Here is a 72,089-nt window from a genome sequence, read left to right as displayed (position 1 = left end):
GGGTATCCGATAAAGTGGTCAAGTCTTTCACCAGGAGCGGTACATTTCCTCATACCGAATGGCCCATGTGTGTGTGCAGGAAAAGGACGTTTAGTAATCGGTCCACAAACTGCAGCTAATATCGTGTGGGCTCGTAACATTTTTATTATCAAGAGTCCCTGGAATATTGCTCTCGATCTCTTATATGCTTAGAAGAACATTCGTACAGCGTATTTTATTGTGATACAGGTATCAGCTGTTACTTTTTCATCATTCAAATGTTTCCAAATGACCAGAACGATCGAAAGAAATATTATCCTATCTCCCGCTTCAATAAAGTGAACTCCATTTCACCTGCCAAGCTAATGTCCAGTCCTCAATGTCAGATGCGAATGTGCTTCGTCGATGTTATAAAATAAATCAGTTGAATTTGATTGTCCATGTTGATTGCTCAGGATGATTGTTTATGTTCGAATCGCCATTGATTAGAAAATGTCCCATTTCAGCAGCTGAAGCCAAGTGTCTTGGAAAATTAAATTAGCAATGTTCATATTATCATTTGTTTAAAAGTTAATAGCTTGTAACATCCCTACGGGAGACAATTTTACGGAACAGTGACAAAGTGAGAAAAACACTTTAATGTCAGTATTTGTTTAGCTGGTTGTCTCTTCTGCGGCTGACGTGGTAATCACCCTAATTTCCTCAGTGGAATTATTCTCCCTTGCATATAACTCTGTAAAACCGATTACCAGCCCATAGCAGCAGTTGGAACTTTCTGTAAAACTGAACGCTGCTTCTGACGGAATATGGAATATCCAACGATTTACTACATCGTGGGCATTTTCTATCCTGCAATTGGAGTGATCGGTATCCCAGGTAAGTTACTGAAGCTCATCACTCTATGTAAGATGCCGTCCTCTTGCTTTTGTTTCGCTGCACTGTTCGACCTTTTCCTTAGCACAGCTTCTACCCTTGTCTGAAACCTGTTTCCAGGATTCAGGATTCAAGCATCTGATTTATTTTTTCAGTGTCCATACTTTTTCGATGTGATATTTTTTCCTGTTTTGTCAAATACCTTGGTGCTAATATTGCCAAAGTTTCATAGTTTAATTTTTTCGTCATTCTGAAGTGACAGTGGTCAGTTTTGCAGATCGACAGCTTTTTCAAATGATCGTCCAGTGGAATATCTACACTCTGATCTGTTCTTCCGAAAATCACTAAGTTGTAACTTATACATGGAACTTCATGAATTTCACTACATATAATCCCTTCAGCTCTTTCTCCTCTAGTAATAGAAATGGTGTCGTTTACTGGAGCGATCGAGGGCTCACCAGTACGTGAGTAAGAGATATCAGATGCCCGGCTCTAAACTGTCGGAAAGCCGCCAACCTACCGCCACTCCAGTCCATTATCCGAAGTGCGCCGACGGAGTCCGCATACATTGAATTTCTGCTTTTTAGTTCGAAAAAAAATCATATACTGCTTATCATCGGAAGAATGGTAGGCATTCAGAGAGTTGCAGCCAACAATAATTCCGTATTTATTTTTTCAAATTTCTTGTAGTTAATTTAACGGCGATTGTGATCCTATCTCGGGGAAAATGCGGACTCTCCAAATGCATCACCCGGTACCTGGTTGGAATGGCAACAGCGGATCTGATGATGGTTACAATTTTCGGTTTAGTGGAATGGACCAACAAATTCTACATTTATTTTAGATCCCTGCTCATCACTCCTGTATGCGCCCTGACACTTGTATTTAGAGTTATAATGAGGGACTGTTCTGTTTGGTTTACGGTCAGTTTTACCTTCGATCGTTTCATCGCAATATGTTGTCGAAAGCTGCGGGAGCGATACTGCACGGAGAGAACAGCAACGGTGGTTATCGTGATTGTGGTTACAGTGAGCTGCCTCAAATGTGTCCCGTATTACTTTGCCGTTGAACCGTACGTTATCATTGACAACATACCGTGGCATTGCGCCTTCACAGCTAAATACGCTACTTCACCCATGTGGAAAGGATACGAATTTCTGGATAGCTTTTTAACACCGTTGCTACCGATCTGTTTAATTCTGGTATTCAATGGGTTAACAGTAAGATATATCATTGCGGCAAATAGAGTCCGCAGAGGGCTTCGGAACAGCAGTGATAATCAGAAGGATGCCGAGGTAGCAAACCGCAGAAAATCGATGATTTTGTTGTTTGCCATATCCGCTAATTTCATATTATTTTGGTTGCCCTATGTAGTTCATTCCTTGACTTGGCAATCGCAAAACTATTCTTTTCAAAACAGATATTTGAGTACCCCGGTATATATACTGCAGCAATTTGGATACATTTTGCAAACTCTGAGTATGTGCACTAACACTGTTATCTATACACTGACACAGAGGAAATTCAGAGAAGAGCTCAAGGATGGAATGAAGTATGTGTTTACATTAAAAGGGCATCTGTGTAGATAACGTCCAGGTCCAATTGCAATTCAGCGGAGTTTTCAAACAAAACAGTTTAAAAATTATTAGTTATGGTAAAGTAGTCATAAATTCAAACAATCTTGTGGCTGCCATTCCGAAATCCCAAAAACCGGCGGAAGATCGCATACTTCATACAGTTCAAGTAGGAAACCGGGCAAATGTTCAATGAGTTGGAGTAACTGTTACAGTGGGTGAATAAATTCCAAATTATCACAGAGACTTGACAATCACAAGGAGAAGAATGGCTTCTAGACTGACGGTGATTTCAATGTTTCAGAATGGACATTGTCGGGTGAATGAGAGTGAAGGGAGAGCATTTGAACAACAGGGAAAGTACAATAATATCGCAGTTGACTTCGGTTGCTTAACAGTAAACTGGTGATTGTATCTCAAGATACATCTGCAAAGCAGGCGTTTCGAAGGCAAGGGTAACGGGACGGGTTGGGTAATAGAAATGTCTCAGTGGGGTATCAAGCTATAGAAGATCGATTACATTCCCCAGGGCCAAAGTCTTCTGTCACCTCAACCTTGCTAACATCAGCTTTTCACTCTGTGTCTGTGCATTTCAACAGATGTTACCGCTCCAACGTTCGTAATCTGATAAAGTCTTGTGATGAACACTAATTCATATAGGCAGCAGTTAAGAACAGCCCACTATTTATTGGAAATTTCAGAGGCGTGAGGGTTTTGCAGAATATCCACTGTAAAATCTGCATGGAACTATACTACAGTGCATAGAGACACTGACATTTGTCAGTGCTGGATACGCCCAAATGGAGTGGAAAACGAGTCTGTAAATGAAACGGGAGCAAGGGATGTTGCGAATGGCAGCGGAGGAACGCCGCATGAGCGGTGTGCAAAAGGAGGCGGATCAGGAGTGCCAGAAATAGTGGGAGGTGGGGGGGGGGGGGGTGCTTCCAACCAAATTAAAATCCCATCCCCACCGACTTTCCTGAAACGGATATTCTTGACTTATGGAACAGAGTTTCAGAATACAGATTACGTTACCAAAATGTCATACGATATCAGAGCAGAATTAGGCCATTTGGCCTATCGAGTCTGCACCACCATTTCATCACGGCTTATCCATTTCTCTTCTCAGTCACATTCTTCAGCATTGTCCCCGCTGCCCTCCAGTATCCGTTCATACATTGACCAATCAAGGGGGTATCCATATAATCATATAACATAAAACAATTATAGCACGGAAACAGGCCATCTCGGCCCTTCTAGTCCGTGCCGAACGCTTACTCTCACCTGGTCCCGCTGACCCGCACTCAGCTCATAACCCTCCATACCTTTCCTGTCTATATACCTATCCAATTTTACTTTAAATGACAATACCGAACTTGCCTTTACCACTTCTACTGGAAGCTCGTTCCACACAACTACAACTCTCTGAGTAAAGATATTACCCCTCGTGTTACCCTTAAACTTTTAACCCCTAACTCTCAACTCATGTCCTCTTCTTTGAATCTCCCTTACTCTCAATGGAAAAAGCCTATCCACGTCAACTCGATCTATCCCCCTCATTATTTTAAATATTTCTATCAAGTACCCCATCAACCTTCTACGCTCCAAAGAATAAAGGCCTACATTGCTCACCCTTTCCCTGATAACTTAAGTGCTGAAACCCAGGTAACATTCTAGTAACTCCTTTCTGTACTCTCTCTATTTTGTTCACATCTTTCCTATAATTCGGAGAACAGAACTATACACAATACTCCAAATTCGGCCTCACCAAAGCCTTGTACAATTTTAACATTATATCCCAACTCTTATACTCAATGCTCTGATTTATAAAGGACAGCATACCAAACGTTTTCTTCACCAACCTATCCACATGATATTCCACCTTCAGGGAATTGCACCATTATTTCTAGATCAATCTGTTCTTCTGCATTTCTCGATGCCCTACCATTGACCATGTATGTCCTATTTTCATTAGTTCTACCAAAATGTAGCACCTGACAGTTATCAGCATTAAACTCCAATAAATGAAATTATATTCTATATCATCGCCGTGGTCACTTTGGGGAGATATATTTTTTGAAGGGGGCACCTGGATTTGAACCAGGGACCTCTTGATCTGCAGTCAAATGCTCTACCACTGAGCTATACCCCCGCATTTTAATGCTGCAGATTGTGGAGGCATTGCCAATAATCTTTCAAGTATTGATAGATTTTGGCGTACCGGATGACTGGAAAATTGGAAACGTTATTCCACCATTTAAGAGGGCCTGTTAGCCAGATATCAGTAGTTGGGAAGTTACTGGAAACGATTGTTAGGGACGAGATTACAGTGTTCTTGCAGGCACATGACAAGATAGGCCAAAGCCTGTATAGTTTTCTGAAAGGAAATTCCTGTCCAACTGGCCTGGGTGCTGGTTACAAGTTGTGTTTCACCGGTGCAGCATTAGTGAGGAGCGGGTAGTGTCGAGGAAACAGAGAGCGTGCAGAGCGACATAGACAGTTTAGGGGAATGGGCAAAGAAGTGGAAAAAGAAAAACAATGTTGGAAATTGAATAGCCATGCATTTTGGTGGAAGAAACATAAACGTGCAGACTATTATTTGGATGGGGATAGAATTCAAAATACAGAGATCAAATGCACTTGGGAGTCCATGTGCAAGATACCCTAAATATTAACCTCCAAGTTGAGACGTTTTTGAAGAAGTCGAATGCACTGTTGGCATTAATTTCTCGAGGAATATTTCTCGAGATATATAAGAGCAAGGATGTGACGTTGAGGCTCTATAAGGCCCTCGTGAGACCACATTGGAGTATCGTGTGCAATTTGACGCTGCTTATTTTAGAGAATATATACTGCTATTGGAGATGGTTCAGTGAAGATTCACCTTAAAGATTCGAACAATGAAAGGGTTACCGTATGAGGAAATGTTGGCAGCTCTTGGGTTGTATTCCATGGAGTTCAGGAGAATGAGTGAGATATCATAGAATCATCCCGAATGTTAAATGCCCTAAACCGATTAGATATGGCGAAGTTATTTCCCATTGTAGGGGATTCCAGGCCAAGAGGGCACGATTTTCAGATTGAAAGACGTCCATTTCGAACTGAAAAGTGGAGAAATTTGTTTAGTCAGAGGGTGGTAAATCTGTGGAATCTGTTGCCACGAGCGGCTGTGGAGGCCAGGCCACTCGGTGTATTTAAGGCAGGGATAGATGGGTTCCTGATTAGCCTGGGCTTCAATGGTTATGGGATGAAGAGACAGGGGAGTGAGGATGACTGGAAGATTGGGATCAGCCCATGATTGATTGGCGACACAGACTGAATAGGCCGAATGTCCTACTACTCTCCTTTATCTTAATGTCGTAATACGAGATTTCAAAACAAACATGAAAAGCAAAAGAGGGCAATATTACAATTGAGCAATATTAGTGGGAAGTCGAAACACTGGAAAGTCATAATGAAGGTAAAGATCGAGTACGAAAGTAAGCTAGCTAATAATATTAACAATGTTACCAGAATTGCCTTCTGATACATAAAGTAAGAAAACTAGCGAGATTGAACATCGGATCGCTGACAGCGATGCTGGAGATGTAGCACTGTGGGAGCTTGAAACACCGGACGAACTAAATAGTATTTTGTATCAGTCTTCAGTCTGGAAAACCCCAACCGCGTGATGGAAGTTCCAGGTGTCAGGGGTATGAAGTGTGTGAAGTTACCATGACCGGAGAGAAGGCAAGTGAGTAACTCAAGTGTCTGAAGGTAGACTGAAGTTACCAGATGCTGTACACCCCAGAGTTTAAAAAGCGTTGGCTGAAGACATGGTGGGGTTATTAGTGATGATCTTGCAACAACCGCTCGGTTCTATGCCGGTGAGTCTGACCACAGCGATTGTGAAGATGTTGGAGTCAGTCATTAAGCATGAACTCTCAGGCTACTTGGAGACACATGATAAAGTAGACCAGAGACAGCATGTTTCCGTCAAGGGAAAATTTGGCCTCAAATATCTGTTGGAATTATCTGAAGACGTAACAAGCCGGACGAATTAGAATGACTTGCTGTCCTCTACTTGGATTTTCAGAAGGCACTTGACAGATGAAGCTGCTTGGCAAGCTACGCGCCCATGGTAATACAGGAAAGGTTCCAGCACGGATAAAGCGGTGGTTGATTGCCAGACGGTGAACAGTAGGAATAAAGGGAGCCTTTTCTGACTGACTGCCGGTGTCCAGTAGTGATTCACTGGGGTAGTTACTCGTATTTTCTTTATTTTCCTTCCTGGGTGATGGAGCAACTCAGCTATTCGCCTGTCCCGCCGTATCCGTGGAAAACCGGAGCATGAATACATGGGTTCAGGCCCAAGAATCTCATCACGACCTCACTAGCCATCAGATGTGACAGTCGATGATTCATAGTACATACCCACTTTCATTTTACCTCCCTCTTAACTTAATTTTGCATCGTTTATTTGAATTAAATTGACTTTATTACTTGGAAACTTCATACACATGAAGAGTAAAAATTTTTATGTTACTTCTTCCTTCACATGTGAAATGTGCAATTATAGTAATTTATAATATTATGTGCGAAAGGATCGTCAATATAACACAGAGGTACAGTTGCTTCAGCATGAATTAAGCCGTCTGATGGCCTGGTGGATGAAGCTGTCCGGAAACCTGTTGGCCCTGGCATTTATGCTGCAATACAATTTCCCCAGATGGTAGCAGTTTGTTGGTTGGGGTGACTCGGGTCCCCAATGATACTTTAGGCCCTTTGTGTTTTATCTTTCTTTGCATATGTCCTTAATATGGGATGTTCACGTCTACAGATGCGCTTCGATGTCAGAGTCCTGCGATTGAGCGAGGTACAGTTTCCATACCGGAGGGTGATGCAGCCAGTCAGGATGATATCAGTTATGCCCTCATAGTAAATTGTTACAATTTGGGAGCCCATACCAAACTTCTTCAAACGTCTCTGGTGAAAGAAGCGCTGTTGTGTCTTTTCGCCACAGACGGTATTTACAGAACACGTGAAATCCTCGGTGATATTTATGCCGAGGAACATAAAGCTGTTCACCCTCGCAACACCAGATCCATTGATGCTAACAGGGAGTCAAACAGTTAACCAATACCTGCGGTCACATCAGTCACTGTGCCAAAAATCTTCCATTTGGGAGTGCTGGAAGTTTCGCACTGCCCTCTGCTTCTGGTGATCCCGACTGTGAGTCTTCACTCTGATCTGCAGCCCATCAGCGAGCGTGTTGGCTATGGAAGTGATTATTAGTCGACACTGAGACTCGTGTGTCGGAAGGCAGTACGGAATAATTGTTAACCTAATGAACTAACACAGTCCCAAAGTAATAGTAACTGCTCCAGCATGGTTTTCATTTGCAACATTCGTGGTTCTTTTCAATATGTTTCAGCATTTATAATTTTTATAGAAATCATTTTTTCCGATTCTGGTGTGTGAACAGAGATCCATAATATACATCATTGGGCTGTTTATCAAATAGAACTACTGTATGTTCTATGCATTCATTTTAAGTATTAGTGTTTGTAAAAGAATGTCGATTTTAACCAGTGCATGCTGAAGGAGAAATGTTCATTCACTCACTACATGTAAAGATATCACTGAAATCAGCAACAATTTGACAATTCCATGAGCGAAGCAGCCTCCGCCTCGGTAGTCCAAAGAAAAGGACCGCGGAACTGTTGTTTAGAGCCGTCAGCGGAGCCGCCACTGAACTGACGTTTCTGAAACACTTTAGATAAAGGTTGGCAAATGTCAGGAATTAGCACTGCTAATTGTTATGTGAATCTCCGTCTGCGCGCACCTACTCGGGTCCCTCTTGCGATTATCATTAGAGATGATGAAGCCCAAAAAGGATATTGAGGTAACGTGAAATTCAGAATGTTTCAGCTTGAAGTAATGACCCTGATCAACAGTATGTCGCTTCTAAATGTCTGGAAAACGGCTGGCGCGTTCTTAAGACCGAAGTGCATGCTGAGGAACTCAAGGTTCTCTGTCGATTGACTTTTCCCCCTCGTCACCCTACTATTTGCGAAAGAGGTTACATGAACTCCGGGAGCCCAGACTCAAGAATCTTCTTTCACCTTGGGGAACATCAAGAGCAGTGTTTTTGGGTGGAAGAGGGTATGAGCTTTGACCGTTAGGCAGTTCCGTCCTCCATCATCAATGTAAGTCCGCCGACTCCCGACCATTTTCTGTATGAAGAAGAACCCAGTGTCGGCAGGAGAGTTAGAGGACCGAATGAATCCCAGGGCAAAAACCTGCCTAATATACTCCTCCTTTGCGCGTCTGCACGGGCCTTTGAACGCGTATAATCGACCCCGCGGAGGACAGGGACCTGGAAGTGATCTGCTGCCTAGGTGTAGGTTCAGTGCCGTGGAAGTTTTGAGAACGTTCCCTCACTGAAACGCCTTCCAAATCCTTGTAAACGGATTTGATTTCTACCAAATGGGGTGCTGCAATTCTTCCTGAATCTTGCTCTAAGTATGACCTCTGAGACTCCAACCGTAGCGGGAGTGTGTCGAGTTCCTTTGTTTCAGAGCAGAAGATACCCCAGACTCTCCCCCAGAGGTCTACGTGTCTTTAGTGAAAACAGAAGCCAAATCACAGTGAGGGAACTCGTCCGCATCGGTCAGCATTGGGAGCAAGGAGCCAAAAATCCATATTGTTTTGAAAACCAGGGTTATTTACTCTTGTTATCTTTACCTTTATATCTGACAGGCCTATACGAGCTTTGTATGCTCCGAATTTCATTTCGGAACGCGCCCCACTTGCCAGGAAATATCCTGCCAAATCAATAATTGCTAAATGGTTTTTAATACCGTCGGAATTCTCTTTTCTCCAATGAGAAATGATCGACGGACGGACTAGAAGATTTTTTTTTTCCATATTTACAATGAAACCAATGGCATTGTAATCACGAGTTACAAAGTGTTCGTTAAATCAAGCTTTTATTTCTTGTCCTGTCTCATTTATTTCACCATAGCAGATCAAGTATCGCGCACGCTCTCGGTGAGACGTCAACGCACAAAAAAACCCCGAAAATATCCTGAACACAATGAACGATCTCTTCCCCATGTAGTCCTTTAAAAGTGTGGAATTAACAGTCAACGTGAGGAATGTTAAAAACACCTATTCTAACAACTGTAATGCCTTTGCAATAGACTGCAATATCTTCTCAAAGTTGGCCACCTACAAACTGTTGACCATTGAGTTGTCAGTAATCTATCCCCATTAACGTGATCATACCATTCCTTCCTTGTTTGAATCTGATAGATGCTTTTTAGATTTTGTGAGGCATAGATGAAGGTAGAGCACGCAAAGATTATCACCATCCCAGAGTTGACATAGCCTATTCCATCGGGCATACATTTTAACTAAGAGGGGATAATTTTAAAGAAGATGTGACAACACTCCTTCACCCAACGTCGGCAAGACCAACGAAGTGATTGTGATCTTCAGGAGAGGGAAAAATGGAGGTCCATGAGCCAGTTCTTATTGAAGGATCGGAGGTGGAGAGCGTAAGTAACTTTAAATTGGTGGGTATTACAATTTCCTCTACTTTCATAAGAGACTGCGGAGATTCGGCATGACATTAAAAATCTAGGCGAACATCTATAAATGTGCAGTGGAGATTATATTGTCTGTCTGCATCACGACCTGGTACGGCAACAGCAAGGCCTTAGAAGAAAACTCTTAATAACAAGTTAGTGTATTCATCGGCCCTGTCCATCATGGGTAAAGCTCTGCCAAGCATTAAGCTAATCTACATAAACCACTATCATCGGAAAGCAGCATTCATCATCAGAGGCCCTCACCACCCCGTCCCTGCTCTATTGCCGCTGCTGCCATCAGGTTGAAGGCAGAAGTAAGAAGAGACTCAGGACTCACTCGCGCCACCACGTTCAAGGACAGTCACTACTCATCAACAATCAGGCTTTTGATCAAAAGCTGAGAACTTACAATCACGTGCCTATCCATTGAGTAATCCGACAGCCAGTGTTCGCTTTGAACACTTTTATATATTGATTAGCTGAGTTGTCTGCAGGAACTCAAAACGCCAGGCAACATCTGTGCAGAAGAGTAAACAGTCGACGTTTCGGTCCGAGATGCTCCACCAGGATTGCTTCTGAAAACATCAGGCACCCAGAACCCGATGTACGATGATCTGTTGTGCTGCGATGTGCCGTGACGAATGCACAATCTTGTCTTTCTACCGATTTTCTAATCCAGTAAAACAACCCTCGTTTGCTTCGCAGTAACAACATTACCTCTGTTGAATGTTTAAAGACACATTTTGTCAGGAGTGGGATTCGAACCCACGCCCCCAGATGGAGACCAGAACACTCGCGTTTGTAGGAACGACTTTCATTCCCTGAGTCTGGCGCCTTAGACCGCTCGGCCACCCTGACAACTTTGTGTCACCCATTTCATATCCAAAACAAATGGTTGTGTTTGAGAACAGATTGAATGCCTGATTTGAGAACAGAGTTACATACAGACAAACACACAGAGACATCCTGGGAATCGGAAATGAAAACGAGCTTTTAAACAGTTTTCTCAAGTTAGGCAGTACCTGTGGAAAGAGAAGCAGTATTAAGATTACAGATCTAAACTCGTTAGACGCGTCACAGCAGTAATTTGGTAAGGAGGTTGTAATGCTGATGAGGACACTTGATCGACTCGCTGTCTTCACAGGTAGGAGAGTGAGAAAACAGACGATCATACATTGGACAGAATCTTGCACCATTGGGTGGGAGACGGTCATGACAAATTCGACCAATCTTGAACGCAGGAGGTTCAATTGTAACGGGGAGCGCAGCTTTACAAATGGATGTTGGTAAGTAGAATATAATGTTCAATTCATGATTATGGAAGTAAGAGAAGCTGTGACAGGATTCAAAGGAATAGAAGTGATCTTGCAGAAGGCCATTCAGTCAACTCAGTCTGTTTCTTTATACCATCATGGCTGATTAGATACCTCTCTAAACTACGTTCTCCTACCTTTTCAGGCACGGGGAACTTTGGTTTTCAAGGGATATTCGCGATCTGGTTAACAAAAAGAGAGAAGTGTATAGCAGGTACAAGCAACAAGGAACAAATGAGGTACTTGAAGAGTATAGATTTCGTAAGAAAATACTAAAGAAGGAAATCAGAAAGGCAAAAGTAAGATATGAGGTTGCTTTGGCGAGTAAGGCGAAGGTAAATCCGAAGGATTTCTACAAGTATATTAAAAGGACAGTAAGGGATAAAATTGATCCCCTAGAAGATCAATGTGGTCGTCTATGTGTGCAGCCTCACGAGATGAGGGAGATCCTAAACAGTTGTTTGCATCGGTATTTACTCAGGAAACTGGCTGAGTGTATGTGGAAGGAAGGGAAACAAGCAGTAGTGTCATGGAACATATAGAGATTAAAGAGGTGGAGGTGCTTGCTGCCTTACAGCGAACAAAGGTGGCTAAGTCCCTCGGGCCTGCCATGATATTTCCTAGGACCTTGAGAGAGACTAGTGTACAAATTGCAGGTACCCTGACAGAAATATTTAAAATGTCCTCAGCCACGGGTATGGTGCCGGGAGCTCATGTTGTCTCGTTGCTTTACAAAGCTCCAGAAGTAAACCAGGGAATTACAGGTTGGTGATCCTGACGTCGTAGTAGGTAAATTATTAGAAGGTGTTCTGAGAGATCGGATATGCAAGTATTTTGACAGCCATGGACTGATTACGGATAGTCAGCATGGCTTCGTGCGTGGCAGATCGTGTTTAACGAATCTTGCAGAGTTTTTCGAGAACGTCACCAAGAAAGTAGACAAAGGAAAGGCTGTGGATGTTGTCAACATGGATTTCAGTAAAGCCTTTGACAAGGACCCACATGGGAGGTTAGTTCAGCAGTTTCAGACACTAGGCATTCATACAGAGCTTGCAAACTGGATTCGAAATTGGCTGTGTGGGATAAGACAGAGAGCGGTAATGGATGATTGCTTCTCAGACGGGAAGCCTGTGAGTAGTGGTGTGTCTCGGGAATCTGTGCTGGGACCATTGTTGTTTGTTGTCTATATCAATGATCTAGATAATGTGACAATTTGGATCAGCAAGTTTGTCGATGACACTAAGATTGTGGACATCGAGGAAGGCTTTCAAAGTCTGCAGAGGGATCTGGACCAACTGGAAAAAAATGGGCCAGAAATGGCAGATGAAACTTAATGCAGACAAATATGAAGCGTTGCATTTTGGAAGGACAAATCAAGGTAAGATATACACAGTAAATGGTAGGGTTCTGAGGAGTGCGGTGGACCAAAGGGATCTGAGGGTTCAGATACATAATTCCCTGAAGGTGGCATCACAGGAAGACAGGGTTGTAAAAAGGCTATTGGAATCCTGGCATTCATAAATCAAAGTATTGAGTTGGGATCTTACGGTAAGATTGTGTAGGATATTGGTGAGGCCAAATTTGGAATATGGTTTGCAGTTCTGGTCTCTTATCTATAGGAAGGATATCAGTAATATTGAAAGGGTGCAGAGAAGATTTACTAGGATGTTGCCGAGTCTTCGGGACTGGAGTTTCAGGGAAAGATTGAACTGGTTAGGACTTTATTCTTTGAAGTGTACAGGAATGAGTGGAGATTTGATAGAGGTTTACAAAATGATGAGAGGTATAGACAGGGTAAATGAGAATAGGTTCTTTCCAGTTAAATTAGGAGAGATAAATAGAAGAGGACATGGCTTTAGGGTGAAAGGGGAAAGGTTTAGGGGTAACATTAGGGGGGACTTCTTCACTTAGAGTGGTGAGAGTGTGGAACGACATCTGACGTCGTAAATGTGGGCTCACTCTTATGTTTTAAGAATAAATTGTATAGATATATGGACGGGAGAGGTCTGGAGGGTTATGGACTGGCTGCAGGTCAATGGGACTAGCGGAAGGAAGTTTCGGCACAGACTAGAAGGGCCGAATGGCCTCTTTTCTGTGTTGTAGTGCTCTATAGTTTGCCTCGTGACTGTGTTTGTGTAATCAGATGATTAGCTCCCGCGTGGGAGGTTGATCACGAGGGTTCAGTCGCTCGGCATTCATGATGAGGTAGTAAATGTGATCAGAAATTGGCTTTGTAGAAGAAGCCAAAGAGTGGAGGGAGATTGTTCTATCTCTGACCGGAAGCCTGTGACTTCTACGGTGCCGTAGGGATCAGTGTTGGGTACGATTTGTTCTTCGTCTATATCTACAATCCGAATGATAATGTGGTTTACTGGAAGTTTGCAGATGACAACATAATTGGAGGTGTAGTGGAGAGCGAGGAGGCTATAATGACTTACGGTGGGATCCGCAACAGCTGGAAAAATGAGCTGAAAATGGCTGAAGGAATTTAATACAGACAAGTGCGAGTTGTTGCTATTCGGTAGAACAGTAGCTTGAACAGTAGGGCACTGCGGTAGAGCAAAGGGAGCTGTGAATACAGGTCCATAATTTGTTGGAAGTGACGTCACAGGTAGATAGGGTCAAAAAGAAAGCTTTGAGCACATTGGCCTTCATGTATCAAAGAGTTAAGTACAGGAGATGGGATGTCACGCTGAAGTAGTGTGATACATTTCTGAGGGAATTTGCAAGGTTGTTGCCGGGTCTGGAGTTCAGACCATATGGTTAACAGTTTCTTCTGTCGTAATACTTCCTTCATTTTCCGTCCTTGTGCATGCATTTAATTTAAGTTTCCTGTACTTATTATCAGAATAGTATATGCTCATTGGAGTGGTTAATCATGTTTCCGTTAATGAAAATATATCCTTATAAGTTTTATCTGATTGTTGTGTAAAGTATTTATAACTTATTCTGTTCATCCTTCTTTCCCAGGTGGAGTTAATGCAAATGGGTTCGAGTGTACATGGTGTTTTCTAAAATTCCTCATTTCAGTCCTTATTTTCCTTTGTCTGTTTTCCAGATTGGTTTCAGACCAGGATATTATGCGATATGTGTGTTATACACGTCAATATGTATCATTTTGCTTTTCTCGGCTAAAGCTGATAACACCAGAGATATGGGCACACTCATTTCACAATTGCTCAGAACTTTCCGACTATTCTAATGATGTTTAGTATTGTGCTTTTCTGGAGATTTACTGCTGTGTGAGAATGGTGAAGGGTGAGGAAGACGGGGGGATGCAGGAGGTGAGCGTGTGGACAGAAGATAGAAGAGGGTGAGGGAGCCACTCGCACTCAAACAGGGGATTGGGAAATTCCTTTCTCTCTGGCCCACACTCAGTAACCAAGGTAGCACAAGGGGAGATGTCTGAGGTTTTCCGTTCTCGTTGCGTTCGCCAGTTCTTCCAGTTCCCGAGGTTTGGTGCGAGTTTCCGCTACTCTGAATGCAACCTTTCACGCGTCGCTGTTCCGTCCACATCTCGTATCCGATTGACACTGATCCTGACAATCTCTGTCTTTCTCTATCTCTCTCCTTCCAGTCTCTGTCTCTCCCTCTCTCTCTTTAACTACACACTCTCTCTCTCGCTTTCCCTCTCTCTCATTCACTTGACTTCACTTGACTTTGTATCTCTCCCTCTCTCGGTCTTACTCCCACTCTCTCCCTCTCGAGTTTGCCTGCTGTTTTTCTGTCCATCTCCCGTATTTGTCTACCTGTCTGACTGCCCCTCTCTCTTTTTTCTCACTGCAAAAATCTCTATCACAATCGTTCTCTCTCTCCTCGCACTTCCTCACATGGGAGAAAGAGAGTCTGGGGTTGGGGATTGAGAGAAAGGGACTACGGGAACGGGGAGAATGCGGAGGGTGAGAGATTGAGAGAGAGAGAGAGAGAGAGAGAGAGAGAGAGAGAGAGAGAGAGAGAGAGAGAGAGAGAGAGAGAGAGAGAGAGAGAGAGAGAGAGAGGGAGAGATTTACCCCTTCACACCTCACACTCAACTTCACCAGGTCCGGATGATAGGGCCCCCAGATTAGCCCAGCTTGCCTCGGGTGAACCCCTGTCGCCCCACCAACAATGCGATACGTTGGTGCAAATACGGCGTAATGACCCCAGTACACGTTTGCAACACAATTACCAAACAATACACTAAAAGCGAGTAAATAATTGCAATTTATATTTATTTCTTAGTGAGGTGTTTGTAGAAACAGATAACCTAAAGGCGCCAGATCAATAATAAGTATATCAATTTGTGGACATAATATTTTAAATCGTTGGAACTCACACCTCCTGTTCCATCCACAACGACTTTCTGAGCCTTCGGCCACCGTCGCTCTGGACCCGCTGTCCGCTCCTGACACATCCGTCCTCCTCGCTCTCCTCCCAAAAAAGACCGTCAACTCCCGCTCAGCTTACACATATATGATAGCATAACAATTGTACATTGGTTACTTTCCCCCTTATCGGTAATCATAACCTAATCATACCAGACATAGAAACCCATTATAGCATTAAATAACATTACAGAAAAAGCTATTTTGTTCGCCTGAGCAGTTAACACCACTGTTACTGGTACTGAGAGTCTTTCAAGGGGAAAGAGAGGGAGACTGCAGAGAAAGAAAGAGCTCTGGGGTAGAGAGTCTGGAGAGGGGCTGAGAGTCTGTGGCAGAAAGTCGGGAATGAGGAGAGAGTGGAGAAGGGAATGATGTCCGGAGGCCGGAGACTGGAGGAAGAAAACGCTGCCCAATTACCATCAACATTTATACTTCATTAATTATTTTATGTTGGTTTTCTGGGTATGCCTGCAAGAAAATGAACCTCAGAACTGTATGTGGTGACACAGATGTAGTTTCACAATAAATCTGCTTTTCAATTTGAAAAAGAGTGTTGGAGGGAGGGAATCTGGGAGAGAGAGAATCTGGGAGGATGGAAAGTGAACGACTGGGGAGAAAGGAGACTGAGGCGAGGAGAAAGGCCAATGATGGAGAAGGAGAGACCAATCTGGGAGACAGACCAGGAGGAGAGAACGAGAAATCGTAGATGAGAGAGCTTCGGGATGAGGGAGAGATTTGTGATGGGTCCGGGAGTATAGAGACGGAGCGATGTGGCGTGGTGGGAGAGTAGAGAGACGGGGGTCCTATAGAGTAAAAGAGGGTAGGAAGAGACGGGTAGGAGCAAGAGCCCGGAGGGGTAAAGACAGAGATGGGGACAGGGGGACAAACGAAATAATGGGTGGTGAGGGGTGGAGAGAGGTGGGGGAAGAGTTGGAGAGAGAAAAGAGAACAGGGGGAGAGGGAAGTAAGGGGAAGACAGAGAGGTGAGGGAGTGGGGAATGGAAGACGGTAGGGCGATGAAGGTTTTACTCATCTCGTCTCCTCTCCGCGTGTTTTCTTTCTGCCCTCTCCTCCTCAATATGATCTCTCCCTCTCCACCCCCCCCCCCCGCCCTCAGAGAATGGTGGTGATACACGCTAACTAGACTGCACCGTCAGTCCTCGACTTGATCTTCTCCAGCAAGCCCGCGCCCACTCCTACCTTTCATAGGCCCCAGTGACGACACTTTCCCCATTCTACGAGACAGTTTGACGGTTTCGGGCCGAGCGACCTACGGAGCGGTGGAAAAAATTGTCCAGGCTGGACTTTGGAGACGGTGGCCGTTGTGCGTGTGTGTGGGGGGGTGGTTTACGGCTACCAATCTCTTCCCCTTGCCACATTCCTCCCCCTGGTGCCCCCCATTTACAGCTCAATTGTTACGAGTCACCCTACCCCATCCTCGCCATCCCGCCACTCCTGAAACAATCTGTTTTCTGTTCCCTCGCTCTCCCCTCTATCACCGCCCATCTCACCCTGGCTGAAGGCCTTTTTGTGATGGTTACCATTGACAGCCGCTCTCCCAGCATCATAGAATGAATCATACCCTTTTCCTCAGCTTCCAATCACTTTCCTCCCTGTTTGTTCAATCTCAAGTCCTCACCCCTCCTCTCCTTTCCCTCGGTGCCAGCTGTCACATCTCTCCATTCAACCTTCTGCTGACAGCCATTTTCTGACAGTGTGTGACTCTCCCACCCACTTCCTCCACCGCTGTGTATCACTCCTTCACACTCACCATCTTTTCAACGCCTTTCCCATCCCATCACTCGTAAACCCCTTATCTCCCTCCCTTCGCTTTCCTCTCCCCACCACATTGATGTTGTGCATCCTCTGCTGGTTGGCTGCCATTTTGAGATGCCAAATTTCGCCTCTTCTCATCGCCCTCTCTCTGTTCCCCAGTGAGTCACACTCCCTACTGACCCCATAACTCCTAACATCCTCCCATCTCTGTCCCTTTGTCCTTTCTCCCGGCATACACCACATCCTGGGTGGTGAAGATTTTCTGATGGGAAATTTCGCTCCCCCACCCGATCCCTTCCCTCCGTCGTTGAGTGAGTCGCTACACTCTCCCTCCATTGAGAGACTGAACTCTCCGTCCCATCAGCCCTGACCGCATCCCCGACTCCTCGCTCCCACTTTCCCCCTCGTGCACACCTGTCTGCTATCGTGCCGTCCATCTTATTTGCGAAGGAAATGTCACAATCTACCCTTCCTCCGCAATTAAGTAAATCCCATCCCGTTCCTACCCACCCAGTCCTATCAGTCCCCCTCCCTTCCCGTCTCATCACGTACCACCTTTCCACTCCCATCAATTCCTCTCACTCTGCCCCATCACACCCGCTCCCCTCCTGTCGTTTCCCTCTTCCTCGCCCCGTATTTATCATATCCATGTCGGTCACCAGTTTGTAACGGGAAACTTCGCCCCTCCCCTTTTCATCCCCTATTGAGTCAGTGACCTCGCCACACTCCACTCTCATCAGTCCACTCCTCGTCCCATCACTCCTCTTCTTACCAAACCCCTCACCCTTCCTCCCCAAAAACCTATATATACACATATGTGTATGTGCGAGTATCTGAGATATATACATTAGTTTATTCAATGGCAAAACTATTGGAATTAAAACATATATGCAATACCCAAGACTAGAGAAAACACAAATTAACATTCCGTTAATTCAATCAATATTTTATTATTAGAATCGATATTACATCTATTTTAATGCTACGAGATTTGTAAGAAAGGTGAATGAGCATAGAGCATGGATTGATACCTGGAAATATGATGTTGCAGCTATTAGTGAAACATGGTTGCAGGACGGGTGTGATTGGCAACTAAATATTCCTGGAAATATTCCTGGATTTCGTTGCTTCAGGTGTGATAGAATCGGAGGGAGAAGAGGGGGAGGTGTTGCGTTGCTTTCAGAGAATATGTTACAGCGGTGCTCTGGCAGGATAGATTAGAGGGCTCATCTAGGGAGGATATTTGTGTGGAATTGAGGAAAGGGGAAGGTGTAGTAACACTTATAGGGGTGTATTATAGACCACCTAATGAGGCTGGACAATTGGAGGAGCAATCTGCAAGGAGATAGCAGATATTTGTAGTAAGCACAGGGTTGTGATTGTGGGAGATTTTAATTTTCCACATATAGACTGGGAAGACCATACTGTAAAAGGGATGGATGGTTTGGAGTTTGTAAAATGTGGGCAGGATATTATTTGCAGCAATACATAGAGGTACCAATTAGAGAAGGGGCAGTGCTGGATCTTTAGTTAGGGAATGAAATAGGTCAGGTGACGGAAGTATGTGTTGTGGACCACTTCGGGCCCAGCGAACACAATGCCATTAGCTTCAATATAATCATGGAGAAGGATAGGACTGGACCAGGGTTGAGATTTTTGTTTGGAGAAAGGCTAACTATGAGGCGATGCGAAAAGATTTAGAAGGAGTGGATTGGGACAATTTGTTTTATGGGAGAGATGTAATAGAGAAATGGAGGTTATTGAAAGGTGAAATTTTAGATAGATAGATAGATAGATAGATAGATAGATAGATAGATAGATAGATAGATAGATAGATAGATAGATAGATAGATAGATAGATAGATAGATAGATAAATACTTTATTCATCCCCATGGGGAAATTCAACTTTTTTCCAACTGAGGATACAGATTCTTTATGTTCCCGTTAGGTTGAAAGGAAAGGTCAAAAGTTTGAGAGAGCCGTGGTTCTCAGGGATGTTGGAAACTTGTATAGGAAAGACGAGAGCTATCTACAATAAATGTAGGCAGCATGGAGTAAATGAGGTGCTCGAGGAATATAAAGAATGTAAGAAGAATCTTAAGAAATAAATTAGTTAATCTAAGAGATGATACGAGTTTGCTTTGGCAAGTAAGGTGAAAATAAATTTTAAAAGTTTCTACAGTTACATTAATAGCAAAACGTAAGTGAGGGATAAAATTGGTCCCTTAAGGAATCAGAGTGGACAAGTATGTGTGGAATACATATTCCACTCCCCGAAGAAATGGGGGAGATTTTGAACAATTTCTTTTCTTTGGTATTTACTGAGGAGAAGGATATTGAATTGTGTAAGTTAAGGGAAACAAGTAGGGAAGTTAAGCAAAATATGACGAATAAAGAGGAGGAAGTACTGGCGCTTTTAAGGAATATAAAAGTGGATAAATCTCCGGATCCTGACAGGATATTCCCTAGGACTTTGAGGGAAGTTAGTGTGCAAATAGCAGGGGCTCTGAAAGAAATATTTCAAATGTCATTAGAAAAGGGGATGGCGCCGGAGGATTACTCATGTGGCCCCATTGTTTAAAAAGGGTTCTAAGAGTAAACCTAGCAATTATAGAATTGTCGGTTTGACGTCACTGGCGGGTAAATTAATGGAAAGTGTTCTTAGAGATGGTGTATATAATTATCTAGATAGACAGCGTCTGATTAGAAACAGTCAACATGGATATGTGCGTGGAAGGTCATGTTTGACAAATCTTATTAAATTTTTGAAGAGGTTACACGGAAAGTTGACGAGGGTAAAGCATTGGATGTTGTCTATATGGACTTCAGTAAGGCCTTTGACAAGGTTCAGCACGGAAGGTTAATTAGGAAGGTTCAATCGTTAGGTATTAATATTGAAGTAGTAAAATCGATTCAACAGTGGCTGGATGGGAGATGCCAGAGAGTAGTGTTAGACAACTGCTCCTCAGATTGGAGGCCAGTGACTCGTGGTGCGCCTCAGGGATCTATACTGGGTCCAATGTTGTTTGTCATAGACATTAATGATCTGGATGATGGGGTGGTAAATTGGATTAGTAAGTATGCAGATGATACTAAGTTAGGTGGCGTTGTGGACAATGAAGTAGGTTTTCAAAATTTGCAAAGAGATTTCGGCCAGTTAGAAGAGCGGGCTGTGCGATGGCAAATAGAGTTTAATGCTGATAAGTGTGAGCTGCTACATTTTGGTAAAAATAATCCAATTAGGGAATACATGGTAAATGGCAGGGCATTGAAGAATGTAGAGGAAAAGATTGATTTAGAAATAATGGTGCATAGTTCCCTAAAGGTGGTAACTCATGTGGATAGGGTGGTGAGGAAAGCATTTGGTATGTTGGGCTTTATAAATCAGAGCATTGAGTATAGGAGTTGGGATGTAATGTTAAAATTGTACAAGGCATTGGTAAGGCTGAATTTCATGTATTGTGTACAGTTCTGGTCACCGAATTATAGGAAAGATGTCAACAAAATAGAGAGAGTACAGAGAAGAATTACTAGAATGTTACCTGGGTTTCAGCACCTAAGTTACAAGGAAAGATTGAACAAACTAGGTCTTCATTCTTTGGAGCGTAAAGGTTGAGGGGGGACTTGATAGAGGTATTTCAAATTATGAGGGGGATAGATAGATTTGACTTGGATAGGCTTTTTCCATTGAGATTCAGGGAGATTTCAACAAGACGACATGAGTTGAGACTTAGGGGGCAAACGTTTAAGGGTAACATGAGGTGGAATTTCTTTACTCAGAGAATGGTAGCGATGTGGAATGAGCTTCCAGTAGACGTGGTAGAGGCAGGTTAAATTGTCATTTAAAGCAAAATTGAATAGGTATATGGTCAGGAAAGGAATGGAGGGTTATGTGCTGATTGCGCGTCAGTGGGGCTAGGTGAGAGTAAGCGTTTGGGACGGACTAGAAGGGCCGAGATGGCCTGTTTCAGTGCTGTAATTGTTATATGGTTATAACACACTCCATCCCGGGATTGTATCCATGAACACCGCAAGTTCCTTCGCCATAGATTCTGTGTGTGACAGTGGCCGTTGTAAGTCACTGTCTCACTCCATCCCTGGCGGCCACATTAACCAAGGCATATCCCATTTTAAATCAGCGTGTCCCTCCCTCTTCTGTGCTCACTTCTACCAAAGCCGTCACTCCCTCCCCAGCTGCCATTTCAAGTGAAGTGTCGACTATTTGAAGTCAACGTGTCCTTCACTCCTTCTCTGCGACCATTTTATATCAGAACTTCACTCCCTCCCATTAGATCTTTTTATATCGACCCGTTACTCCCCCCCACCTTTTCAATGTGCCACTGTCTCCATTGTGGTTATTTTACCCGGTGCGTCTCTCCCGCCCTGTTGGCCATTTGCTTTGTCCATCACTCCCTCCCTGTCGGCCAGGGAACAAATGAATCACGGACTATTTCAAATCGGCCCGCCACTCCCTCATACTTGTCATTGTGTTACTGCCTTCCTGGCGTCCATTTTCCCAAGGAGCAAACCTCCCTCCCTGGTGACCATTTTCAATGCGCAGGTCACTCTCTCCCTGGTGACAATATTATATCGGTGCGTCACTGATGATAATTTTATATTCTAGCTTTAATCCAGAATCTCATCTTTAATCAGGACATAACACCCTCCCCGGTGATTATTATCAATCAGTGCGTCATCCCCACCCAGTCGGCCATTTTAATTCTGCTTGTCACTCCCACTCTCTTGTCAGCGTATCACTCCCTCCCTCTTGTCCATGAAAAAAAAAGGTGACCATGGCCATCCTAATTTCGCCCATCGCTCCCTTCCTCGAGCTCATCGTCACACAGCCCATCACTTTCTCCCTGGAGACCATTTTCTGTCAACCTTTCACTCCTTCCCTGGTGACCATTCCAAATCCTTCTGTCGTTCCCTCCCTATCCCTTATGTTCAATCAGGAGCCCCTCGCAGGACAGTCCCGTTTTTGCAAAGTTATCATCATCTTCGGTTTCATCCTGGGCTATATTTCAAACCCAGATGTCAAAAGTATTGTTAACCGTTAGGGTTCTAATATCCGCCAGTACTCCTCTATCCATTATCCGCCTCTTTCATTCTCTTCATCTCCGTGCAGCCTGTATCTTTGCCCGCCTCTCCTGTATTTCACTCCCCGTCTCTGACCTCCGCAACATAGATTCATCTCATGTGTGTAGCGAGGGGGAGGGGTGGTGGGGTGTCCTTGTGCCAAACTGAACGCAATCTATAATCTGTAATCTGTAATCTCCTCTGTAGTCTGTTTCAACTCGAGGACTTAGCACTCTACAAAAACCTCTTCTCCATAACTCTGCAGGAGATGGCGATATTGTGCAACGCAGAGAGTCCTTCAGTCTGTTCCTGACTCCCGACGTTTGTGATGGGACAGGGTGGAAGGAGCATCACTCTGTGTCTGATATTATAATTAATTTTAACTGTCTGCGAGTGCCAGGAGTACACGCGAGGACGGGACCAGTTAGCTGGAGATGGCTGGAGATGAGATCCCCGGTACCTAGACTCTGCAGGTCCGACCTCCCTCAGCCGGGAGCTAAGACGTTACTGCGTCATTGTGAGGAACTCCGACCCACTGTTCCAGTATACGGAGTGCGGGGGGGGGGGGGGTGGTAGAAGAAACCTCAAAAAAAAACTCAAGCCAGACACCAAGACAGGAAGTTACAGCGCTTTATTGATTCCGAATAATCAATGACGAATGTAAACTAAACGATGTGTGAGCTGCTAAATTGTGGAAATAGATAACCTGATACTGACTGACTCACAGTCAAACACAATTACCTGACCAGCGACAACGAGTGACCGATTGACTAATCAGTCCCGTTTCTCATCGGGACTCTACATCGGGGAACCGGTGATTACAAATTCACACTTCAGGACCGCGTCCGAGATCGCTGCATATCCAGGATCACTGCCGGACTAGTTGTCAATTTAACATTTTTATATCGGACAGTCTGTCGAGGCTACCGTTCCGAGCCCAAAGACAACAGAAGGATTCTCTCCCCGGACAATCCTGCCCCGGAACTCTGGAGTCGACACCTGGGCTCCAGCCGTCTGTGTAATTCTTCGGAGTCTCATTTGGGGGAGCTCTCCAACCCGGATCAGCGTCGGAAGTAGCGCCTCCAGACTCAAGGCGGAATTACAACACCGCAGAAAAGTTCTGATGTTAGAAAGCGCTCGGCTGGAACCAGAAATTAAACCCGGAGCGCGGCAGTTAAAGGGGATGGTCAGGGATCGGCCAAAATATCCCTATCCCGCAGGCAAAGATGTTCACACATTCAGTTGGTCAGGAGTACTGTCAGTCCGGGACTGCGTTCCTGCAGAGATCTCAGTTTCCTCTTCCCGTTCACACTGAAATTATTCCCCGGCAGCCTGAAACAAATTGAAGAATAAAGATGTAATAAACAGGTTACACAACAGTGTCAGTAAGAGGGGACTGGGGGTAATGTTGCAAGAACACACACACAGACAAATAGCACCAGAAAACCCGCGGATCCTCTGACATTTCATCACATTGAATAATAACACAAACACTCACGCCATGAGCTCCAGATTCGGGAGGGTGCGTATGAGGCGGCGGAGAGCCGGGACAGATCGGTCTGTGAGAGAGTTTACTCCCAAATTTATCTGCGTTAGTGGTAGGTTTGAACTGAGAGCGGAGACGAGATTCTTGGCTCCAGAATCTGTGAGACCGATCTCGATCAGCCTGGTGATGAGAGAGAGTGAGGGTGAAGGACTCAGAGAGACAGGAGACGGTTAAAATTCCCATTGTATATCAGTAACACAATTAGTAATCACATTAGTGTTCAGTCTCACACAATTTCCCGCAGTCTGCTACTTACACTAGTTTCTGTATTTTACACTCCGGGTTCCTCAGAGCCGCAGACACCAGTTTCACTTCTGATTCTCTCAGGATAATACCCGAAATACTAAACACAAACAGACAAATAGATGAACAAAGTGATTGAAACCTTCGTTCTGAGGGAATTTCTCTCACTCGGATATTGCAGGAAACATTTCACCCTTCAGTAAATCACTGATTGGCATTCCCATCACTGTCAATGTCCATCACTGCTCAGCTCCAGGGAACGTCGGGGTGACCCTGTAAACTCCACATGTTCTGTCTCATGCCCTGATGGTTTGAAAAGTGTTCCTGACGTGAGGGTCGGAATGGGCAGGGTTGAAGGGTGGGAGAAAGTCCTACAGTGAGAAAGATATGTGAATGTCAACATGGGAGATGGCGGAAGAGATCCCACCTGAGGAAAGAGGATGGGAAGACAGAACCAATCGGAGGAAGGAGGATGGGGAACAAACATCCCCAAGGGAGGAAGATGAATGAGGATGAAGAGATTCCACAGGAGGATACGGATGGGAAAAGAGAATCCACAAGGCGAGAGGGTGCAGAAATAGATTGCACAGGAGAGGTTGGCCAGAATGAGGCCTACAATCAGTCGAGGAGAGGTCCCCATGGGTCTGGGTATCTGGTAGTGAGCAAATTCGCTCATATGGAGTGATGGTGATAGTCACACACGGAGAAAGAAAGGTGCGGATAATCTCACAATGGTACTTCTTTCCTTCTTACAGAGACAGTCTACTGTCGGTCTTTTGTCCGTCACTGGGAAGGGGGTGTGAAGCTGACCCACCTGTTTCAGTCGGTGTCGGTCTGGGTGTCAGTAACAGTGAGAAGGAACATTGTCAATGGACGTGTCACAGGCAGCGAGAAACGCAGTCATTCCTCTGATATACTACCATTAAGCCAATCGCCTTGCTCATTGATCTGATTAAGTTTCCAACATCCCTTCACAAGGAACAACAGAACCCTCACGTCTTTGGAGATTTACTGACATTTCAACTGGTCACTTTGTCATAATTCTTCATAATATGATTTACTACAGTTTTACCCAAATTCCTTTACATTGAAACAACAGATTTTAACAGATTCACAGTTCAGAGTGAGAGATAAACCAATTTACCTCAAGTGCTGGCATTTGTGCAGCCCGTGTCCCAGCCGCTGGATTACTTCATTTTGCATGTCGCAGTACCAAAGATCGAGCCGTTTTATTGTATCACAGAGTCCGATGACATGAGACAGGACCGCGCAGTCAAACGGATTCAATGGTATTTCACAGAATGAAAGTTGCCCCACAGATGCCAGTGCGGCCTCAGCCAGCCCACGATTCCGAGCTTCAAACAGGTAATGCAATGTGTTCAGAAGGCTCCTTTTAGCATTTTCACTCTGTGCATTACCGCCCTGGCGTTCAACCTCCTCCTTCACCCAGTCAATCACCCGGCAGGTCGTTTCATGAGGAAATGGACCCAGAATCTCCTCCAGGCCCCGAGCTGTCATTGGAGAGGAGAGACCCGCAACAAAACGAAGAAATACTTCAAACCGCCCATCATTCCTCCTGTGGGTTTCAGTGAGGAATTTCAGGATATCCCCGGGATATGGATTCAGGAACTGTGCGACTGCAGCTACAAACTCTTGGATGGTGAGGTGTGGGAATGTGTACACCACACATCGTGCAGAATCTTCTCTCTCCAAAAGCTCCATCAGGAACCCGGAAAGGAACTGGGAAGGCTGCAGACCGTAGTTGATCAAATCTCCATCGGTAAACACAATCTTCCTCTCGGACACTCCTCTGAAGGCCATCTGACCAACCCTGAGTAACACATCACGGGGGTTCTCAATCTCACGGCCGTGGTTTTTCAGGATGTTGTAAATGTAGTAGGAGTACAGTTGGGTGATGGTCTTGGGAACTCGCTGCGGATCCCTGTCTCTTTGAGTAAAGAACGTACCCAGTGTCAGAGCGAGGATCCAGCAGTAGGAAGGGTTGTAGCTCATGGTATACAGGATCTCGTTCTCCTTCACGTGTTTGAAAACAGCTGCCGCCACCGTCTGATCTTCAAAGTGCCTGATGAAATATTTTTTCCGTTCCTCAGGAACAAATCCCATTATCTCAGCCCGGACACTGATTTTCGCCTTTTCTAGTAAATGTAAAGAAGATGGGCGGGTGGTCACCAGCACTGAACACCCTGGGAGCAGCTTGCGTTGGATTAAACTGTACACAATGTCAGACACCTTGCACTTGAAATCCGGATCTGTGCATGTGGACCGAGGTTCTGTCTCTCTTCGACTGTCAGTAAAATCGATTTGATCGTTGAATTCATCCAAACCATCGAATATAAACAGTAATCCCTTTGGGTTTTCCCAGACCTCTCTCAAGATATTCCCAAAGTAAGGATATTGATCCAGAATCAGTTCCTTTAAATTTATTTGACAATTAATGAAGTTTAAGTTCCGGAATTTGAAGCTGAAGACAAACTGGAATTGTTGGTATATTTCCCCCATAGCCCAGTCATAAACAATCTTTTGCACCATTGTTGTTTTTCCAATCCCAGGGACGCCAGCTACTTCTGCTGAGCACCCAGATTTGTATTTACTCCGGGAAAAACTGCTATGGAATAATTGATCAGTCCGGATTTTTTCCAAATCTCCGCGGAGCTGTATTTCTCTCCACTCCTCGTGGTCTCTGCCTCTTGCCAGCAGCTCATGTTCCACCAGTGTCCGATCTCGAATCGTAGAAGTGACCGTGAGCTCAGCGTATCGATCAACCAGCTGGAAAACCTTCGCCTTCTCCGTCATAAGGATCGTGTTCACTCTCAATGTTTCAGTTTGTGCCCGCAGAGTCTCCTTATGTTTCTGTTGAACATCTTACATGGTAACAGACACATAGTCAACATGTTAAATGGCTCAACTGACAAAGAACTTTATAACTGCATTTCAACATTGAGTGTTTGAGATTACATGAATTAATTTAATGCTTCCATGAATATTATGACATGAAGTAAAGTTCTGCTCACAGACACCAGACCCGACAGAGGTGGATAACCCAACAATTGAATTGAATTGAAATGAATTGAATTGAATTGAATTGAATTGAATTTCTGTTTACCGTTTTTTAGAAACTACAACTGCAATGCAGTTTTAAAAAAAATGAAACAACGTTCCGCCAGAATGATATCACAAAACAGACTACATCAGAAAATCCACATAACGTTTGGCAATCCCTAAATCCAGAGTCTGGAGAGGATGCTGCGTATTAATATCGCGCTACCATCTTAGTGCGTTCTGATGTGGATCAGGAGATTATTGTATGCCAATGCTTCATCAGATGTAGAAATTTCACTTGTTGGGTGGACCTTGTATATAATAAGAACTTCTAATAACTAAGAGTGAGGGACAGTATTAAATGATCTTTCTTAGTTAATCTTATAATATAACAGGTTTCTGCTTTTCATCTGCGTTTGAATACAATTGCATAATTAAATCAGTTTTTCTTAAATTCTTTTCATACCCTAAAAGGATTCTTTCTTTTCTTCTGTAAGTATAGTGTTATCAGCTAAGTGAGTGCCCATTAGTTACGAGCTGCACGAAGTTACAATTTTATATATCAAATTGTTTTATGGCAATGAAGAACCAATAATAACATAGCAGGTGACCATTCCTTGTATTTATCATTGCAGAATTAAAGCTGTCCTAGGGGCTAGTGGTACATTATTTCCAGTCTTCTGTATCTTCTTCCCTAGGGGAGTATGAGAAGGGAGAATGCCTGAGGTGGTTTAGGGTACAGCAGCACGGCTTTGTGCGGGGGGATTAGCGTCCTGCTACCTTGATGGAATTCTTACAAGAGGTGGCAAAGGTGATAGATGAAGTCACACAGTGGGTATTGTCTATTTGGATATTAGTAGAGTGTTTGACAATGTTCCACATGGGAGGCTCATACAGCAAATCAAAATGCTTGCGAACGGTGGTGAATTGCCTTTGTTAATTCATAATTGTCTTCCCCGTAGCAAACAGATGGTAATGAGACTTAACCTGGCTGGAGTTCATTGTCCAATGATTTTCCGCCGGGAACAACATCTATACACATATTTGTATTTATAAATTACCTGAAATAAGATGTTGCTGGAAGGATCAATAACTTTGCAGATGATACTAAGATTGGAGGTATTGGGGATAGAGCAGGTGTTAGCAAAGGAAACAGTAGGAAATAGCTTACTTGTAGACATGGGAATAGAAAGGAAATCTGGTGCTTTAACCGGTCAAAAGTAATGTGTTGCAAGTTCAAAAGTAAACAGTCAGTGCACTGTTAATGTTAAGTCCATTAATGGTGTTAACGAGCAGAGAGATCTTGGGTTCCAACCTCATAGATCATAAACCTCATAAACCTCATAACCTCATAACCTCAAACTCATAAACGGATTCAAGGGCTGGTATGGAGGGTATATTTAAAGCACAGAAAGATTCAAGTTGTATAGAGGCCATGTCACTTGCTTGTCTTTATTAGTTCAGAATCTGTGTTCAAGAGTTATGTTACCGGTTTACAAAACTCAACGTAGGCTGAGAGTTCACCCTCCAAAGTGATGTCTTCCAGGCCAATTTTGCCGATTAGTCTTTACAAGTACTTAGACAGGTTTGGAGAATGGGGAAAGCAGTGCTTCATGGAATACAGAGTAGGAAAGTGTATGGTCGTGTACTTTGCTATTAGGCTAATGGAGTAGACCATTTACTAAACGGGGACCACACACAGAAATCAGAGGTCAAAATTGACTTATGAGCTTTCGGGAGGGATTTCTAAATAATAATTTGCAGATCGAGTTGTCGGTAAGGAAGGCATATGCAATTTTAGCATTTTGTTTCGTGAGGGCAATAATCTAACTACAAGGGTGTAACTCTTACTCATAAGGCATTGTTTTGGACCCTATTGCCAAATACGGATATACTGGCATTGGACAGGAGGCGCACTAGAATGATATCGGGAATAAAAGTGTAAACACATGAGAAGCGTTTTATTGTTAGAGTTTAGAAGAATAACGGGGTATCTCATTGAAGCGTATCGAAAATTGAAAGGCCTAGATAGGGTGGATGTGGAGAAGATGGTTCCTATCGTAGAGGAGTCTAGGATCAGCAGACACAGCCTCAGATTAGAAGTACGTCCCTTTTGAACTGATGTTGGTAGAAATTTCTTTCCCCGGCGGGTGATGGATCTGTGAAAATATTGCCATAGACGGCTGAAGTAGAGAAGTAATTGGGTATATTTAAATCACAGGTTGATAGGACCCTGATTAATAGGGGTGTCAAAGTTTACTGGGAGAAGGCAGGACAATGGGGCTGAAAGGAATTGTGGAGCAAATTCGATGAACTGAATGACCTATTTCTGCTCCTTGGTATTCTGGTCTTAGACAGCATTTGGAGTATTGTAGTCAATGCACATCTACCAACTCTTGGAAGAATTGGGAGGGTGCAGAATGGGTTCACCAAAATGCCGCCTGGATTCGAGAGCATGTACTTCAAGGACAGGTTTGATAAAATGGTTTGTTTTCTCTTGGAGGTAGAGGAGAGGTCAAACAATAGTGTGCAAGTTTCAGAGAGGCAAAGGTAGCGTAGACATTCTGTATTTTGTATTGTTTTTCCGCTGGACCAAATTGTCTAATAGCAGAGGGCATTTGGTTGTGAGATGGGGTACTTTTACATAACATGTGGGTAGATTTTCAGAGGGATGGATGCCTACAATGTACTGCCTTGGTCGTGTCGAAGGCGACTGTTATTGATGTCCCCAAGATATATATGAATGTGGAATGTGCAGGATATGGTCAATAATAAGAGAGGATACCAATTTGTTTTTTTTTCTCTCTATCCCACACATAAGAATAAGGAAAGAACGGAGAGGATGGGCATCGGACAACTTGAAAAATGATAACGCATTTGTATTAATGGGTGAAAAGGAAATGGCGGACATACTCTGAGGAAGTATGTCACAAGGCCCTACCCCCTCCTCTATCTCTATTACTGGGCTTCGGCCCTCTCTTCCCCCCACCCCCCATTCCTGATGAAGGGTCCCGCCCCGAAACGTTGGCTACTCTTTTCTCTCGGATGCTGCCTGACCTGTTGAGTTCCTCCAGCGTTGTGTACGTATTCTTCGATCCACAGCATCTGCAGTTGTATTTTTGTGTTTTATACTCTGTGGAAGACACCAGCTGTATGGCCAACATGTCAAGTGTATCAGAGGGCAGAAATGAGTGTAGTGCTCTTAGGAAGAATAAGGTGCTTTTGAAGCTGAAAGGTCTGAAGATAGAAAAGGCACCTGGGCAGGAAGCTGCAGTGTAGCAGGAACCTGCTTGGGGCGCGTGGAAATTCCCAGAGTGTTCGGACCAGGAGTGAAGGGTTCATCACAACCAACAACTGTATTAATAGAAAAAATGCATTGTAGAATATTCAAGCTGCAACAAGAAATTCTCTGAATTGTTACTTTAATCCATAAATTGGCGAATAATTTACAGTGAAATTTGATTCCCAAATTTTGCAAAGTCACAGTCAAACATTTGAGATGTGATTTCAATGTGCATTTCATCACTCACCTATCAATTGAGTCGGTAACTCAGTTAACCCTTGGCCGATGTTCATGTATTCCTGTGGATCGGGACCTAAAAATAAGGTAATGGAAACAGAGCTAATATAGTTAAAACTGTTCATGTCAATGTGCCTTTGTGCTCAGAGCGTGGGTTTAACATACCGAGTTCCTGTATTTCTCTCAGTATCTTGTCCAACTTCGGTAACTCAGTCCTCCATGTCAGAAAGGATTCCCACATCGCCCTCCGGGCCCCGGAGCCTTTGCCCATCACCAAACTGAGGAAGAGTGTGGAACTCTCAGTCCGTTTTCCCCTCTCTGTCAGTTCTGTGACTTTCTATAAAAGGGAAACAATGAATTTATTGTGGAGCAGACAGACAGACATGGAGAATGTGCAGGAAAATATCCGTTCATGTTCCCAGTAGCTTCAGAACAGATGCAGTCACTGGGCTGCTGCCTCATCCTCCCTGGGTTCAGTCATTAACAGAGAAACAGTAACTGAAGGAAATTCTCAATCAATAGTGTGTAAGAATAAGGATTTACTGACACTCTGCAGTAAATTCAAAGTGATTATTTTCTTCGATCCGTCAATGGGCAACAGTATATCAAAATGATGTGACAACAAGAACGGAAGAGAGGGTGAGAGAAAGAGCAAAAAAATGGATGGCGGGCATTGCTGAATCGTGGCTGAAAGAAGGTCTTAATTGGGTGCTTACGTCCAAGGAAAAATATTGAATCGAAAGAATAGGCAGGTAGGTGAAAGTGTTGGGTTGACACTGCTGTCATGAAAAGTCCTTAGAAAGAGGTGATATCAGATTGGGCGATGGTAATGTTAAGAAACTACATAGGTAAAATGACCCTGATGGAATTATATACAGGCCTCTTAACCGTAGCTAGGATATGGGCTACACATTATAATGTGAGAGAGAAGAGGCATGTAGAAAAGATCAATGTTAAACTAGACATGTGGAATTTCAATATGCAGCTGGCTTTGGAAAATCAGGTTGGTGCTGAATCCCAAGTGAGACAATTTGAAAAATGCCTTTGAGATGGCTTTTGAGAGAAGCTTATGGTTGAGCCCACGATAGGAAAGGTGGATCCGGATTCTGTGTTATGTATTGCACCAGATTTAGTAAAGGAGCTTAAGATAAATATACCCTTCAGAAATATTGATCATAAAATAACAAAACTCATCCATCCGTTTGAGAGGGAGAAGTAAAGTTAACTGTATCATAGTGGAATAAAGGAATTACAGGGGCATAAGGGACGATCTGGGCAAAAATAAATCCTGAAATGACACTGGCAGAGCAAGAAGGGCTGGAGTTTCTGGAAACCTTTCAGAAGACGGAGGATAGATAATCCCAAAGATGAAAATTTATTCCAAAGGAAGGTAATCAAACGTGTCTGACGAGGAAGTCAATGCAGCACAAAAGCAAAGGAGAGGGCATAGAATATAGCAAAACATAGAGGAAAGCTGGAGGATTGGAAAGCTTTTACGAACCAACAGAAGGAAACTAAAAAGCCGTAATTAGAGAAAATACGAAGGTAGGCTGGCGAATGATATAAACCAGTTTAGCAAAATGTTCGTCTGATATATATGCTGTTTTGGAGAAAAATATTGATTTTTGAGTTCATGAAATATCAGCTTTGTGCGTGACAGTTTATTTCCAGCTAATCTTAAAGTCCTCCCCCCCCCCCTCCAGGAAGTTAACAGGAAAGTTGATGAATCAAAGAAATCCGGTGTTGTCTCTATGGACTTTAGCACGGCATTTGACAAACTACCGCATAGAAGGGTGGTCAAGAAGGTTCATTTGCTCAGGATCCAAGGTAAAGTGGTAAACTGGATTAGACATTGGCTTTTTGGAAGAAGACAGAGAGTGGTTATAGACTGGTGCGTCTCTGACTGTCAGCTTGTAACTCGTTCAGTGCTACAGGGATCAGTGTTGGGTTTGCTGTTGTTTGTCATCAATATCAACGATCTGGATGAAAATGTAGTTAAATGGATCAGAAACCTTGCGGATGACACCAAGAGTGAGGACGTGTAGCGGAGAGTGAGGAAGACTACCACCGCATGCAGTGATAACTAAACGAGCTGAGAAATAGGCTGAAAATGGCCGATGAAATTTAATGCAGACAAGTGCGACGTGTTTGGAAGGACCAAGCAGGGCCGATCTTCTACAGTGACCGCTAGGGCACTGAGGAGTGTGGTAGAATAAAGTGATCTGGAAATACAGGTCGATAATTCATTAAAAGTGGTAGCAAAAGTAGATTTTTTGGAAAGAAAATATTTGGCACATTAGCCTTCATAAATGAAAATATTGAGTACAGGAGATGAACGTGTATAAGAAGTTAGTGAGGCCTAATCTCAGGTACTGTGCGCAGGTCCGATCACCTTCTTTGAGACAGATCTAAAGACGGTTGAATGAGTACAGAATAAAATTACAAGGATGTTGCTGGGACTGGAGGGCAAGATTTATAAGAAAAGAATGAACTGGTTAGAGCTCTATGCCTTAGAACGCAGAAGATTGTGGAGAGATTTGATAGTGCTACAAAGAATTATGAGGGGTATAGACCTGGTAAATGCAAGCAGACATTTTGTACCAAAGTAAAGAAGTACCACAAAAAGTGGTCTTCAGTAAAACATGAAAGGTGCAAAGTTCGAGGGGTACATGAGTAGAAACCTCTTCACACAGAGGGTGCCGAGAGCATGGGACGAGCTAGCAGCGCAAGTTGTACAAGCGGGTAAGAGAAGTCTGGATAGATAGATGAATGGTATAGCACGGTGCAGGCCAATGGCTTATAGGCAACTTAAGTAGTTCGAAATGGAATAGATGGGCCAAAGGGCCTGTTTCTGTGCTACAGTTTACATGACAAGTCAGCTATGCATTGTCCGGGAACTTGGATGGAGACCAGGGCAACTGTGGTTAGTAGGTTTCCCTCTCTGAAGTACTGCAGTGAAGCCAGTTGGACCAATTTACAATCTGATAGTTTAATACTCATCCTGGATTAATGACCTCAGGTAAATTGGACCGACTGTCCTGATAAAATGCAAAATTAATTTTAGACTGAATGTCTGCTCAACAGGCCTCTGCTCTTATATCACACTGATAAATACAGAAGGTGTGAGAGGACAAGGTGACTCTGAACCTGAAGTTTCCTGTGCTCCCCGTCTTAACAGCTGAGACAAGACCTGCTGAAGACCAGTCAGATACCAAAGGCTCCATTGCCATGAAGAAGTCCTAAAGTGTGTAGGCGATTGATATTAACACGTAGAAAAGCTGGATGAACTCAGCAGGTCAGGCAGCATCCGTTGAAATGAGCAGTCAACGTTTCGGGCCCAGACCCTTCGTCAGGACTGAAGGAGGAGGGGGCAGGGGCCCTATAAGGAAGGTGTGGGGAGGGTGGAAGGTGCCCGGTGAAAAACCAATCAGAAGAAAGATCAAGAGTTTGGGCGGAGCAGGGAGGGAATAGGCAGGAGAGGTGAAGAAGGAATGTAAGGGGTAAGCACTATGGGTAGCAGAAGAAGGCAGAATCATGAGAGAGGTGATAGGCAACCAGAAGAGGAGGCAGAGTGAAAGTGGGATGGTGGAACGGAGAGTGAGGGAATTACTGGAAGTTGGAGAATTCGATGTTCATTCCAAGGGGCTAGAGACTACCCAGACGGAAGATGAGGTGTTGCTTCTCCAACAAGAGGTTGGTCTCATCATGGCAGTAGAGGAGTCCATGCATGCACATATCCGAATGGGAATGTGAAGCAGAATTGAAGAAGGTGGCAACCGGAAGATCCTGTCTGTTGTGGAGGACGGAGCGGAGGTGCTCGACGAAGTGGTCCCCCAATCTGCGTCGGGTCTCACTGATGTAGAGGATGCCGCACCGGGAGCACCGGATACAATAGATGACACCAACAGACTCACAAGTGAAGTATTGCCTCACCTGGAAGGACTGTTTGTGGCCCTGAATGGTGGTAAGGGGGGAGGTGCGGGGACAGGTGTAGTATTTGCGCTTTCAGTGATAAGTGCCCGGTGGGACGTGTGGACCAGGCAGTCGCGGAAGGAACGATCCCTGCAGAGAGGAGCAGAGAGGGAAAGGTGTGCTTAGTGGTGGGGTCCTGTTGAAGGTGGCGGAAGTTGCGGAGGATAATGAGCTGGGTCCGGAGGCTGGTGGGGTGACAGGTAAAGACAAGGGGAACTCGGTCCCTGTTGTGGTGACGGGAGGATGAGGTGAGAGCCGAAGTGCGGGAAATGGAGGAATTTAATATTGATCACTATTCCCTCCGATACCAGCAGTTCAGTAACAATACACTAAATACACTCACTTCATTTTCTTCTCTACTGAAATGTCCCTCCTTTGTCAACATCCAACCGAGTCTTTCAACCTTTTCTTCAATCGCTTGTTTAAGTCTGTCTCTGTAGAACTTTGTCAGTTGGTACAGTCGATACTCCTCCCCCTGTGCCAGGAGGTCAGAAATGGTAAAATCTGGCTCTGTGAATATAGAAAGGGAATATAGACAGAACTCAAATATCCCTCGTCTCCACCCCTCTCAGCCAGCTCAAAAAATCATGTCTTGAACCTTAGTGTTCACCTGCCTTCAGCCACTAAAATGGAATTAATCCCAATCTCCAACACTGTCTTTAACACCGACCCAATAATGTGCTGGACATTACGTAGCCAGAAGAACCAGACTTTCTAGAAAGCTGTCTCTCCCACCATCCCACCCACTTACCTATTGAAGTTCAAGATGAGCAATAAATGTTGGGAATGTCAATGATAGTTGCTTCCCAGAGATACTCTCCCTATTCTGGCTAATACATTCCCGTTAATGCGCATCCTGGAAATACTCTGTTATCTGGACAGCTGCATTTCCTCCAATACATATCCTGGAATTTCTGCGTGCAATGCAGGCGAGACTGAGATTTGGCGTGGGAACGTGCTGGTGAGTGTGAACTGTCCTTCCTGTCAGGTGACCATCCCAGTCCCCCTGTGACTGGACACATTCACTCTCAGAAGAAGAGCAGGATAGACACAGTAATACAGATGACCGGATTCACAGTAGTTGAAAACACGGATGACCAGGGTGTCCGGTGATACTGGACAATATCACAGCAATTATCTTCCACTAACAAAAATCTCCCTGGGTCACTTACTGTCCAGTTGTCTATGTCACACACAGACCAGCCACGGGATTACACATGGACAGATCCGCTGGATCACACATTCTCCAATCGCTTTGTCACACAATGTCCAGTCCCCTTGAATACACACTGACCACTCCCTTGACACGGACATCATCCGATCATCTGGGTCGCAGACTGACCATTACCTTGAGATTTATGATGTCCGGTTCCCTGGTTCCCATCCTATCCCGCGCTGATGATAGCTATGCAACAACTATCCAAGTCAATGGCAAAGTCTCGCTTAGAGAGCTTTGCAGTAGTTGCAGTTGCTAATCTATAGGATGTACGTGATTAAGCTTTGACCAGTATCGGACTGGACGGGGTGTTGGGTTTTGTGTTATACGGATCGGCTGGGACAGTTTGCCATGGAGCATGGGAGCTTGAATGGTGAGCTTATACAGGCACATAACATAAGCAGGGGTGCAGATAGAGTAGATGGTCATAGTCTTTTTCCCAGGATAGGGGAGCCTAAGACTTGAGTGCAGAGATTTAAAAGGGACCGAAGGGACATTCCTTCACGTGTCGGCTGGTGGGCATAAAGTACGTGCAGCCACAGGAGGCTGCAAACACAAATAAAATTGCGAAGTTGAGAACATGAAAAACGGGAGAAAAAGTCTAAAAGGGAAAATTGGGAAAAGCTGCAGGAAAATGGGCAAGTTCATACATTTTGATCAGTATGAAACAGATGGGCCGAAGGGCCGGTTTCCACACTGTAATATTTTTCAATCCACCTGGAATCACAGAGTTTGGTACAATCACAATGCCGACAGGTGGCATAGTCATTGGTTATACTGGGTTTCCACTTCAGAGGTCCAGGGAAATTAAATTCAGGTAGCAGATCATCTGATATTTGTCCACAGCTCAGATATTCATTGGGGTATTAAAACACTGAAGCAGAACACATATTTATCTAAAAAAAATTCTGTCTCCTGATCCTCGGCCATTCCCAACACTAGCGATGTTTTTGGCTCGGCTACAGAAAACAGATTTCTGAAACTCCCCTCATTTTCTTTGCACTGCAGCCAAGAAAAAACAGAGGAAACTTGATACCTCTTCCAAAACCTGAAATACAATGTTACGACACAATCTCTGAAACCCTGGAAAGATTCCCATCATCTGGCGTTGAGTTTTATAAATGGAAGTTGCAGAAGTTTTACACATCAGGACCTATCTAGAGGTGAAACAGACACTGACTCTATATATTTGCATTGCCCACAAGACCACTGTCACATTCCTGTCCGGGTTTCACTTACAACCACCTGATTCAGAGTCTCCTGCTCCTTTCAATCAGCTGAAGCTTTGCATGGTGAGCAAAGTGATTCGACCATTACCCGTGTCAGGTCCCTGCACTGAAACTTTTAGATAGATCAATTACTCAAAGCTGCTTTACCAGTGAGATCAACGACCATGCTGAGAAGCATAGAAACTTTGCTTGATGAAACTTTTCTGTGCCCTGTTAACATCTGTGTAAGTTTCTTCATCTGAACTATAGTGCAGCAACAGGACAGAAGTTTAATTATAAAGCTCCCAGTGATCATACCTGTAGCCATTCTGATTGTGACTGACGATTGTTGATTATCGTCTTCTTCTTTACACTTTGGCCTCAGTTCAGGAAAGCTCCACCCGCTGGTGATGCTCTGAATTACACACAACAAGAGAGTACAATTACTTTGCAAATATGACAGTATCGTCATCCTCTGTATCAGATCAGCAGTTGGCTTAGGTACTAAACATTCACCATTAACTTGAACTTCCACACAATGTCTGTCTGCCTGCTCATTCCACTGATAAATAAACAGAAAAAATAGAGCACAGGTACAGACCCTTCAGTTCAACGAGACAATGTTGTCCACAGTGCCCACCGAGACGGTTCAATTTGCTGAAATGGGCCCATTTCCTCCTGGCCTCTTCACTCCATCTGTACAACTCATCTTTTTTCTAGGATTATTCAATCGTGCCTGCCTCATCCGCTTCCTCTGGCAGTTCTATCCACATCACCACCAGCCTCTGCATGAAACTGTTGCTGCTCGTGTTGGTTTTGGAATCTATTTACCACTCCTCTGCCCATTCATATCCTCTATAAGCAACGATAACCTTCACTGTGAGCACTATCTACTAATTCTGTGTCTTCCGCAAACTTACTTGTCAAGCCTTGTGCATTCGTATTTAAATCATTGTTTTAAATTACAATGTGTGTCAATGACTTGAACTGTGGGATTAATGTATGTGTGACTAAATTTGCCGAAGATACAAAGATAGGTGGAGGAGCGGGTAGTGTTCAGGAAACAGAGAGACTGCAGCGAGACTTAGATAACAGGGAAATGGGTAAAGAAGTGGCAAATGAAATACAATGTTGGGAAGTGTATGGAAGAAATAAATGGGCAGACTTATTACTTAGATGAGGATAGAATTCAAAATGCAGAGATGCAAAGGGACTTGTGAGTCCTTGTGCAGGCTAACCTGCAGGTTGAGTTGGTGGTGAAGAAGGCCAATCCAATTTCGACATGCTTTTCTGGAGGTCCAGCATAGAAGAGCAGGGATGTGATGCTGAGGCTCTATAGAGCACTCGGGAGAGCACAGTTAGAGTATTCTGTGCAGTTCTGGGCTCCTTATTTTTAAAAAAAGATATACTGATATTGGAGAGGGTTACCGTAGGAAGAAAGTCTGACAGCTCTTGGGCTGTATTCCCTGGAGTTCAGGAGAATGAGTGGGCTCTCAGATAAACATTACGCATGTCAAAAGACCTGAAGGATTAGATACGGCAAAGCTATTTCCTATGTTATTTTACTTTACGAGAAGAGGGCACGACTTCAGGATTGAAAGACGTCATTTTAGTACTGAGATGTGGAGAGATCAGAGTCAGAGGGTGGTAAATGTGTGGAATGTGTTACCATGAGCGACTGTGGAAGCCAAGTCATTGGTTGAATTTATGGAAGAGTTAGAACGGTTCTTTATTAGCCAGAGCACCAAAGGGTATTGGGGAAAGACAGGGAAGTGGGGATGACTGGAAGACTGGTTACGTCTATGACTGAATGGCGGAGAGGACTCGAGGGTCCGAATGGGGTACTTCTGGTCTTATAAAATAATGAATATTACAGGTTCCAACATGTAGCTTTGCGGAACACCACAAGTTTCCCGCCTCCATTCAGAGTAGTAACTTTCAACCACTACTCTTTGCTTGCTTCCTTCACAGTAATTTTGAATGCATCTAACTTTCTTTCTCCGGACCGCATGGGACCTTATCTTCCAGACGAAGCTTCCACGTGGCACCTTGTCAAAGGCTATACTGGAGTTCAATGTACAACATCCACTCCCCCACACTCAATGACAATCATCTTCAAAAATGTTATGAAGTCTTGTTGAACACAACTTTCCATGCACAATACCATGGTCACTCCTGATCAGACTCTGTCGATCCAAATGTTGGTACATATTGTGGAATATTATTTCTGGCATCTTTCCTATTTCTCAATTCTCCATTAAAAAAATCAAATTGGCAACCCGTTGTAAGATTATGCTTCTCCAAAGTTTCAAAATTCCTATCCTAAAATATCCGATTCAAGAGTTTGGCCGCCACCGACGTGTTACTACTCCTGTGGCCAGAGGCAACACAAAGGTCACTTTCAATGCCTCTGAAAGCTCCTACACCACTTCCAGTAGTAAAGTGTTGTTCATTGGAATCTTCAACAGCACCACTTTTTTTAACATTGTCGTACTCCTGTGCTAACGTCATAATCACAGTCCATCGCTTTGGTAACTTTGAATGAAAGCATTCATTAAGCACCTCACCTACCACCTCATCTTCCAGGCATGTCTCCATCTTTGCACCTAAGTAGTCCTTCCCTCAATCTATTCATCCTCCTCTTCTTCACCCACGTGTGGAACGCCTTTGACCATTCCTTCATCCCATCTGACAAGTACCTCTCAAGTCCCCTTCGACCTACAAATACCTTCTTAAGCTCCTTCATAGCTAAACTATAATTCTCTAGATCCCTACTTGAATATTGCTTCCGAAACCTGAATGATTTTCTTTTTACTCTTGCTTAAATGTCCTCATCTCTTGCGAGCCACGGTTCGTTTATATAAGTATTCTTTCCCTCTGTGTGGAACAGCATCATTACCTAGTACTAGATATTGTATACATATTCTCCAATTGGCCCATCCACACACTAAGTCAGGACACACAACACATTATACCACATTGACACATTTTAGAATAAGGAGGTGGGATCAACATCAGAAAAGTTGAGGTCAACATTGATAACAACCTTGTTGCTTTTGCACCTTTCCAAACATTGCTAAGTTACCTGCTCCTCAATATCCTAGTGGCTTTGTGGGAGACCTCCCAGAATGATAGCGCACTTCCTGTTCTGACTTTCACGCACACGGAGACTGTCGATGGTCCCTACATGATCTCCCCCATTTCCATCGCCGTGATATCATCTATAATTAGCAATGACAATTTCCCCTTTTCACCTCACTCCATGTGCATTCTGAAACAACTAAACCCTGGAACATCGAACAGCCAGTCCTGCCGTTGTAACAATCAAATCTGTGTAATGGCGATAACATGTACTATCCATGCACTATAACATGTTGGAAGTTACTCTTATTCTTAATATTGTATTGAAGAAAACATATTTCAACCCACCCAACTAACTACGCGTGTCACAACCACGGATTCCGCAGCTCAGCAGATTCGGCAAATAGGAAGCACGTGTCAGCTAATTATGTAATTGTGACAGTATTTAACTCCATTCGTTCCGTCGTAATATTTGTTGAGACTTGACAGTTTTAGTTAACGGCCCTGCTTAGCCTAGTGTTTATTGTTTCATTTTCCCTTTAACTCTATCTGCATTGAAGTTTGCGAAATATCGACCCACTTCAGTGTTTCTCACTCCGAAACCTGGGCCATATCCAAAACCGGTGGTGACTAAACCGTGCCTTTGGTACACAGTAAAATTGGAACATAACTTCATTCCAATATCTATTTCTGCTTAATTACAGGTTCATAGGTTCTGATAATTGATTTAGTCGAAAAGTACTTGATGAGGCCAGGGTATGTAAACGTAAATTATTGACTGGGTTTTGCTTATGAGGACTAAAGGAAATATGGTGCTGGACGTTTGGCTTCATATGGGTGGATTCTTAGAAGAGGCTTGCACAACGAGGGGATTTATATAATTGCAGTTTACAGTAGCCAGAGGAATTAGTGACATGTTGCTGTAGTTCCTGGTAATTCCACATTTCCGCAACCACTACAGCACGAAGCACTTGGGACATCTTATAAAGGGAGGAAATTCTCAATGCATTTTGAGATGATTATGACATAACACAGCCAAGCAAGGAAACGTCTGAACTCAGAAAATGCCAGAATGAGTAAACGCTGTGAGGAAATGGAAGTGACTTTAAAGAGCTGGGATGCTGACAGCACATTAACAGATCTAGAGTAATTACAGCTGGGTCTGATTTAGGCATAACTCGTACTTCTAGCTTATTCAGTCTCACCCCAACAATTTCCCAACTTCCTTGGAACAGAAATGTAATGTCTGAAGGACAAGTGTTAGAGTAAATGAGACTCACCAAACTATCTTCTGACTGAATCAATGGAAACTCCGAGTCCGAAGGGTTCTCTCCGGTTGGTGCTCTCAGTCCCCGGGCTGTTTCATTGTTGCTGTTCCCTCGTCTACAGTTGTGGTTCTCTTCTAGTCGTCGGTTTTTCTTCCAATAGATCTCTCAACGAAAGCCTAACCCTAACCAGAGAGATAATGAAGCATTTTAACAATAAAAACTAGCATAAAAAATTAAACTCATGGAAATTTAAATCCTGAAAGCATATATAATGATCTGAGTGATGAAAGCTGTAACGGTCCCTAAAACTTTACAAAGACTGACATAGGGATACAAAGAAAAAACACACCCAAAAAGCTGAAGGAACACATCAGACCAGGAAACATCTGTATGTCGACTCTACTCTCTTCCAATAGATGCTGCCTGGCCTGCTGAGATCCTGCAGTATTTTGTGTGTGTTCCTTGGATTTCAGGTATTTGAAGGTTTACTCTTACTTGTGATGGGAAACACATACCGGGGACCAGTAATGGTATCAGTTACAAGTAATAATATATAGGTGTAGAATTAGATGGTTCGGTCATCCTAGTCTGCTCCATAATCAATCATGGAGGATGTTTGTATTCAAAGATGTTTCTTTTCCAAGTTGAAGATTGTCGAAGATTGCGCAGAAGTGGGCTGAGAAATGGCAGGTGGAGTTCAACACGCAGAAGTGTGAGTGGTATACTTTGGAAGGACAAACTCCAAGGCAGAGTACTGAGTAAATGGTAGGACACTTCGGAGTGTGGAGGAGCAGAGGGATCTGGGGGTACATGTCCTCAGATCCCTGACAGTTGCCTCACAGGTACATAGGGTAGTTAAGAAAGCTTATGGAGTGTTAGTTTTCATAAGTTGAGACAGAGCTTAAGAGTCGCAGGGTAATGATACAGCTCTGTAAATCTCTGATTAGGCCACACTTGGAGAACTGTGTCCAGTTCTGGTCACCTCACTACAGGAAGGATTTGGAAGCATTGGGAAGGGTACAGAGGACATTTACCAGGAAGCTGCCTGGTTTCGGGAGTATGCATTACGATCAGAGATTAAGGGAGCTAAGATTTCACTCTTTGGAGAGAAGGAGGATGAGAGGAGACATGATAGAGGTATACAAGATATTCAGAGGAAAAGACAGAGTGTACAGCCAGCGGCTCTGCCCCAGGGCACCACTGCTCAATACAAAAGGACATGGCTTTAAGATAAGGAGAAGGAAGTTTGAAGGGGTTATTAGAGGAACGTTTATTTACTCAGAGAGTGGTTGGTGCGTGGAATGCACTGCCTGAGTCAGTGGTGGAGGCAGATACTCTAGTGAAGTGAATTTTAAGAGACTACTAGACATGTGTATGGAAGAATAGAAGGTGGAGGGTTATATGGGGGGCAGGGTTTAAGGGTCGGCACAACATTGTGGGGAGACTCGCCCTATATAGCAATCCAGAACATGAATATACCCAACTATAGCCTCCACCACTCTCTGTGGCATCAAATTCCACCGATAAATCAACGTTTAGCTGAAGTAATTGCCTTCCTGTCATTTTTAAAGTGACGCTTCTTTATTCTGAGGCTGCACTCTCACATCCCAGACTCTCGGTCTAATCGAGGCAGCCTCTCCATTCCCACTGTATCCAGACTTGTTGTTATTCAATTGGTGTAAATAATCACTCCCCACCCACACCCCCTCAACCACGATCCCTCTGAACTCCACTGACACAGGCCCAGGGTCATCAAATGCAGCTCATGCATAAAGTTTATCATTCCTCAGCTTATTCTTGTGAGCCTTGTTAGGGGTAACTAGTAATGTGGTTGCAGGATAATTTACAGGGGGAAGCTATGGCTTCCTAAATGTTCTACTATCACAAAACGAGAGCTTGTGCACTGCTCCATTTCCAACCGATTTAAAGTGTTCCAGAATGAATGTAATAAAGAGAAACTGGAATTATAGAAACACTCAACAGGTAAGGTACAGTTATGGGGAAAGGAACATAGTTAATGATTCGGTGTCCTAACCTTCCGTCCGAATGGTTCATATATTATTCAGTTTGAAGTGGAAATCATGGGTTGTTCTCTTTAGAGCGGTAGGGACTGACGGGAGATCTGATATAGTTTTATAAGATCATGAAAATAATAGATAGTGTAGACAGGGAGTATCTTTTTGCTGTTTAGAAATCTGTAATATCAGAGGAAATGCATTGAAGATGTGAGGGAGGTGATGCAGGTGTTTTGCCGTGATGTTCCTGCCATTTCCCATTCACAAACTCTGGTGGAGCTGGAACCTAATCACCCTCTGCCGGGACCGCTGCTCAGGCTGGTCCACTAGTCTGTAGATTGTGAGAGGGTGCCTGGAACCTAATCATCCTCTGCCGGGACCGGGGCTCCGGCTGGTTCACCAATCTGTAGACTGTGAGAGGATGCCTGAAATCATCCCTGTGAACCTCCTCTGGACCCTCTCCGGATACACCTCAGCGGAACAACCCTAGTCACTGGCAGCCAACCAGAAAGAGATCCTTTTATTGCCACTCGTTGCCTCCTGCCTCTCAGTCAATGCTCTAACTATGTCAGTAAATTCCCTGTAATACCATGGGCTCTTAACTTGGCAAGCAGCCTCATGCATGTCACCTTGTCAAAAGTCTTCTGAAAATACAAGTTCACAACAACCACTGCATTTCATTTGTCTATCCTGCTTGTAATCAACTCAAAGAATTCCAAGGTTCGACAGGCGTGATTTTCCCTGAAGGAAACCATGCTGAATTTGTACTATCTTGTCCTGTGGCACCAAGTACTCCATCACAGCATCCTTAGCAATTACCATTGTTGCATCTAACATTTTTCTCAAACACTGAGGTCAAGATAACTGGTCTATACTTTCCATTTTGCTTCCTTTTTCTGCTGTTTCGGACTTCCGCGTTTCTCTAGCATCTAATCGGAGCACATTTGATCAATATCTTATTGCTGTATGGGATCTAGCCCAGAACAATACGCTGCGATGTTTCCCGCAGTGTAGCAGGAACAGAATGTCAAATTATAAAGTGGAAAATGCTGGACACCCGGTACTTCCGGCTACATCTGTGAAATCAGAAATTGTGGAAATCTCAGTATCAGAACTGGGATCTGCCGATCTGCTGGGCGTTTCGAGCGTTTTCTCCTTATTTTACATCAAACTTCCTGCAACTGCAGATTTTTTCCTCCTCCTTTTCATGCATAGGTGGTAACTTATTGCGAAATGTCTGGAACACCTCAAACTGAGCAAATGCCACCCCACCCCCTCCAATGTGTTAGTTCTGAGTTCATCCCGACCCTGGTTAATACATTCCATACAGTCAATGCTCGCAGTATCCTTCCCTCCCACTGTCAGTCTGTTGCATTTACTCCCGAGGACTCTGTCTGTACCCTGAGAGGCGGTAACCACAGAGCGATAAAATGTGCAACACTTTCTGCAGCTCTGACGGGCTGTTGCCCTGGAAATGGAGGAAGTGTCTCAACGAAAATAACCGAAAAGGAAATAACAAACTCAGCATCAGATTCTTTGTGTTCCATTATGACAAAGATTAACACTGCAGCCATTTTGTAACGGTGAAACTAAAATTGAAATGGCCGTTTTTACCCTGCCAAGTGCTCTGTTCAATTAGACCTCTGGTAGTCCTAGCTATCAAAAAAAAAGAAAAAAAAATAATAATCCTGGAGAAGATGCAAAACAAAACTTCAGAATGAAGACAAAGTTTGAAAGAGAGATTGATGAAATGTATCATTGCAGCAATGGGATACAGGCTGGACAGAGGCTGAACAAGATGATTGATATATATCATTGAGGTGGTGGGATACAGATTGGACAGAGGTTGAACAACATGGTTGATATATATTGAGGTGGTCAGATACAGGCAGGACAGAGGTTGAACAAGATGATTGATATATATCATTGAGGTGGTGGGATACAGACTGGACAGAGGTTGAACAAGATGGTTGATATATATCACTGAGGTGATGGGTTACAAGCTGGACAGAGGTTGAACCAGATGGGCAGGAGACGAGCAAATGGACACAGTTAGGAGAAGGGGATCCAGCGTGATCTCTGATGGTCCTCTAGCAATATACAGATCCTGAAAGAATAGTACGCACTAGTAGATAACAGATTCCAATATATTAAAGCCAGAACAAACAATAAGAACTTTGCTACATGCCCTTTTCTACTCTACACGCTTTATCAATGCACCGCAGAAAGTATCCCATCCCGATTCTGCACACCTTCATACGGCCACTGTTTCTTTTACTGAATGAAATAGCGGAGAACTGTGGACACAGCTGAGTACATCATAGAAACCAACCTCCCTCCATGGACTCTGTCTATACTTCCCACTGCCTCAGTAAAGCAGACAGCATAATGAAAGTTCCGCACAACCCTGAACATTCTCACTTTAATGCTCCCACAGGGGTGAAGATCAAATAAAACAGAAACATACCATGAGGCTCAAGGACTTCTGACCTCACAGTCTAAATCGATGTGACCTTGCACCACATATCTACCGGCACTGCACTCTCTGTGTGACCAGAATGATTTGTTTTACCACAATGTACTGATCTGTGTGAAGAATACCGGAGACACGATTTTCACTCTACCTCTGTACACTTAAAACAAAATGAAGTTTCCCCATTTCAATCATGTGCGTTGCTCCTTTGGAAAATTTGGAAAGGGTGTACACAATTCCGAGAAACCCAGATAAATGAAGACTTAATTCTCACATTAATAGGGCCAGATATTAGGAAAAACTGTCAGCATTTCGGCAAGTCGTAACAATGGGAAGAAGATGGAAATAAACTTCCCAGTCCCCCGAGAGGACGTGAGAGATCTGGATCTCACTGTCCTGTCTGAACAGGGGAAAGATGAAACTACTCATACACCTGGAGGAGTCTTCCGAGGGTGAGATTACTCTGTTTAACCCTCGCTGTCTGCAAGACAAAACGGGCCGAACGGCCGCTTCCAGTGTAATGGAAGCATGTAAAACAATTATCGACCCCAGTCACCGATCCAGCTGGAGTTTGGATCCGATACCTGACCGAGTGATGGCGGTAAAGTTCTCCATGTACAACTGAACAGATGGGTTCTGTCTCCGCATCATTAGCTCATGCCGTTCCTGGGACCAGAACACCAGTGTCTGTGTGAAAGTCTCATAACCCGGACATGGGTTATATCCAAAGTTATATCCAAGAAGTGGGGCGAGGCCGCCAGTTCGAGGAACTTTTACGGGACTCACTGCCCAACATCAGGTCCCCCCTCACCCGGGATCGGTTTCTGCACTCACTGATGAGAAATCGTCGGTCGCGTTCATGCCTAGTGACCGGTCTCAATACTGACCGATGAGAACTTTACCAATCTGTCCGGCAGACAGCAATCGGTCCACCGGCTCCCAGCCGACGATCTTCTTCAACAGAGAACGGAAAGGAAGCCACCACCCACCCGGAGACTGCGAGAGCGGGGTCGGGACTTCGGAAACGAAAACCTCATATTCTGCAGATCTGCGTTTGAAATGGGAGCGAGAAACTTGACGGGTGGAGGGTCTCCCACCTGAATCGATGAATCTGCTCCTCACCCCTCACACACTGTCTGACCTACCTGCCACATTTTACACGTTATTTCATATGTACATCAGCTACATTTTTATTTTGTCCCTCGGTACCTTTGGCGTCCCCAACGCTCCACCTTTCGGATCTCAGAGTTATAAGTACGATTTCAATCCCGATCCGATACACGTCAGACCCGATAAAATTTCATTCAGATCACTTCTATGTTCAGAAATACTAATTTCTATTCACATTCCTCCAGCCTCACTGGACAGGAACACTGAAACATCAAGTGAGAAACAGCAGGAAGAGGCCATTCAGCCCCTCTAACCAACAACAAGATGACGGGTGTTCTCCCAACTCAGCCACATGTTTCTACCCGATCCTCATTTCAAATCAATCCCTTCGGTCTCCACACATCTGTCGGTCTCTGTTTTATGTGAAGACAATCAGTGAGACTTCATCGTCCTCCAGAAATCAGTCTGGTGAATCTCTAAAAACAAGTACTCTCTATAACCTCTTAGATAATCCTCCATGGAATTAAATACCATTTTTGCACTCCCATGTTGCCCCAACCACTCACCTCCCACACTCTGCAACTATTTCCACTTTCCCACCTCACCCCCACCTGGATCCACCTCTCACTCCCCAGCACTTGCCCCATCACCACCCCTCACCTCTTTTCTCTGACTATTTCCCGTCCACTCTCATTCCAGAGGAAGGATCCCGGCCCGAAATGTTGACGGTCCGTTTCCCTCCACAGATGCTGCTCGACCCATTGAGTTCCTCCGGCAGTTTGTTCTATGGTCTGTATAACCCGTGTTAGTATGGGAACCGGGATTTTACACCATATTCCACGTATAATCTCAACAAAGCCCAAATAATTGTTACCGTAATTACCATACGTAAACATGAGAAAACGTGTAAATGCTGGAAATCCAAAGCAACACACAAAATGCTGCAGGGATTCAGCACAATAGGCAGTATCTATGGAAAAGAGTAAACTGGCCACATTTTGGACCACGAGCCTTTTTGATTCCTGAGGAGGAGGGGAAGTGATCTGAATAAAAAAGGCCAGGGAGGAGAAAGAGGCGAGCTGGAATGTAATAGGTGAAGTCAACTGATGGACAGGTCAAGGGCTGGAGATGAAGGAATCGGAGTGTTATCAATAGGAGAAAGGGAAGGAGGGGACACGGGGGCAAGTAAGAGGCTGCTGAGAGAAATGAAAGTTCAGAGTGGGGAATCGAGCAGTGGGTGGGGGGGATTTCTTTACTGGAAAGAGAGTTCAATAGTCCTACAATCATGTTGGAGGGTACCCAGATGGAAGATAAGGTGCTGATCCTCCTCCCAGAGGGCAGTAACATCCTGGCACAAAATGAGGCCATATATCAAGACGTCGGAATGGGAGTCAGAATTAAAATGTTTTGCCAATGCAAAGTCCCCCTTGTGGCAGACTTCCATCTTCAGCCATCACCCTCTGCTTCTTGTTCTCGAGCCCGGTGTGAATCCACCTCGCCAGCTCCCCGTGAATCCCACGTGACCGAACCTTCCCGATCAGCTGCCATGCGGTATCTTGTTACAGACTTTTCTAAAGTTCAGATGAACAACATCACTGCCCAACTTCACCTAACTCCCTAGTTAAATCTTAAGTAATCTCCAAAACACTTGACAGATATGATGTCCTATGGGCAGGGTTGACGGTCATTTCTCCATAACCAATGCCCAACCGCCCGAGACTTCAGCTTCACTGCAGACTGAGAAAATTCCGATCCCAGCTGTGGTATTGCCAACCAGGACTGAAGCCCGTATACTGCCAGTTCCATATCCTCAGAGTCACCAGCCCAATATTATCACCCATACAAAAACGCTTTGGTACCGGCAATTTGCCGTGGCGTTCCTGCTATTTCCGATTCACAAACTAAGGTGGAACTGGAACCTAAGGACCCTCTGCCGGGGCCGGAGCTCCGGCTGGTTCCCCGGTCTGTATAGAAGATACGGTTACATTTCAGCCTGCCCCCAGCAGCTAAACCGAGCACATTTGATCACAATCTTCCTGCTGCGTGGGATCTTGCCCAGCACAGCTGGCTGCCATGTTTCCTGCAATGCAGCAGGAACAAAATGTAAAATTATCAGGTAGAAAACACTGGGGCTGAGCGTCTCCCATATTTTCTCCTCCTGACTTAAAATTTCCTGCAACTGTAGTATTTTCGATCCTCTTCATTTTAATGCACAGATCGAAACTGATTGCCACCTTAAACTATAAATGCCACCCCACTCCAACCACATTGTTAGTTATCAGTTCATTCTGACCCTGGTGTAATTCATCCCATGCAGTCAATGCGCACAGCATCGTTCCTCCCGCTATCGCTCTGTTGCAGGTGTTCCTGAGGCCACTCTCCATGCACTAAGAGGCGGTGACCACAGAGCGATAAAAAGTGCAACACTTGCTGCAGCTCCGACTGGCCGTTACCCTGGAAACTGAGGAAGTGGCTCACCGAAAATAACCGAGAAAGGAAATAACAAACTCAACAACAGATGCTATGAGTTCCATTATGACAAAGATTAACACTGCAGCCATTTTGTAACGGTGAAACTAAAATTGAAATTGCTGCTTTTACCATGCCATGTGCTGTGTTCATTTAAACCTTTGGTAGTCCTAGTAATCTAAAAAAAAAACAATCCTGGAAAAAATGCAAAACAAAACTTCATAATGAAGACAAGGTTTGAAAGAGAGATTACTGAAATACATCATTGCAGCAATGGGATACAGACTGGTCAGAGGTAAAGCAAGCTGGTTGATATATATCATTGAGGTGGTGAGAAGCAGGCTGGGCAGAGTTTAAACAAGATGGTTGATATATATCGTTGAGGTGGTGGTTTAGAGGCTGGACAGAAGTTGACCCAGGTGGGAAAGGGATGAGCAGGTGGACAAAGATGGGAGAAGTGGATCAAGGATGATCTCTAATGGTTCTCCCGCAATACACAGATCATGAAAGAATAGTACGCACTAATAGATAAGTGACTCCAATATAACAAAGCCAGAAATAACAATACGAACTTTGGTATATGTCCTTTTCTACTCTACACACTTTATCAATGCACCGGAGAAAGTATCCCATCCCGATTCTTCTCATCTTCACACGGCTACTGCTCTTCCTTTAACTGAATGAAATAGCGGAGAAGTGTGAACCCTGCTGACTACATCATAGAAACCAACCTCCCCTCCATGGACTCTGTCTACACTTTCCACTGCCTCAGTAAAGCAGCCAACATAATGAAAGATCCGCATAACCCTGAACATTCTCACTTCTCACCCTCCCATAGGGGCGAAGATAAAATAAAACAGAAACATACCACGGGGTCAAGGACGGTGTCCATTCTGCTGTTAGAAGCGAACAGCGTGATGAGTGGACTCCTGACCACACAGTCTAAATCGATATGACCTTGCACCACATAGCTACCTGCACTGCACTTTCTCGGTAATCAGAATAATTTGTTGTAACTCAATGTACTGCTGCAATGCATTGTTCTGTGTGGAGAATACCGGAGACGCGATTTTCACTCTACCTCTGTACATGGAAAACAAAAACAGATTCCCCATTTCAATCGTGTGGAAATATTAGACAGCCCTGGTCAATCCTTTGGAAATTCTGGAGGGAGTGTACAACTTTCCCAGAAACAAGACTTAATTCTCGCATTAATAGGGACAGATATCGGGAAACAAAGTCAGCATTTCGGCAAGTCATAGTCATGGACAGAAGATGGAAATAAACTTCCCAGTCCCCCGAGAGGACGTGAGTGATCTGGATCTCACTGTCCTGTCTGAACAGGGGAAAAGATGAAACTTCTTATTCACGTGGAGCAGTGTCCCGAGAGTGCGATTACTCTGCTTAACCCTCTCTATCTGCAAGAACACAAAGGGCCGATCGGCCGCTCCCAGTGTGCTGGAAATATGTAGAACAATTATCGACCCCAGGCATCGATTCAGCTGAAGTTTGGATCGTCTACTGGGCCGGATGATGGAGGTGAAGTTCCCCAGCTACAACTGTACGGATGGATTTAGTTCCGGCATCACCACCTCATCGCGCCCCTGGGACCCGAGCAAGAAGGACTGAGTGGCATCTCATCTCAGACTGTTCGGTGTGAAGTTTCCACAACCCGGACCGACCCGGGTAGGATGTGTCCAGGAAGCGGGACGAGGCCGCCAGTTCGAGGAAGTTAACGGGACTCACTTCACAACATCAGGTCTCCCCCCACCCCCACCCTCGAGATCGGTCTCAGTACCCAGCGATGGCAAATTGTCCGTTTCGTTCACCGCTCGTGACCGGCCACAATACTCACCCATGAGAATTTGATCAATTTGCCCCACAAACAGTGATCCGACCCCCGGCTCCCCGCCGACGATCTGCTTCAAAACAGAAAGGAAAGAAATCCACCGCCTTTCTGGGGACTGGAGAGCGGGGCGGGGTGTCGGAAAACCGCAGATGCTGCAGATCTGCGTTTGAAATGGGAGTGAGAAGTGGATCACGTGACGGGCGGATGTTCTCCCATCTGAACCGTTCTCACATTCTGACCGAAATGCCTGCCGCATTTTACCCGTTATTTCATATTTACAACAGCTGCATTCTTAATCTTTCCCTCAGTACCTTCGCTGTCCGTTTAGCTCCACCTTCCGGTTCTCAGACTTTAGGGTTCGATTCCCATCTCGGTCCCATACACAATTCAGACGCAAACCGGAATTGTGCTGTTTTCATTCAAATCACTTTTATATTTACAAACCCTAATTTCTATTCACATTCCTCCGGCCTCGCTAGACAGGAACACTGAAACATCAAGTGCGAAACAGCAGGAGGCGGTCATTCAGCCCCTCTAACCATCAGCAAGATGACGGCTGCTCTGCCATGTCAGCCACATGTTTTTGCCCGATCCTTATTTCCACGATTTCTTCCGTCTCCACACATCTGTTTGTCTTTGTTTTATGTGAAGACGATCAGTGATCTTCATCGTCCTCCAGGAATCAGTCTGGTGAATCTCTAAAACAAACACTGTCTGACCTCTTAAGATAATCCTCCGTGGAATTAAATACCATCTTCAGCAGCCTTGTGTTGCCCCAACCACTCACCTCCCACCCCTGTCACTATTTCCACCTTCCCACCTCACCCCTCAGCTGGATCCACCTCTCGCTCCCCAGCTCTTGCCCCATCCCCACCACTCACCTCTTTTCTCTGACTATTTCCTGTCATCTCGGCCCGAGATGTTGACGGTCAATTTTCCTCCACAGATGCTGCCCGACCCACTGAGTTCCTGGGGCGCTTCGTTCTTTGGTCTGTATAACCCGTGTTAGTATGGGGAGCAGGATTTTACATCATATTCCAGGTATTATCTCAACAAAATTCAAATAATTACCTCAAACACGAGAAGGCTGCAGATGCTGGAAATCCAAAGCAAAACAGATAAAATGCTGGACAAACTCAGCACATCAAGCAGTATCTTTGAAAAAGAATAAACTGGCGACTGTTTGGGCAAAGAGTGTACTTCATTACTGAGGTGGAGGGGAAGATCTCTGAATAAAAACAAATGATGGAGGAGAAAGAGGCGAGTGGGAAGGTTATATCTGAAATCAAATGATAGACATGTCAAGAGCTGGAGAAGAAAGAATCAGAGACTTGCCAATAGGGGAAAGGGAAGGAGGGACACGGGGGAAATAATAGGCTGGTGAGGAGAGATGGAAGTTCAGCGTGGGGAATAGAGATGGGTGGGGGGAATTTGTTTAATGGAAGGAGAATGCAATATTCATATAATCAGTTTGGTGGGCGCTCAGATGGAATAGAAGGTGTTGCTCCTCCACCCTGAGGGTATTCTCATATTGGCATAGGAGTAGGCCATTGATCGAGTTGTTGGATTGAGACGCAGAATTAAAATGTTTGGCCACTGCAAGGCCCCCCTTGTGGCCGATGATACAGAGATGCTCGACAAAACGGTCTCCCAATTTATGGTGGGTCTCACCAATGTAAATGAGGCTGCATTGGGAGCACGTGACACAATAGATGACCCCAGTAGATACGCAGGTGAAGTGTTCCTGGAAGGACTGTTTTGGGCTCTGAGTGGAGGTGAGGGAGGATGTGCATGGGCCGGTGTAGCAATTAGGCCGCTTGCTTGGATAAGTGGCTATAGGGAGATTACTGAGGATGGACAAGGGAATTATGGAAGGAGTGATCCTATTGAAAGAAGAGAGCCGGGTGGAGCGAGGAAGGAACAATATGTTCAGTTGTAAGATCTCTTTTGCTATGATGGAGGTTGCAGAGTCTGAAGGGGAGGTAGATAAGGACAAGATAAACTCTATTATTCTCTGCTACCTGTCATTGAGCCCGGTGTGAATCCACCTCTTTCGCTCCCCGCGAATCCCATGTGACCAAAACTTGCAGATCCATGCGAGTTATTGTTCGAGGCTTTACCAAAGTCCTTATGGACAACATCATCTCCATCTATCGCCATAGTGACCTCTTCAACAAGCTCCAGAATACTTGCCAGATTTGATATCCCACTGGGTGGCGCCGTCTGTGATTTCCCCATAACCAATGACAGGCAGACATACTTTATTGATCCCAAGGGAAATTGGGTTTCGATACAGTCGCGCCAACCAAGAATAGCGTCTCGGGTGATGTCTCACACCCCGAGACTTCAGCTTCACTGCAGAATGAGGAAATTCCGATCCCAGCTTTAGAATTACCAACATGGACTGAAGACTGTATATTGCCAGCTAAATATTTTCAGAGTTTCCATCCTAATATTATAACTCACTTACAGACTCTTTGATGTCGGCGATTTGTCGCAATGTTCCTACCATTTTCAATTCACAAACTGAGCTGGAACTGGAACCTAATGACCCTCTGCCTGCGCCGGAGCTCTGGCTGGTTAACCAGGCTGTAGCTTGAGAGAGGATACGGATACACTTCAGCATGTCTCCAGCAGGTATGCTGAGCACGTTTAATCACTATCTTACCGTCGTGAGAGATCCTGCCCAAAACGACTGGCTGCCATGTTTCCCTCAGGGATGCAGAAATAAAATGTGAAATTATAAAATGGGGAATACTGGGAATCCAGTACATAGGGCTACATACGTGAAAGGAGAAATGGTGGAAGACACAATATCAGATCTGGGACTGTTCAAGCCGTTAGCAATCTGCTGAGCGTTTGCAGCATTCTCTCTTTTTTACTTTAAATTTCCGGCATCAGCAGTTTTTATATGTTTTTAATGCACAAGTAGTAGCTGTTTGCAAAATGTTTGGACACCCCAATATGTTCAAACCATTTGTGTAAATGCCACACTCACCCCTCCAATTTGTTGGTTTTCAGTTCATTCCGATCCTGGTGTAATACATTCCATACAGTCAATGCTCGCTGTATCCACTGTCACTCTGTTGTATTTGCTCCCGAAGACACGATCTCTACCCTGAGAGGCGGTGACCACAGAGCGATAAAATGTGCAACACCTCTTGCAGCTCTGGCGGACCGTTACTATGGAAACGGAGGAAGTGTGTCACCAAAAGTAACTGAGAAAGGAAATAACAAGCTCAATACAAAATGTTGAGTTTCGTTATGACAAAGATTAAAACTGCAAGCATTTTGTAACGCTGGAAGTGAAATTGTAATATCTGATTTTACCCTGACAATGCTGCATTCAATTAGAGCTCTGGTAGTACCAGCTCACAAGAGAGAGAGAAAAAAAAGACAACAACAACAAGAACACACACACAAAAAAAAACCGAATTAAACAGTAACGGTTCCTGGAAAATTCAATGAAGTAAACGGTGAAAGATACCACTTTACAATGAAGAGATCAGTCAGAAGAAAGATTGCTGATACCTAACATTGAGCTATCCTAAAATGACAAAGCTAGAACAATAAGAAATTTGCCATATGCCCTTTGCCCCCGACCAAGCTTTATCAACGCAATACGTAAAGTTTCCGGTCGGGTAACTTCCCTCTTTCGCACGGATCCTGCTCTGCCTATGACTACATGAAACATCAGATAAATATGGACTCAGCTAAGCACAACATAGAAACAGGCCGCCCCTCCCTGGACTGTCTCCATATTTCCTGCGCCTCAGCAAAGCAGGCGACATAAATAGTTTCCCACAAACCTAGACATTCTCAACTCTCACCCACCCATCTGGTCGAAGATTAAAAAAAACTGAAAACATACCATTAGGCTCAAGGACGGCTTCCATTTTGTTGTTACATCAAATTGAATATCTCAAATATGAAAAGACACAGCTTAACAAGATGGACTCTTCTGCTCACTCTCTAACTCCATCTGAACTTGCACCGTATGTCTACCTGCACCGCCCTTTCTCTGTAACCTTAATACTTATTTTTTACACTCTGTTATTGCTTTACCGTTTATCAGCTCAATATGCTGTTGTAATGTATCGATTTCTATGGACAGTGTGCGAGACAAGTTTTTCAATTTAACTCGGGACGAGGCAATAATAAACGATTCCCACTTTCGTTGTGCAGAAATATTATACAGACTGAGCTTCTGCTCTGGAAGATCTGGAGTGAGACTTCACGAATGTGTATAAACTTTTGAGGAACTCAGATAAATGAAATACGTTTTTTCTCGCATTAATATGGTTAATACCCGGAAACATTGATATGGATCTTACTGCTTTGTCTGAACTGAAGTAAGGTTAAACTGCTTATACACGTGGAGTAGTGTCTCAAAGGTGGGATTAAAAGCCTTTGGCCTTCTGAGTCTGCAAGAACACAACAGATCGAATGACCAATTTTCGATCCAGGTGACGTTTGGATCCGCTACCGGGCCGGGTTCCCCAGCGACAACTCCACAGATGGGAGCACTCCCGGCCCCTGCCTCATCCAGCTCCTGGGACAAGAGCAGAGGGTTGAGCGTCGGCTCATTTCAGGCGTTCGGTGTGAAGGTCCAAAACCCGGATCGACCCCTGCAGGTTTTGTCCAGCAAACGCAGCCTGTTCTGGTGAGTTAACGGGACTCTATACCCTGCATCAGGCTTCTCCGCTCTGGACCGGCCACAATACTCACCGAAGGGAGCTATTCCCGCAGACAGTAAATCTTCCACCGGCTTTCCGCCGACGATCAGCATCAACACGGAACGTAAAGTAAAAGCACCGACTATCTGGAAACTGCGCATGCGCAATATGAGCTCCCCTTCTTCAGAGCTGTGATGGGCCAGGTGGGGCGAGGGAGCAGAAACAAACCCGTAGATGCTGCAGCTCCGCAGTAAAACGGCTCACGTGACCGATTGTTGAATCTCCATGTCAATCAAACAAACATGGTTGCCGAATTCAAACATCTGGAGGAAGACTTAACCAAACTGTATGAATTTTGGAAATGAATTGAATTGACTTTGTTTCTTGAAACCTTCACATACATGATGAGTAAAAACCTTTATGTTACGTCTCCATCTAAATGTGCAACGTGCAATCATAGTAATTTAAAATAATTTATATTAAATAAACAGTCAATGTAACACAGAGTACTCTCAAGTCAGGAAAAGTTCATGAGTCTATTGGCCTGGTAGAATAAGCTGTCTCGGTGCATGTTGGTCCTGGCTTCTATCCTGTGGCATCGTTTCCCGGATGGTGGTAGCTGGAATAGATTGTGATTGGAATGACTTGTGTTCCCAAAGACCTACACACCCTTTTTGCACTCCTGACATTGTAAATGTCATGAATTGGTGGAAGAGTTGGAAGAGGTGCTGTTGTGCCTTTTCACCACACATCTGGTGTGTACAGACCACGTGAGGTCCTCGGGGAGGTGGATGCCGGGGAACCTGAAACAGTTTACCCTCTTAACCCCAGATCCATTGATGTCAATAGGGGTTTTCCCGTCTCCATTTCTCCTGTAATCCATAACCAACTCCGTTACTTTTGCGACATTGAGGGAGTGATTATTTTCTTGACAACATTGTGTCAGAGAGATGACTTCTTCCCTGTAGGTCACCTCGTTATTGATTGAGATAAGGCCAATCGTATCGTCGTCAAATTTAATGAGCAGATTGGAACAGTGGGTAGCGATACAGTCAAGGGTATACAGAGAGCAGAGGAGGGGACTCAGTACGCAGCCCGGAGGGGCTCCTGCATTGAGAGTCAGAGAGTTGGAGTTGAGGGAACCCTGTCTCACAACCAGTTGACGGTCTGACAGGAAGCGCAGCACCCAGCTGCACAAGGCGTGGCTGAAGGCCAAGATTTCTGAGCTTCTTGTCGAGCCTGGATGGAACTATGCTGTTCAATGTAGTACTGTAGTCCCAGAACAGCATTCTCACATAAGCATCCTTCTTCTCCAGATGTGTAAGAACAGAGGAATGGAAGAGTTCAACTTTCCCATAGATAGGGTCATACATCGGGAAACATTGACTGCACTTCGGCAGGTCGTAACAGTGGAATGGAGTGAAAAAACAAATGCAAGCCCATAATGGGAGGACGTGACAGATCTGGATGCCAGCGCCTTGTCTGACCGAACGAGAGCTGAAAGATGGGTCTCGTCTCGGCACTGCCGCCTCATTTTCCCCGCCCCGGTTAATCTCAGGCGGTTCGTTGTGAAGGTTCTACAACACAGACTGACATCTGAAGATCATAAGATATAGGAGCATAAGTAGGCCATCGGCCCATCGTGTCTGCCCCACCATTCAAACATGGGCTGATCCAATTCTTCCAGATTTCCCACTCCCCTACCTTCACCCCATTCCGTTTGATGCCCAGAGACTTTGTCCAGGAAGCGAGGCGCGACCGCCATTTCGGTCTCCCGCACTTGCGTCGGGCCTCAAATCTCACCGCATTATTCACGCAACCTTTACCGATCTCTCCCTCGGCTCAGTAAAGCAATACGACGGGCATTGATTGCGGGAATCAAACACGCAACTCCTTCAGATCGCCGGTAAAGTGTGATCACGTGACCGATGGGCGTGACTCTCCTGACAAGTTCCGAATCAGGGTTAATATCACCGGCATAGTTCAGGAAATATTTTGACTTTACGGCAGCAATACAATGTAAAGCATTGTCAACTGAATTTCTAATGTGTGTGTGTGTGTGTGTGTGTGTGTGTGTGTGTGTGTGTGTGTGTGTGTGTGTGTGTGTGTGTGTGTGTGTGTGTGTGTGTGTGTGTGTGTGTGTGTGTCTGTTAAAATAAATAAGTGCAAAATTTAAATGAAAAAGTAATATTTCGATGAGCCATTTTAATCGTTTGTAAATATTAGAGAGCCTGGGTTGCTTATTCAGATATTCTGCAAGGAGGTTTAAATGTACAGTACACAGTGTGTCCATTACACTGTAAATGGACTCACACTTAACCCAGGAACTCTGCACACGGCCCCTTAGGCGCTGCCCGGCACACCTGCAGCATTTCTACATTATTTCGTATTTACAGCAACTACATTTTTATTTTCCATTCCGTACCTTTCCCCATCCCACCTCCTTCGTCTCACACAATCACAGGTTTGATCCCCATACCATTCCAAAAGACAATTTGCACCCAGAACTGAAATGAGTCATCTGATCACTTCAGTGTCTATAATCATTGACTTCCTTTCGCATTCCCCCGGCCTCACTGATCAGTGGAACATAAAAATCACCAATTGAGAAACAGCAGGAGGTGGCCATTCCGCCCCTCTAACCGTCAAAAAGATGACGGCTGCTTTCGCATCGCAGCCATATATTTCTAACAGATCCACATTTACTCGATCCCTTTGGTGTCTGCACATCTGCCGAGCTCTGATTTTTTTTTTTTTGTGAGAACGATCACTGAGTCTTCACCAACCTCTGCGGTGGGGATTTACAGACACTCACCACCCTCGGAGTGGAGACGTTTCCCCTCATCTCAGTCCCGGACAGTTCACCCCCTTTTTCAAAGAATGGGATCCCTGGTTCAACCCTTAATGATGTTGTCCATTTCAATGTGTTCACCTCTCAGTCCTCGATTCTCTAACCGTTTTACACAGTGCTGTATCCTGCCTGACTAAAGACGCATGCCTTGTGTGGAATAGATTAAAACTGACTATCATCTGCTGATTTTGTCAGCTCAGTGTTTCTCTGCCACACACGCCTATTCATTGTTTCCTCCATCTGGGTTTATTGTTTTTTTTTTACTATTTTCAATTTATTATTGTCACATGTACTGAGATGCGTTTCTTTCCATAAACGTCCAATGAGTACACATTTTACGGGGTAGAACAAGGTATATCAATAACAATAAAAGGTGTAACATTCACAGAGCAGGTAATGTGCATCTAAACAAATAGGTGTAAGTTCATAACGAGGGAGATTGTGGGGGAAAATTCATTCTGATCGGACTATGGCAGCATTTGATAGTCTTATTGGAGCGGGACAGAATCTGTTACTGAACCTGGTGGCTGGGCTTTCAGTCTTCTGTATCATCGGCCCGATAGATGGTGTCAGTGGAGGTGGTGGGGGGAAAGAGAATTAACGGCGTGGGTCGGCCTTTGATTATGGTGGCCGCTTTACCGAGCTGAGCTGGTTCCACAACTCTGCGGTATTCTGCGGTCAGATGCAGAGCAACTGCCGTACAGAGCCATATTATAGACAATAGACAATAGGTGCAGAAGTAGACCATTCGGCCCTTCGAGCCTGCACAGCCATTCTGAGATCATGGCTGATCATCTACTATCAATACCCGGTTCCTGCCTTGTTCCCATATCCCTTGATTCCGCTGTCCATAAGATACCTATCTAGCTCCTTCTTGAAAGCATCCAGAGAATTGGCCTCTACTGCCTTCTGCGGCAGTGCATTCCATACCCCCACAACTCTATGGGAGAAGAAGTTTTTCCTTAACTCTATCCTAAATGACTTACCCTTATTCTTAAACCATGCCCTCTGGTACTGGACTCTCCCAGCATCTGGAACATATTTCCTGCATCTATCTTGTTCAATCTCTTAATAATCTTATATGTTGCAATCAGATCCCCTCTCAAACTCCTTAATTTCAGCGTGTACAAGCCCAGTCTCTCTAACATCTCTGTGTATGACAGTCCGGACATCCCAGGAATTAACCTTGTGAATCTATGCTGCACTTCCTCTACAGTCAGGATGTCCATCCTTAACCCTGGAGACCAAAACTGTACACAATACTCCAGGTGTGGTCTCACCAGGGCCCTGTACAAATGCAAAAGGATTTCCTTGCTCTTGTACTCAATTCCCTTTGTGATAAAGGCCAACATTCCATTAGCCTTCTTCACTGCCTGCTGCACTTGCTCATTCACCTTCAGTGACTGATGAACAAGGACTCCTAGATCTCTTTGTATTTCTCCCTTACCTAAATCTACACCGTTCAGATAATAATCTGCCTTCCTGTTCTTACTCCCAAAGTAGATAACCTCACACTTATTCACATTAAACGTCATCTGCCAAGTATCTGCCCACTCACCCAGCCTATCCAAGTCACCCTGAATTCTCCTAACATCCTCATCACATGCCACACTGCCACCCAGCATAGTATCATCAGCAAACATGCTGATGTTATTCTCAATTCTTCATCTAAATCGTTGATGTAAATCGTAACCGGCTGTGGTTCCAATACCGAGCCCTGAGGCACCCCACTAGTCACCACCTGCCATACCGAGAAACACCCATTTATCGCTACACTTTGCTTTCTATCTGCCATCAGTTTTCTATCCATGTCAATATCTTCCCTCCCAATGCCAGGAGCTCTGATTTTACCCACCAATCTCCTATGTGGGACCTTACCAAATGCCTTCTGAAAATCGAGGTACACTACATCCACTGGATCTCCCTTGTCTAACTTCCTGGTTACATCCTCGAAAAACTCCAATAGATTAGTCAAGCATGATTTGCCCATGGTAAATCCATTCTGGCTCGGCCCAATCCTCTCACTGATATCTAGATATGCCACTATTTCATCTTTAATAATGGACTCTAGCATCTTCCCCACTACTGATGTTAGGCTGACAGGTTGACAGTTCTCTGTTTTCTCCCTCCCTCCTTTCTTAAAAAGTGGGATAATATTAGCCATTCTCCAATCCTCAAGAACATTGGAAAATGATTACCAATGCATCCGCAATTTCCAGAGCCACCTCCTTTAGTACCCTAGGATCCAGACCATCTGGACCTGGGGATTTGTCAGCCTTCAGTCCCATCAGTCTACACATCACCGTTTCCTTCCTAATGTCAATCTGTTTCATTTCCTCTGTTACCCTATGTCCTTGGCCCATCCATACATCTGGGAGATTGATTGTGTCTTCCCTAGTGAAGACAGATCTAAAGTACTTATTAAATTCTTCTGCCATTTCTCTGTTTCCCATAACAATTTCACCCAATTCATTCTTCAAGGGCCCAACATTGTTCTTAACTATCTTCTTTCTCTTCACATACCTAAAATTCTCCTTTATATTCCTGGCTAGCTTGCGTTCATACCTCATTTTTTTCTCCCCGTATTGCCTTTTTAGTTAAGTTCTGTTGTTCCTTAAAAATTTCCCAATCATCTGTCCTCCCACTCACCTTAGCTCAGTCATACTTCTTTTTCTTTAATGCTATCGAAACTTTGACTCCCTTTGTCAATCATTGTGGCCCCATTTCCCCCCCCCTTTGAATCTTTCCTTCTCCGGGGGATAACTTGATCTTGCACCTTTTGCATTATTCCCAGGAATACCTGCCATTGCTCTTCCACTGTCTTTTCGGCTAGGATATCCGTCCATTTAACTTTGGACAGTCCCTACCTCATGGCTCCATCGTCTCCTATGTTCAACGGCAACACTGACACCTACGATCTGCCCTTATCCTTCTCAAATTGCATATAAAAACTTATCATATTATGGTCACTACCTCCTAATGGCTCCTTTACTTCAAGACCGCTTAACAAACCTTGTTCCTTACACAACACTAAATCCAGAATAGTCTTGTCCCTGGTTGGCTCTCGTACAAGCTGTTCCAAGAATGCATCGTGTAGGCACTCTACAAACTCCCTATCCAGGGGTCCAGCACCTACCTGATTCTCCCAGTTCACCTGCATGTTGAAATCCCCCATAACTACTGCGACATTACCTTTGCCACATGCCAATGTTAAATCCCTATTTAACTTGCACCCAATATCCAAACAACTGTTTGGGGGCCTGTAGACAACACCCATTAGGGTCTTTTTGCCCTTACTGTTCCTCAGTTCTATCCACACAGACTCTACTTCTCCTGATCCTATATCCCCCCTTGCAAAGGACTGAATCTCATTCCTCACCAACAGGGCCACCCCACCCCCTCTGCCCACATTTCTTTCCCTACGATAGCACGTATACCCTTGTACATTCATTTCCCAGGTCTGATCTCCCTGCAGCCGTGTCTCCATTATCCCAACAACATCATAGTTACCCATTCGCACCTGAGTTTCAAGCTCATCCGCCTTATTTCGGACACTTCGTGCATTCAGATATAGAGTTTTTAGCCCATTTCTCCTCTCTCTGTTTAAATCGCTGCCTATTGTGCTTAACCCAGCTCCCCGAACTCCCATCGTGCTATACGCCCCTTGAATTTTGTTGTCCTTCCTAAATTTACTTATTCTTTCTGCACATTTAACTCCATGTTCCGTCAGATCATCACTCTGTACATGTGTCCTCCTTATCACTTGTTCCGCCTCACCTTTCTCTACTACACACTTAATATTCCTGAACCGTGTAGTCCCCACCTGTCCTTTATTCTTCATCTCGCTATCCTCTCTCACATTCTGGATCCCTGCCCCCAGCAAATTTAGTTTAAAACCCCCGGAGCAGCACGAGCGAACTTTCCTGCAAGAATGTTAGTACCGCTCCAGTTCAGGTGTGAATCGTTCCGTCGGAACAGATCCCACCTTCCTTTGAACAAAGCCCAATTATCTAAAAACTTGAAGCCCTCCCTCATGCACCATTCTCTCAGCCACGTATTAATCTGTATACTCCTTCTTTTCCTTGCCTCACTCGCACGTGGCACAGGTAGCAATCCTGAGATTGTTACCCTGGAGATCCTGCCCTTCAGCTTCGCACCTAACTCCCTGAACTCACTAAGCAGGAACGGCTCACTCATCCTACCCACATCGTTGGTCCCTAAATGAACCACAACATCTGGGTTCTTGCCCTCCCTCTCGAGAATAACCTGCACCCGATCTGAGATGTCCCGGACCCCGGCACCAGGGAGGCAACATACCATCCGAGACTCCCGATCTTCCCCACAATATCTCCTGTCTGCCCCCCTGACTATAGAATCCCCTGTCACTACCGCTCACTTCTCTTCCCTCCTCCTCTTTCTAGTCGAGGGTCCAACCTGAGTGCCAGAGACAGGACAACTGAAACTTGTTCCTTGTAGGTCATCACCACCAACCGTATCCAAAACGGTATACTTATTGTTGATGGGAACGGCCACAGGGGTGCTCTGCTCTCTCTGTCTGCTCCCCCTGTCTTTCTTGACTGTCACCCATATATTGCACCCATATACGTGTAATATTGAATCTTTCTACGTTTCCCTGTTATGAAACTGTCCATCCCAAGAACATGCCGGTGAGATTCTTCAGAGCGTTTGTACTGGGCCTTCTATCCCGATATTGCGATATGGAAAGCTGCGTGTGGCGCGTCAGTCGATGCTGAAACGAGCCGAGTACATTTGTAATAACACATCTCTGTTCTTGTACACAGTGTCTCATGCTATTAAAGGAAGCATGTAGTTTACTTTAGATGGAAATGTTGTATTGGTGATTATTCGATCAGTGGCTCTGGGATTCGGTGGTATCCAGGAGGCCGTTCTGTTCTCACTCCGGTTTGGGCAAATAAACACGGAGGAAATGCCACGCACATTCTGACCTATTGTTACATATGGAGATCTACGGGCTTAACGGCTAGAAATGCTTGTGGCTTCAGGCTAGCAGAGACCCGCTTTCACTGGCTTATGTTCTAACCACACCCGGCTTTCCAAAATGCATTAAAGTCGTTTGAGTCGGTTGATGAAAGTTCGGCGTGGAGAATAGAGGTGGGTGGGGGGAATTTTTTCACTGAGAAGGACAGTTCAATATTCATACAATCAGGTTGTATGGTACCCAGATAGAATATAAGGTGTTGTTTCTACACCCTGAGGGTGGTCTCGTCTTGGCACAAGGGGTGGCCACATATCGAGAGAGGATACGGCTACACCAGCATGTCTCCAGCAGCTAAGCTGAACACATTTGATCACGATCTTATTACCGTGAGGGGTCCTGTCTAACACGATTGCTTGCCATGTTTCCCTCAGGGTAGCAGAAACAAAATGTAAAGTTACAAAATAGATAATGCCGGGAACGCAGTACATCAGACTACAGGAGAAATGGTGGAAGACCCAATATCAGAACTGGAACTGCCCAAGATGCTGAATGGTTCCAGTATTCACTCTTTTTTTCAACTTTAAATTTCCGCCAACAGCAGTTTTTATTTATATTTAATGCACAGATAGCAGCTGTATGCTAAATGATTGGGACAACCCAATATGATTGGGACACCCTCACCCCAACCAGTTTGTTAGTTCTGAGTTCATTCAGACCCTGGTGTAATACATCCCACACAGTCAATGCTCACAGCATCCATTCCTCCCACTATCATTTTGTTGCATTTGCTCCTGAGGCAACTGTCTCTACCCTGAGAGGCGGCGACCACAGAACAATAAAATGTGCAACACCTCTTGCTGCTCTGGCGGGCCGTTACCATGGACACCAAGAAGTGGGTCACCAAAAGTAACTGAGAAAGGAAATAACAAACTCAATATTAAATGTTACGAATTACATTATGGCAGGGTTCAACACTCCAGCAATTTTGTAACGGTGAGACTGAAATTGTAATGCCTGCTTTTACCCTGCCTCGAGCTGTATTCAATTAGACCTCTGGTAGTTCTTGCTCACAAAAGTAAAAAAAAAACAACAACAACAATAACACAAGAATAAGAAACAACTGAAACAACGATACCTGGAAAATTCAATGACGTAAACGTTGAAAGAGAACACTTTACAATGAAGACGTAGGCAGAAGAAAAAATTCTGATTCTTGTCATTCAGGTATCCTAAAATGCCGAAGCTAGAACGAACGGTAATAAATTTGGCATATGCCCTTTGCCCCTTACTAAACTTTATCAATGCATCATGGAAAGTATCCGATCGGGTTACTTCCCGCCTTCGTACGGCTACTGCCCTGACCATCACTACATGAAACATCAAACAACTGTGGACACAACTGAGCACAACATAGGAACAGGCCGTCCCTCCCTGGACTGTCTCCATATTTCCCGCTGCTTCAGCAAAGCTGGCAACATAATTAGTTTCCCACAAACCTAGACATTCTCAACTCTCACCCACCCATCTGGTCGAAGATAAAAAACAAAAAGAAAACATACCATTAGGCTCAAGGACGGCTTCCATTTTGTTGGTACATCAAATTGAATATCTCAAATATGAAAAGACACAGCTGAACAAGATGGACTCTTCTCCTCACTCTCTAACTCCATCTGAACTTGCACCGTATGTCTACCTGCACCGCCCTTTCACTGTAACCTTAATATTTATTTTTTTACACTCTGTTTGTAATGTATTGATTTCTCTGGACGGTGTGCGAGACAAGTTTTTCAATTTAACTCGGGACGTGGCAATAATAAACGATTCCCACTTTTGTTGTGCAGAAATATTATACAGACTGATCTTCTGCTCTGGAACAGAGCAGAGCAGAGCTTCGGCATTTTAGGATACCTGAATGACAAGAATCAGAATTTTTTCTTCTGCCTACGTCTTCATTGTAAAGTGTTCTCTTTCAACGTTTACGTCATTGAATTTTCCAGGTATCGTTGTTTCAGTTGTTTCTTATTCTTGTGTTATTGTTGTTGTTTTTTTTTTACTTTTGTGAGCAAGAACTACCAGAGGTCTAATTGAATACAGCTCGAGGCAGGGTAAAAGCAGGCATTACAATTTCAGTCTCACTGTTACAAAATTGCTGGAGTGTTGAACCCTGTCATAATGTAATTCGTAACATTTAATATTGAGTTTGTTATTTCCTTTCTCAGTTACTTTTGGTGACCCAGCTCTGGAGTGAGACTTCACGAATGTGTATAAACATTTGAGGAACTCAAATATATGAAATACTTTTTTTCTCGCATTAATATGGTTAATACCCGGAAACATTGATATGGATCTTACTAGCCATTCTCATCTCTCATCTACCCATCTGGGCGAGGATTAAAAAAAACAGAAAACATACCGCTAGGCTCAAGGATGGCTTCCAATTTGCTGTTATATTAAATTAAATGTCCCCAGTATGATAAGACACATACACTCTCGAGCTCACTCTCTAACTCCATGTGACCTTGCACTATATGTCTACCTGCACCACACTTTCTCTGTAACCATAATGCTTTTCGTACTCTGCTATTCTTTTACTTTCGATCACCGCAATGTACTGTTGTAATATGTTGATCTCGATCGATGGGATGCCAAACAAGTTTTTCAATTTACCTCGCTACAAGACAATAATAAACGATTCCCACTTTCATTGTGTAGAATTATTATACAGACTGAGCTTCTGCACTGGAACATCTGCAGCGAGACTTGACCAATGTGTACAAACTTTTGAGAAACTCACCTATATGGAATATGCTTAATTCTCACATTAATTGGGTCATATACCCAGAAACATTGGCTGCAGTTCGGCAAGCCGTAACAGGGTAACGGAATCAAGAAAAAAAATGCCCAGACAAAATGAGGGGACGTCACAAATATGGATCTTACTGCTTTGTCTGAACTGAAGTAAGGTTAAACTGCTCATACACGTGGGGTAGTGTCTCAAAGGTGTGAGTAAAGCCTTTGGCATTCTGTGTCTGCAAGAACACAACAGATCGAATGGTCAATTATGGATCCAGGTGAAGTTTGGATACGCTACCGGGCCGGGTGATGGAGATAAAATTCCCCAGCAACAACTCTATAGATGGGATCTATAGATCGTTGCCTCATCCCGCTCCGGGGACTAGAACAGCAGAGTTGTGTGTAGGCTCAGTTCAAGCGTTCCGTGTGAAAGTCCAAAATCCGGGTCGACTGGGCTAGGTTTTATCCAGCAACCAGAGCCGAAACCGCTTGATCTGGTGCGTTAACGGGACTCTATACCCTACATCAGACTTCATCACTCTGGACTGGCCTCAATACTCACCGATGGGAACTTTCCCCGCAGACAGTAAATCTTCCCCCGGTTCCCTGCCGACGATCAGCATCAACGGAAAGGAAAGCACGGAGTATCCAGAGACTGGGCATGCGCAACATGAGTTCCCCGTCATCAGAGCTGTGGAGGATGGGCGGAAGCAAACCCGCAGATGACGCAGTTCCGCAGTAAAGAGGCTCACATGACCGAGTGGTGAATTTCCATGTCAATCAAACAAACTGGGTTGCCGATTTGAAACTTCTGGAGGAAGGCTGAACTGAACTGTACATTTTTTTTTAAATGAAATGAATTGAATTGAGTTTGTTTCTTACATCCTTCACGTACATGAGGAGTAAAAATCTTTTTGTTCCATCTCCATCCAAATGCGCAACGTGCAATCACAGTAATTTAAAACAACTTATAATAAATAGAACAGTCAATGTAACACAGAGTACACTCAAATCAACGTGAGTTCATGAGTCTGATGGCCTGGTGATAGAAGCTGTCCCGGAGCCTATTGGTCCTGGCTTCTATGCTGTGGTACCACTTCCAGTATTGTAGCAGCTGGAAAAGTTTATGGTTGGAATGGCTTCGGTTCCCAAAGACCTACACGCCCGTTTTACACTCCTGACCTTGTAAATGTCCTGAATTGCTGGAAGAGTTGGAAGAGGTGCTGTTGTGCCTTTTCACCACACATCTGGTGTGTACAGATCACGTGAGGTCCTCGGTGTGGTGATGCCGAGAAATTTGAAGCTGTTTACCCTCTCAACCAGAGATCCATTGATATTAATAGGGGTTATCCCGTCTCCATTTCTCCTGTGATCCACAACTAACTCTTTTACTTTTGCAACATTGAGGGACAGTTTGTTTTCTTGATACCACTGTGTCAGAGAGATGACTTCTTCCCTGCAGGTCACCTCGTTATTGTTTGAGATAAGGCCAATCAATGTACTGTCGTCGGCAAATTTAATTAGCAGATTGGAACTGTGGGTAGCGATACAGTCATGAGGACACAGGGAGTAAAGGAGGGGACGCAGTACGCTGCCCTGAGGGGCTCCTGTATAGAGAGTCAGAGAGCTGGAGGTGCCTCTTACAACCAGCTGGCGATCTGTAAGGATGACGGCCAAGACCTCTGAGCTTCTTGTCGAGCCTGGATGTAACCATGGTGTTGAATCAGCATTCAGCTCTACTGTAGTCACAGAACAGCATTCTCACATAAGCAGAAGTGTAAGCACAGAGGAATGGAAGAGTTCAACTCTCTCATAAATAGGGTCATACATCGGGAAACATTGACTACACTTCAGCGGGTCGTAACAGTGGAATGGAGTGAAAAACAAATCCACCCCCATAATGGGAGGACGTGACAAATCTGGATGTCAGCGCCTTGTCTGAACGAACGAGAGCTGAAAGATGGGTCCCGTTCCGGCAAAGCCGCCTCATTTTTTCCCCGCTCCAGTTCATCTCAGGCGGTTCGCTGTGAAGGTCCCAAAACACAGACTGACGCCGTAAGACCATAAGGTATAGGAGCATAAGTAGGCCATTCGGCCCACAGAGTCTGCTCCACCATTCAATCCTGGGCTGATCCAATTCTTCCAGTCTTCCCACTCCCCTGCCTTCACCCCATACCGTTTGATGCCCACAGGCTTTGTCCAGGAAAGTCAAGGCGCGTCCGCCAATTCGGGGACGTTAATGTCCCAAAATAAGACCTCCCCGTTTGCGGCCGGCCTCAATTTTCACCGCATTCTTCACGCCGTATTTACCGATCCCTCCCTCGGCTCAGTAAAGCAATGCGGCGGGCATTGATTGCGGGAATCAAACACGCAACTCCTTCAGATCTCCGGTAAAGTGTGATTGCGTGATCGAATGGCGGGATTCTCCTGACAACTTCCGAATCAGGGTTAATATCACCGGCATAGTTCAGGAAATATGTTGTCTTTAGGACAGCAATACAAAGTAAAGCATTATAAACTGTTTTTGGTTTGTATATAGATATATAGATAGATATATACATATATATATATATATACATATATATCTGTGTGTGTGTGTGTGTGTGTGAGAGAGAGAGAGAGAGAGAGAGAGTGTGAGTGTTTGCGTGTTCATGTATGTGTGTGTGTGCATTGTATGCGTTTTGGTGTCTGTATCAGTTCTTTCTGAGCATTTTGCTTTCACAATCATCTGTGCTTTTGTCTGTGACTCTGTTTGTGTCTGGTTCTGTGTGTGTGTGCGTGCTATTGTGAGTTAAAATAAATAAGTGCAAAATTTAAATTAAAGAGTAATAAATCAATTGGCCATTTTAATTGTGTGTAAATATTAGAGAGCCTGGGTTGCTTATTAAAATATTCTGCAAGGACGTTTAAGTGCACTGTACACAGTTTTCAGAAGCCTGGATAAATGGAAACCTTTTAAATCTCGGTGAGATACGGTCATAAACTGGGAAATATTGGCCGCAGTTCGGCAAAGGAGTGCGGGAAAAAATGCCCACCTGCAAGGACTGGACGTGACAAATATGGATCGCAATGCTATGTCTGAACGTGCGACGGATTAGATTACACATAACAAGAATCAAGCCCGCAGGGGCTGTAAATCAGCGGTAAAATGGGAGCGGGAAACTGGATCACGTGGCCGATTTATGGACTCAGACTTAACCTAGTATCTCTGCTCCTCGCCCCTCTGGCCCTGCCCGGCCCACCTGCAGCATTTTCTACATCATTTCGTATTTATAGCAACTACATTTTTATTTTCCATTCCGTACCTTTCCCCATCCCAGCTCCTTCGTCTCACACAATCACGGGTTTGATCCCCATACCATTCCAAAATACAATTTGCACCCAGAACTGAAATGAGTCATCTGTTCACTTCAGTGTTTATAATCAATGATTTCCCTTCGCATTCCCCCGGCCTCACTGGACAGTAGAACATATACATCACCAATTGAGAAACAGCAGGAGGTGGCCATTCCGCCCCTCTAACCGTCAACAAGATGACGGCTGCTTTCCCATCACAGCCATATATTTCTAACAGATCCACATTTACTCGATCCCTTTGGTGTCCGCACATTTGCCGAGCTCTGATTTTTTTTTGTGAGAACGATCACTAAGTCTTCACCAACCTCTGCGGTGGGGATTTACAGACACTCACCACCCTCGGAGTGGAGACATTTCCCCTCATCTCAGTCCCGGACAGTCCACCCCCTATTTCAGAGAATGGGATCCCTGGTTCAACCCTTAATGATGTTGTCCATTTCAATGTGTTCACCTCTCAGTCCTCGATTCTCTAACCGTTTTACACAGTGCTGTATCCTGCCTGAATTAAGACGCCTGCCTTGTGTGGAATAGATTAAAACTGACTATCATCTGTTGATAATTGTGATTTTCTCAGCTCAGTGTTTCGCTGCCACAGACAAAACCCCGCCTATCTATTGCTTCCTCCATCTGTGTTTATTTTTTTTTTATTGCTTTAGAATTATTAGTCGCACATGTACCGAGATGGACTGAAAACATGTCTGGCGTTTCGTTCCATAAACGCCCAATGATTACACAATATACGGTACAAAACAAGTTAAATCAATACAAATAAAAAGTGTAACATTCACAGAGCAGGTAATGTACAAACAAATAGTTGCAAGCTCATACCGAGGGAGATTGTGCGGTGAAAACTCAATCCGATCCAATTTGGTGCATCTTTCCAAAATGTTTGAGAAAACAGTACAACGTCACAGAGCCGTGCATTGGCCTACAACATTGGTCTTTAGTTTCAAATAACTAAAGCTGGACAAATGGGCCGAAAACTGGCAGTTTGAATTTCATGCAGATAAGTGCGAGGTTTTATACTTCCGGGGGACAAATCAGTGTAGGACTTGCACAGAGACTTTTAAGGCACTGAGGTGTTACGTGGAATAGAGGAATTCTGAAATATAGATCCAGAATTTCTTGAAAGTGGCAGCGTAGGTCGATAAGGTCGGAAAGAGAGAATTTGGCACATTGGTCTTCTTAAACGAAAGGATTGAGTCCAGTCGTTCTGATGCTATTTTGACGTTTTATAAGACGTTTGCGAGGCCTAATGTGGAGCAGTACCACCAGTTCTGGTCACCTATCTAAAGAAAATATATCAATAAGATTGAAAGAGTTTGTAACGCCCGGGTAAAGGTTTCACTGCTAACGTTGTAGGGTATTTCATGTAATGGTCTTTCTGAGTAAGCAGCGTTTGGTTTATTGTTAGAGATAAAGGGTGCTTCGGAATGTGAGCATGCAATCAGGAGAGAAGGGTTGCGCAGCTTTTTTTCTTTTTGGTGCCTGACACCGGTGTCTTTATTCCGCGGGAGCTGATGTGAAAAGACGCTGGAGAGAACTGGCCATAGGATTAGATCCAATGGGGACCGTGATTCGACGGAGCAAGGATAGATTAATATGACTTTTGGAAGAGTTGCTCTCCAAACTGTGCACAGTTAACTGTTAGTTATAATAGGCCCCTTTTATCTCTTTCCTTTTGTTACTAAGTGTTTATTAAAGTTGCTATTAATATACTTTCTTTAATTGCCTGTTATTCCTGACAACGAGTGGTAACTGGGCAGCAAATCGCAGAGCATTCACACAAACAAGGCTTGGGTTGGAGAGACATCCCGATCTCACAGATTTGCCTGGACGGGGATGTGTATTCCGAGACCTATTCGGCTGGAGAACAGCGGGACTTTCGA

At 44.4% G+C, this 72,089-nt stretch overlaps 1 protein-coding gene and 2 non-coding genes across 4 annotated transcripts; all 3 read right to left on the bottom strand.

The window, feature by feature from the left end:
• Nucleotides 1-4,506: 4,506 nt before the first annotated feature.
• Nucleotides 4,507-4,578, bottom strand: trnac-gca (transfer RNA cysteine (anticodon GCA)). The gene has a single exon. It is a non-coding gene; the product is annotated as a tRNA-Cys (tRNA).
• A 6,166-nt stretch (nt 4,579-10,744) lies between these two features.
• trnal-cag (transfer RNA leucine (anticodon CAG)) lies at nt 10,745-10,858 on the bottom strand. The gene is made up of 2 exons: nt 10,821-10,858; nt 10,745-10,779 (listed from the first exon to the last, which is right to left on the bottom strand). It is a non-coding gene; the product is annotated as a tRNA-Leu (tRNA).
• A 12,291-nt stretch (nt 10,859-23,149) lies between these two features.
• On the bottom strand, nt 23,150-67,421 carry LOC140722946 (NACHT, LRR and PYD domains-containing protein 3-like). 2 transcript variants are annotated; one of them, XM_073037574.1, is made up of 11 exons: nt 67,406-67,421; nt 54,562-54,746; nt 41,660-41,829; nt 37,617-37,713; nt 35,218-35,384; nt 31,068-31,239; nt 30,913-30,978; nt 25,467-27,204; nt 24,336-24,422; nt 24,032-24,199; nt 23,150-23,865 (listed from the first exon to the last, which is right to left on the bottom strand). In XM_073037574.1, exons 4-11 carry the CDS (start codon nt 37,624-37,626, stop codon nt 23,772-23,774), a joined length of 2,502 nt encoding a protein of 833 aa, XP_072893675.1. In that variant the 5' UTR covers nt 37,627-37,713; nt 41,660-41,829; nt 54,562-54,746; nt 67,406-67,421; the 3' UTR covers nt 23,150-23,771. The 2 variants fall into 2 exon arrangements, with proteins under 2 accessions (XP_072893675.1, XP_072893674.1); XM_073037573.1 differs by lacking the exons at nt 54,562-54,746; nt 67,406-67,421 and adding an exon at nt 51,570-51,681.
• Nucleotides 67,422-72,089: the final 4,668 nt, after the last annotated feature.

This window comes from Hemitrygon akajei, unplaced genomic scaffold (genome assembly GCF_048418815.1).
Source record: "Hemitrygon akajei unplaced genomic scaffold, sHemAka1.3 Scf000094, whole genome shotgun sequence".
In the NCBI taxonomy this organism is placed as follows: Eukaryota; Metazoa; Chordata; class Chondrichthyes; order Myliobatiformes; family Dasyatidae; genus Hemitrygon; species Hemitrygon akajei.
The sequence above is the reverse complement of the archived record's forward strand: the minus strand, read 5'-3'. Positions and strand labels throughout refer to the sequence as shown.

What these genes read in the sequence shown, in the direction of transcription:
- LOC140722946 (XM_073037574.1), bottom strand. An exon ending in TCAGTAGAGAAGAAAATGAA is followed by an intron (nt 31,240 to 35,217) that starts GTGAGTGTATTT and finishes TCCCTTTTATAG; the next exon opens with AAAGTCACAGAACTGACAGA. An exon ending in GTTACCGACTCAATTGATAG is followed by an intron (nt 27,205 to 30,912) that starts GTGAGTGATGAA and finishes TTACCATGTAAG; the next exon opens with ATGTTCAACAGAAACATAAG.